Here is a 72,089-nt window from a genome sequence, read left to right on the forward strand (position 1 = left end):
ATCATTCCAGGGATCATTCTTGTGAACCTCCTCTGGACCCTTTCCAAGGCCAGCACATCCTTCCTTACATATGGGGCCCAAAACTGCTCACAATACTCCAAATGGGGTCTGACCAGAGCCTTATACAGCCTCAGAAGTACATCCCTGCTCTTGTATTCTCGCCCTCTCGACATGAATGACCTGGTAGGACACTGTTTAATTAACGTACTGTATGTTTAGTTTAAATCTGAAAATTGTATAATAAATTATATACTCTGTACAGCAAACATATACCACTGTTCTCCTGCCTTTGAGCAGTTGAAATTTGGATGAAATTGAACTTGTGCAATCCAATATATTTGGGATGGTCCATTATTTATTGAGACATCATCAATTCAAGCAGGACACACCTCGGTGATCAGTTTCATGCTGTTGCTATTGGAACGCATGCCAGTAAAACCTCATGGCAAATGCAGAACAAATTCCTTATTCACGGGTGTACATGACAGTATTCCCCTGGGCTGCTGAAATATATATGTGCTAACATGGAGCTGCTTTGTGAAGAATCAGCAGTAGAAGCTGGGCAATTTCACCCCTCCACACATGCAAAGAATTGGTATTATGCACAAGATCTTCATGTAGCCACCACAATAGATTGCAATGACTTCAATGAATAACAAAGATGTCAACGGGGCGGCACGGTGGCACAGTGCTACTGCACCGCTTCACAGCACCAGGGACCGGGTTCGATTCCTGGCTTGGGTCACTGTCTGTGTGGAGTCTGCACGTTCTCCCCGTGTCTGCGTGGGTTTCTTTCAGATGCTCCGGTTTCTTCCCTCAGTCTGAAAGACGTGCTGGTTAGGCGCATTGACCCGAACAGGGGCCAGAATGTGGCGACTGGGGGAATTTCACAGTAACTTAATTGCAGTGTTAATGTAAGCCTTACTTGTGACTAATAAATAAACTTTAACTTTAAAAAGAAGTAGTTGCACTTCACACTTTCCTACTGAAACAATCTATTTTCTTTTTGACTCATTCCATTCGTATCTGTTCTAATCTCCCTCCTAGTGTACTGACTGATCACGAAAAACTGCAGCACTTTAGTTGTGAAGTTGTGCAGTTTTCCCGAATACTTTTCATCTGATTTTATATTGCACCACGGCTTAGAATAAAGAAAGAGAATTACAGCACAGGAACAGGCCCTTCGGCCCTCCAAGCCTGCACCAACCATGCTGCCTGACTGAACTAAGACCACCTACCCTCCTGGGGACCATATCCCAATTCCCATCCTATTCATGTATTTGTCCAGACACCCCTTAAAAGTCACTATCGTATCTGCTTCCACCACCTCCCCCGGCAGCGAGTTCCAGGCACCCACCGCCCTCTGCGTAAAAAAACCTACCTTTAAACTTTGCCCCTCTGCACCTTAAACCTGTGCCCCCTAGTAGTTGACTCTTCCACCCTGGGAAAAAGCTTCCCACTATCCACTCTGTCCATGCCTCTCATAATCTTGTAGACTCCTATCAGGTCGCCCTCAACCTCCGTTGCTCCAATAGAACAAACCAAGTTTTGCCAACCTCTCCTCATAGCTAATGCCCTCCTTACCAGGCAACATCCTGGTAAATCTTTTCTGTACCTTCTTGTTAGGGAGACTCAGTTTCCCAGATGTTCCATTTTGGGTGAAGTTTGCTTTTGGTTTCTGCCCCCCCCCCCCGTTCAAGACCGGTGTGGCAAACTATTTCACACACATGGGTTGCAAGTATGCTGGAGTATTTTTTTAATGTAATGATAAATGACTCAATCTCCTATTCACTCTCCATTTTGACAAGTTCTTGGACAAACTCATTAAGCTTATTCCTCCTGTAGGCCACAGCTGTCATCAAACTTTATCCATGTAACTTATTTAACATTTTTTTGTTTCTCTGTCCAGAATGGGGTCCTTGCTCAGATCACCGATTGTAATAGGCTTACTAGTCTTTAGTTTCAAAAGCTTTTACCTTTTCTCTCTTCTCCCCACCTGCCCACCCTCCCTACTCCTCTGGTGCCTTCCCCTTCGAGCATCTCACCGTGACATTGTGATGACATAAAAAGTGCAATGTAACTGCAAGTATATTTCCTGTTCATAGTCACAGATCCCCTTGATCTTAAAGTTTATTTATTTATTAGTCAAAGTAGGCTTACATTAACACTGCAATGAAGTTATTGTGAAATTCCCCAAGTCGCCACACTATGGCACCTGTTCGGGTCAGTGCACCTAACCAGCACGTCTTTCAGACTGTGGGAGGAAAGCAGAGCCCCCGGAGGAAACCCACGCAGACACGGGGAGAACCTGCAAACTCCACACAGACAGTGACCCAAGCTGGGAATTGAACCCATGTCCCTGGCGCTGTGCGGCAGCAGTGCTAACCACTGTGCTACTGTGCCACCCCATTGTGTCCAATGGTCTTGATCACAGACAGAAAAAACTCATCACTTCCTTCCACATCCACTCCTGGAAAACTCATTTACAACTGCACTTTCAAGCTCCCACTATTTATCCATTACTATCTCCTTTTTCCCTTTTTTTTTGCCCAAGATGGCGTCGGAGTGAGGTGACTTCTTGCAAGCTGTGCCCAACATACCTTCTAATTCTATCTTTTACTCTCGTTCTACGCTTCTAAAGCTATATTCTAACTCTTTTAAGCTCTCAAACAATGCCTTAATTCAATCATTAAGTTGATCTTTCTCTACACCCTAGCTATGACTGTAACACTACATTCTGCACCCTCTCCTTTCCTTCTTTATGAACGGTATGCTTTGGCTGTATAGTGCGCAAGAAACAATACTTTTCACTGTATCCCAGTAGATGTGACAATAATAAATCAAATCTCCTCTTCTCCACCCCCATCGCCACCAGCCCCCCCCCCCACCCCTCCCCACCCCCCCACCCACCCACCCCCCCTCCCCCCCCCGACCTCCCCATCCATGACATCCCACATCTGTTGCTGCCAATCTGTTCATCTACTTTGCCCCAGTAAAATTCTTACTCTGTCCTACCCTGGCTTTACCCCTTGGTGCAATCCTTTCCTTTCCTCCCTCAAGTCCAAGGGCACAAATTTCTCTGAACCTGGTGCGTAACTGGTTTTGCTCATTCATCTCCAATCTTGCTGGATTCATCAGGCTTTACCAGACCTCACTCTGCCGGAATTATTCATTTAATCGAGCATCACCCTCGAGAGCTTATGTAATCCCAGTTGCTTTTCCTCCACTACCAACTACCTCATGAAACTCTATCTCTTGTCTCCTCTACTCTCATTTCCAACAACTGAAAGGAGCACGTGGATATTCTTGGCTTTTTTTTAGTTCCCTTCCACTGACTGCACTGGGCCCCTTTATGCCCCTATGCCAAGCTCTGGCACTTCCATGCCCATTGACCTGCTGTACACTTTCTAGAACTAGTGAACACCACAGTGTAAAGTCGGATGTGCCGAAACAGCTTTGAAAAAATGTAACCCATTGGAAAATTTCTCATCTAAAAACCAGTCTGGACAAGCTAATAAAAGTGCCAATCGTCCAAGCCCTTTGAAGTTTCAAAAACCACAAACACTTGAAATGACTTGACTTATGTCAACAAATAATGTGACAATGATCACAAAGATCAGAGAGCCTAAGCTGTTTATTAAGCAATGTTTCCTCTGGATAATGTGTGCTCTGTTATTCTGCTAGCTATCTGGGCTCATAGCCCAGACTTGCTCCCCGGAGGAAAAATTGTTTGATTGACAGCTCAAGCTTCCCGATCTCTGTGGCCATTTTCACAATGTTTTTTTTATTGATTTTAATACGCGTTTAGTGCACATTCTGCTGTTAAGTAATATTCTTTTCTGTGTTGAGTGAAAACAATCAATGGTATAAATTTGCATACATGGTTTTATTTCTGATAAATGAGTGTAAATAAATTAATGCCCGTCTCCATGGAAGTTATCATTTACTTATAAATGGATATTCTATAACAAAATACTTTTTTGCTCCTTTTGCGCTACTTTTGGGGGGAGCAGACTCTGACCTTGCTACTCTGTGGCAGCGAGATGGCGGATTTCAAGCCCTCAAAACATTTACTCATGTAAATATCGACCACTTCCCTTCTGGCTCAGAATTAGTCTCATAATGGAGGAACCAAGAATCATTCAGGGATAGAAGAGGGTAATAGCACTAGGGTTGTTCAGCTGGAGGGAGAGAGAGAGAGAGAGAGAGAGGAACAAATAGGTAAGAGAGGAGGCATACAAGATCACCAAATATCGGATAAAGGGAATTTAATGATTAAATGAGGCAGGAAGGGATTGTGGGTCTGCCAGAGAGGAAAAATAGAAAGGGTAAAGCATTGAGGGGTGTCAGGAAAATGAAAAACACATATGGGTTTAGTGCCATGATGGCCAGGGGGTGACAGAGGTGGAGAGCAGAACATGATAATGGGCTGCTGCAGAAGAAATGTCATCTGATCGATCCTGCGCTGAAAACGGCGGTGGCAGTTGTAGGAAAGATAACAGCAGTGATGCATTAGCAGAGGAGCAGAAGGAGAGCGGAGGACAAGCAGAGAGAGATATACCATGAAGTAATGTTTGATTGTTTTTTTTGATTTGACTTGATTTATTATTGTCACATATAGTAGTATACAGTGAAAAGTATTGTTTCTTGCACACTACACAGACAAGGCATACCGTACATAGGAAAGGAGAGACTGCAAAATGTAGTGTTACAGTCATAGCTAAGGTGTAGAGAAAGATCAACTTAATACGAGGTGGGTCCATTCAAAAGTCTGACGGCAGCAGGGAAGAAGCTGTTCTTGAATCGGTGGGTACGTGACCTCAGACTTTTGTATCTTTTTCCCGACGGAAGAAGGTGGAAGAGAGAATGTCCAGGGTGCGTGGGGGTCCTTGATTATGCTGGCTGCTTTTCCGAAGCAGCGGGAAATGTAGACAGTGTCATGGGTGGGAAGCTGGTTTGCGTGATGGACTGGGCTTTGTTCATGACCCTTTGTAGTTTCTGGCGGTCTTGGGCAGAGCAGGAGCCATACCAAGCTGTGATACAACCAGAAAAAATACTTTCTATGGTGCATCTGTAAAAGTTGGTGAGAGTCGTAGTGGGCATGCCAAATTTCCTTAGTCTTCTGAGAAAGTAGAGGCATTGGTGGGCTTTCTTAACTATAGCATTGATGTTGAGGGACCAGGATAGGTTGTTGATGATCTGGACACCAAGAACATATTTTAATCAGATAAGCATTTGGATTCATGCACCTTACTACATCCTTACCCCCATGACTTGGGACCTCACTCAAGCTGCAATCAGATCCTGCTTCAGCCCACCACACTTCTGCAGCCTTGCCTGCAGGTACCACATGCACCACAAAGTTAAGATTTCCAATTTTTTTTTGCTAAGACTCATTCTCAAGTTTCTGCTTCTTTTTAAGCTTAGCTTCTGGTTTTTATTCTACCTTTTTTTTCATTCATTTATGGGACATGGGCATCGCTGACTGGCCAACATTTATTGCCCATCCCTAGATGCCCACAAGAAACAGGTGGTGAGCTGCAGTTAGCAATTGACACAACAGAGCGGCTTGCTATCCTTGCATGGTATCAGGGTAGATTCTTAATTCCAGATACTATTTATTGAATTCAAATTCCACCATCTAGCCGTGGCGGGATTTGAACCCGGGTCCCCAGAACATTAGCTGAGTTTCTGGATTAATGGTCGAACGATAATACCACTAGGCCATCGCCTGGTAGTTTAGTATGGCTCGCACTTATTTTTATTTTAAATGTATTTCTGTTTCCTTTTAACTTCTATTTCAAACATGTTCTTAAGAACTACAGTTCTGCTCTATATTTTATTTTTCAGTTATTCCCTGAGTTTTTTTTATAGAGTTGCCCCAAAATATTTAAAGTTAATTTATTAGTGCCACAAGTAAGGTTTACATTAACACTGCAATGAAGTTACTGTGAAATTCCCCTAGTCGCCACAGTCTGGCACCTGTTCGGGTCAATGCACCAAACCAGCACGTCTTTCAGAATGTGGGAGGAAACCAGAGCACCCAGAGGAAACCCACGCAGATACGGGGAGAACGTGCAAACTCCACACAGACAGTGACCCAAGCCGGGAATCGAACCCAGGTCCCTGGCGCTGTGAGGCAGCAGTGCTAACCACTGTGCCAGCGTGTTTTAAAGTACAACGCTTCTATTTGTGTTTAAATCCCGCTTTCAGTGTTTCTCTTTCTTTTAGTTTCACTGGCATTGTGGTTTCTTTTGATTCTCACTCCCAGTGTTTGTATTGCAAAGTACCACTGCTGGTGGATACCATTTACAAAGGGTTTTGCGACAAAAATAGTTACTATAAGCACTAGCTGAAATACAGATCGTTCTGAACTCCAAAGCTTCTCAAGTTATTCTGAAGTTTAAAAGTATCTTAGTACAAAGTCTGGGAAATTCAAGTTTCTCTGAAGCTGGCTTTGAATTTGCCTTTTGATGGTCGGTTAACATAGTTTTCTTTGGCACATGAGCAAGAAGCTACCACATTTTGATAACGGGTCTGTGCAGAATTAGTTCATCTCAGTTAGGCCACGTATATGCATTATTTTTAGCCTCGTTGTCCCTGGTCTAGGGAGAGAAAAGCAAAACCATTTTTGATCATTTTTCCATTGGGAAGCTGTGTGGGAGTTTGTGTGAGAACAGGGTCAGGCTGGGTTGTAATGTTCCCCATACTGAAATAACCTGACCACTCACTGACTTGAAGCATTGTTCGTTCCTCGACCTATGCTCCAGCGAATCTCAGACTTGAGATAGAGAGAGAGAGTGGCAGAGGCAGACAAGAACTTTGCAAGCAAATAAAAAATGCCTTCACTATTCTTGCACGTTCAATTTTATTGTTTTATGAATTGTACTTTGCAGAATGGGGTACAGGCTGCCCTCCTGTGATGAATCTGCAGCATCTCAGAACACAGCGTGACAAACACTGAAAGACTGGGTGGCGTGCAGTTTACAATATGGAGACAAAGCTGAACTGCAGTGCTCTGTGCAGCTCTGCAGACTGTACCATCGACCCAGCCATGAACACAGAAGCTGGACAGCGACTTCTACAGCAGCTATGTAATATCCAAGTGGTAAGTAAAATATAGATAAGAGCAATGCAAATATTCTGATGACATCATTTCACAAACCATTTGGTGTTTCATATGATCCCGGGAGTGCAGAAAGAGGCCATTCAGCCCATCTAGCCTGCTCCAACAACAATCCCACCCAGGTCCTATCTCTGTAACCCCACACATTTATCCTGCTAATCTCCCTGACACTAAGGGGCAATTTAGCATGGCCAATCCATTTAACTCACACATCTTTGGACTGTGGGAGGAAACCGGAGCACTTGGAGGAAACCCGCGCAGATACGGGGAGAACATGCAAACTCCACACGGACAGTCATCCGAGCCGGAATTGAACCCGCGTCCCTGGCGCTATGAGGCAGCAGTTCGCCACTGTGCTGCCCTTATGTCTTTGCCCTCGATTCTCTCCCTTTCAGTTCCTGAAGGTCCTGACTGGTGCTGGGATATAATATGACTGGGATCAAATTCCATCGATACTGACCACCTTCTGATACTTAAATAGATAAATAGATATCTCCACTTGTAAATCTTGATCAGAGTATCTACTGGCACCAAGGTGTCAGCCAATGAGTTGTAAACTGGGCAGGACTTGCATCAGAACTACAACAGTTTACGTCACAAACCAAATCTATTCAAGCAGCAGAGTGTATTTAAGCAGTGCACTACAGCAAACAGTCTACAGAGTCTATTTTTTAAAATTTCCATGGATTACAATAAGTAGAGCTCATAAACTAAAAAACAGCATCCCTCAATACAAGCAGGATGATTTCTCGAGTAAAATTAAGTGAGCGAAGGATAGTTATATACAAAGGATATGCATAAAACCAAGCTCAGCTATTAACTGATCCTGAATTTCCACTGATGTCACAGATATACTTTCCAGTTTAAAAACCAGGAGTAGAAACAGTGGCAATTTGTGTCTTTTTGCCTCATCACTAATCTAGGTGCACTGAGTCCATTTCTACCCTCTTTACTACCCTAGCTAATGCCTCCTGGCACTGCCCCTTGGCACAGGTTGACACTGTCAGGTGGGCACCATCTTCATGCCAATCTGGCAATGCCAGCCCAGGCATTGTCAACTTGTGCCAAGGTTTTTTCTTTTTTAAATTCATTCGAGGGACATGGGCGTCGCTGGCTGGCCAGCATTTATTGCCCATCCCTAGTTGCCCTTGAGAAGGTGGTGGTGAGCTGCCTTCTTGAATCGTTGCAGTCCATGTTCTGTGGGTTGACCCACAATGTTGTTAGGGAGGGAATTCCAGGATTTTGACCCAGCGACTGCGAAGGAACAGCGATATATTTCCAAGTCAGGATGGTGTGTGGCTTGGAGGGGAACTTGCAGGTGGTGGTGTTCCCATGTGTCTGCTGCCCTTGTCCTTCGAGATGGAAGCGGTCATGGGTTTGGAAGGTGCCGTCTAAGGATCTTTGGTCATTTGCTGCAGTGCATCTTGTAGATAGGACACATTGCTGCTACTGAGCATCAGTGGTGGAGGGAGTGGATGTTTGTAGATGTGGTGTCAATCAAGAGGGCTGCTTTGCCCTGGATGGTATCAAGCTTCTTGAGTGTTGTTGGAGCTGCACCCATCCAGGCAAGTGGGGAGTATTCTATCACACTCCTGATTTGTGGATCCCAATGGGAGGCTCATGGGTAGAGAGGTGGGGTAATTTAGAATTGCTTATGGGCCAGGAGTGGACAAATCAGAGGAGCAGGGGATGCCAGTGATGGTTGTTTGGGGCAGGGGATGGGAATGGAGGGCAAGGGGAGATTGGTGCCGGCTCTGACTGTGCAGTGGAGGGGGGTGGGTGGAGGGAGGGAAGGGGGCAATGATCAGTGGGGGTGGGCAGAGGGAAGGAGCCAATGATTGATTGGGATGGGGAGGAGAGAAGTGCCAAATCCAATTGGGGTTGGGGATGAGAACCCTCGACACTCTATGGTGAGTTGGGGGGAGGTTTATTCATGTTCTGGTCAGGGAGCCCTTTAATCATATTGCCACAATCTCAGTGCAGTTAGGCTTTGCTAGCGAGTTGAGGCCCCGTCGCCTTGCATGACGGCGTGAAACATGCCCCTTGACCTTCTTGACAGCGTGTAGAATCTGAAGAGAAAACCGGCATGTTTTTCTGGAAACAACATTCTATCATTTTTTGGTAAGATTTCCTCTCAAGGCTTTTGGGGTAGCCTTTATCATGGATAAGCCTGAATGCGCTGAGGGTCCTCGCAGCTCTGTGTCACCTGAGTGACTCAGGATTAACAGCTATGCGAGCTCCCAGGGTACATTGCACAGACCGACCTGCATAATGTGCTTTAGGTAGTCACAGATCAGCTGCACATTGAGTGAGTGGAAGCCTTTTCTATTGATGACTCTCTGTGGCTGCTGCCAGAGAACTCTAAAGGCCACATGTGTTCAGTCGATGGCACCCAGTCCCTGTGGGAAGCTGGAGATCACTGCAAATCCCATTGCCTTGGCAGTCTGGCAGGCATCCTCCAGGGAGAACTGGGTGCAGTTTTGTCCCTAACTGAATAGGGCATCGGTGACGTATGCATTTATGAGCGGAAGGTTGTGAAATTCTGCAGTGGAATCCTGGAACATGCCACTTGCAAAAATGTTGAATGCGGCAGTCACATTTAGAGCCACTGGCAATGGGTGGCCTCCCAATCTGTGCAGTGTCAGATCTTCTTGAAGAATGTGGCAAATGTCAGCTGCCACATCCCTTGACAAGCAAAGGCATCTTCAGCACGGTCCCTCGCTCATCTGCAAGTATGAGAGGCATCTTTGATACACCCTGGATCACGCCACATGCATCCGTGGAATTGGCATTTTGTATATGCACTTTAGCCATGGCCCCTCTATAGCTGTATCCTTCAGACCTTTTCACATTCCTATGAAAGGGAAAAATGGTCAGTCATACCTATCCTATGTTTAGCCCCAAGTCCTAATGGATTCTTGCAACAATGCGCATCATGAGTTTAGGTCCCAAATCCTTCTCTTGGCATTTGAGTTGCATAGAAACATAGAAACATAGAAGATAGGAGCAGGAGGAGCCATTTGGCCCTTCGAGCCTGCTCCGCCAATCATTACGATCATGGCTGATCATCCAACTCAATAGCCTAATCCTGCTTTTTCCCCATAACCTTTGATCCCATGCTCCCCAAGTGCTATATCCAGCCGCCTCTTGAATACATTCAATGTTTTGGCATCAACTACTTCCTGTGGTAATGAATTCCACAGGCTCACCACTCTTTGGGTGAAGAAATGTCTCCTCACCTCCGTCCTAAGTGGTCTACCCTGAATCCTCAGACTGTGACCGCTGGTTCTGGACTCCCCCACCATCGGGAATATCCTCCCTGCATCTACCCTGTCCAGTCCTGTTAGAATTTTATAAGTCTCTATGAGATCTCCTCCTCATTCGTCTGAACTCCAGCGAAAACAGTGAGTTACCCTAACATGTTTCGGCTGAGCCTTGCTCCTCATATCCGGAAGCGGAAATTTTTTGGGCATCCCTTCAATTGGCCCAAAGTGCAGTAGTCTATGTCTCCCACGAGTCCTCACACCCTTATCCTAGGAATTTTTCTTTTCCCCCAAGGTTATTTTCCAACTGTGTCATTCCATCAGCTTTTAAAATTGTGCTGCAGAATTTCTACTATGAAACCAGCATCCAACTCTTCAAGACCCTCCTATTGTCCTGGAAGAGCATCATGTACACGGTTCTCTCCCTCCAATCGCTTTCCTGCCTCTCCCTTTAACCCTGGAGCCCATTGTTATTCCAATCGATTCCCTGACTTCCCCACTGAGCCGTTTCCAATGGATGCCCCAATGCCCCATGTCAACCTCACCCCTTTCCATCTGGAAACCCAATGTGCATTGACCTAATAAAACCCCCCATGTGACCATCAAGTGCCCCCCTCTTACTCATCAGTTCCCCATTTACAGGCTACAAATGCCTCCCCTGACTGTGACTGTGCCATCTGCCACCCAGTACCAAGCCACCAATTCCCAGGACCTAAGTGTGCGAGGGACTGACCACACCCTGCAGACCATCCTTTGCATGACCGACACAGCACAGACAGGCCTTCCTCCTCCCTGGACTGGGACTAAGACAAGCATGCCAGGCATAGCCATAGAATAGAATCATAGAATCCTACAGTGCAGAAGGAGACCATTCGGCCCATCAAGTCTGCACCGATCACAATCCCACCCGGGCCCTATCTCCAATACCCTATGAATTTACTCTAGCTAGTCCCCCTGACACTAAGGGGCAATTTAGCATGGCCAATCCATCTAACCTGCAAATCTTTGGACTGTGGGAGGAAACCGGAGCACCCGGAGGAAACCCACACAGACACGGGGAGAACGTGCAAACTCCACAAAGACAGTGACCCAAGCTGGGAATTGAACCCAGGGCCCCTGGTGCTGTGAGGCAGCAGTGCTAATTTGTCAGCCTTGCAGCATGGTACATAGTGCCCCAGGTATGCTTCAGATATTGCCTCCCTTTTCCTTTCACCCCTATTACATGTCTCTCTCCACACTTTCCCTTGCCTCTGTTCAGTTGTCACAGCCACAAGGTGCCTTCAACTGCCCCCCCCCCCCCCCCCCGATTCCCCCTGCCCCCCCCATCCCTCCTTGCAACATTGTTCTGTCAGTTAATTGCTCTTTGAATGTTGGCAGGATCGTAACACAAGTGACTATTTTGTGCTGGAGTATTGGTCCAAAAAATTATTTCCTCACCACTTGAGGTTAAACTGACTGGCCTGTAGTTGCTGTGTTTATCATTGTAACCATTTTGAACCAGGGTGTAATATTTGCAATTCTCCAGTCTCCTGGAAACACCGCTGTATCCAAGGAGGATTGAGAGATTTTGGCCAGTTCCTGCCTTCCCTCAGCATGCTTGCTGACATCCCATCCAGCTCTGGTGGCTGATCCCATTTGACCTGCTGTTTCCAACTTCCAGTTCAGCCCATCACAAAGACTGCATTTATTTCTGTTACATTGCTTGGCCTGCTTTCACCTATCTTCCGCTGAAACCCTCCCATGTGTATTTGTCACCTTCAGGCCCTAGCACTCAAATGTTCTCCAGGATGATCTTCCAATTTTTCATATTCTTCGGGTCACCAAGACCCCTGCCAGCTCAAACACAGTTCCACATGTCCAACACTCCAAATCTACAACCCACCAATTCTACAAAAACCCTGTTCAACTATTAATTCCTCTCACGTTGACCTCACACACCTCAACATCTACCCATCGTTTTTCCCACAATTGGTGATCATGCTCTCAGATGTTACATTCCATCTCAGAATTTCCTTCCCAATACTCTTCTGTCTCTGAGCATCCACGTCCTCCTTTAACGCTCAAATTCTTCGAACAAACTTGGCCACCTAACCTCCTGTTTGCCATGGTGTCCATTTGCTTCATCTGCGTCTCACAGGAGTATCTTGGGATGGATTTCAATACCAAAAACATTATATAAATGTGAGTAATTGTTCATGGTGCACCATTAGTCATGTATAAAAACTTGTCATTTGTATCATGGTTGGATCGGTACATCTTGTGCACTATATTGGGGTGGCACGGCGGTACAGTGGTTAGCACTGCTGCTTCACAGCGCCAGGGACCTAGGTTCAATTCCCAGCTTGGGTCACTGTCTGTGTGGAGTCTGCGCATTCTCCTCAGGTCTGCGTGGGTTTCCGCCGGGTGCTCCAGTTTCCTCCCACCGTCCAAAAGATGTGCTGGTCAGGTGCGTTGGCCATGCTAAATTCGGCCCCGAAGAGGCGTCAGAGTGTGGCGACTAAGGATTTTCACAGTAACTTCATTGCCATGGTGTTAATGTAAGCCTACTTCTAACTAATAAATAAACTTCAAAAAAAAACTTTATAAGGTAATGGAGTGATTTAACCCAGTAATCTATCTGAAATAAAGATGAAATGTGGCCAAGATACTGAAAACAAGTTATAAAATTCCTGGATAGCACAGGTTAAGTTGTATTTCCCAAATAGACTTGAGGGACTATACCCTAGACCTGATCTGAAATGCTTGATGTTGAAGTTCAGTACAGGTAATAGGTTTAGTCTCCATTACTGACAGCATTCCATTTGGCAATGTCAAAAAAATTGCCTCAGATCCATAAACCTTTTTGATAAAAATTTTTGATGTTGTTTCTTTTCTCAAGATAATTTTATTATGTGAGTACTTGTCAAATAGAATTGAGATCATTGATCTTTAAATCAATAATGAGTAAGTAATGAGTAAGTACTTTTTGTATTCACAAAGTTTGTATTTAATAACATTTATGATTTTCTTGACAGAATGTAATGTCCGAAGTCAAACATATCTCCCCTGTATTATTTGGAATCATGTGCACCTTATTATCATGTGGGATTCTGCTAGCAGTTTTCTTTCTTATCTTCACCATCAAATTCAAAAATAACAGGTATTATTTGTAAAATAATATGTTTCTAACACCCGTTTTAATCTTATGAGATCTAATTCTTTCTCCCCCACCTTGCCAATGCATTGGGTAAGTGAGCTAATTGACAGTGAATCATTTTTTTAAAAAAAATTGTTCATGGGATGTGGGCATCACCGGCTGGACCGGCATTTATTGCCCATCCATGAGGGCATTTAAGTGTCAACCACATTGCTGTGGCTCTGAAATCACATGTAGGCCAAACCAGGTGAGGGTGGCAAGTTTCCTTCCCTAAAGGACATCAGTGAACCAGATGGGTTTTTACAACAATCGACAATGGTTTCATGGTCATCAGTAGATTCTTAATTCCAGATTTTTTTTTATTGAATTCAAATTTCACCGCCTGCCATGGTGGGATTCAAACCTGGGTCCCCAGAACATTACCCTGGGTTTCTGGATTACTAGTCCAATGACAATACTATTCATAGAAACCCTACAGTGCAGAAGGAGGCCATTCGGCCCATCGAGTCTGCACCGACCACAATCCCACCCAGGCCCTACCCCCACATATTTACCCGCTAATCCCTCTAACCTACACATCTCAGGGACAATTTTTAACCTGGCCAATCAACCTAACCCGCACATCTTTGGACTATTATGCCACTGCCTTCCCTAAATTATCAATTAGAAAGACTAAGGCTCAGTCGCTGGTTTGTGCTGACTTGAGCAACTAACCTTAGTGTTCTCGGCTTAGGGAGATCATCCAGTGTCTATCTTGGCTAAAGGGCAGGGTCAGACACCCAGATTTGAATGGTCAGCTACTTATACCGTCTGTCAGATGATCAATTGAGTAAACTGTCACCTTGAGAAGATAGTGGAAAGGAGGAGAAAAAGTCAGAGAGAAGTAAAGCAGCAAAGCAGATAGAATTTGTGATCAGGGCAAGAGGGATAGAAACAGAGGTAGGTTTGGATTTTTTCATTCAGTTTTATTACAGACATGTTAATACTGATATTAAAATCGCATGAACAAAAATCTAGACTAGAAGGAACAAACAAGAGATTTTATTTTATTTTTTTGGTCACTTTACCAGCTTATGCTTTACATGAGGGGCTAAGTATTATTCAACTGGACTTGACCTGAAAATGTCCCGGAACTATGCAATCGCATGATTTGTTCTCGATAATGTTGTCTACTGGATCATTGCGCCTATAGCTACAGCTACTGGCCGCCATGGACATTAGACTGATCAGGCAGACAACAAGGCAACATTGGAAATAAATTGAAATCACTTTCTAGGAGCCCTGAATAATGGCAGCGCATCATATTCCACTCGCAAATTCGCATCACGCATGTACAAAATGGGTGGCACAGTGGTTAGCGCTGCTGCCTCGCAGCGCCAGGGACCCGGGTTCGATTCGCGGCTTGGGTCACTGTCTGTGCGGAGTCTGCATATTCTCCCTGTGTCTGCGTGTGCTTCCTCCCACAGTCCGAAAGACATGCTGGTTTAGCCATGCTAAATTCTCCCTCAGTGTACCCGAACAGGCGCCAGTGTGTGATGACTCGGGGATTTTCACTGTAACTTCATTGCAGTGTTAATGTAAGCCTTCTTCTGCCATTAATAAAATAAACTTAATAAAATAAACATGTAGAAAAAACAGGGTCACACTGATTTCATGCCGGGCTCCTTCCCCAATACCAGGTCTAATATGGCTTCCCGAGATGGGCTATTTACATACTGTTTCAAGAAACCTTCCTGGACGCTCCTTCCAAATTCTGCCCCATCCAAGCCCCTAGCAGTAAGTGAGTCCCATCCAATATGGGGAAAGTTAAAATCACCCACCACAACAACCCTGTTGTTTTTGCATCTTTCCAAAATCTGTCTGCATAACTGCTTCTCTACCTCCCGCTGGCTGTTGGAAGGCCTGTAATAAACCCCCAGCATTGTGACTGCGCCCTTCCTGTTCCTGAGCTCTACCCATATTGCCACCCTCCGAGGTGTCCTCCCTCAGTACAGCTGTGATATTCTCCTTAACCAGTAATGCAACTCCACCACCCCTTTTACATCCCCCTCTATCCTGCCTGAAGCATCTAAATCCTGGAAGGTTTAGCTGCCAATCCTGTCCATCTTTCAGCCAAGTCTCTGTAATAGCAACAACATCATAGTTCCAAAGTGCTAATCCAAGCTCTAAATTCATCAGTTTTACCTGTTATGCTCCTCACATTGAAACAAATGCACTTCAGACCATCAGTCCCGCTGTGTTCAACAACTATTCCCTGCCTGCTCTTCCTCTTAATCTTACTGGCCTTAGTCTGTAGCTCTCCCTCAGTTATTTCTCCTGCTGACCTACTGCTCTGGTTCCCACCCCACTGACATACTAGTTTAAATCCTCCTGAGTGACTCTCGCAAATCTACCTCCGACTGAAGTTTCAGTAGGAGAGCATTTTGGGAACAGTGATCATAATTTCATAAGTTTTAAGATGCTTGTGGATAAGGACGAGTGGTCCTCAGGCAAAAGTGTTAAATTGGGGGAAGACTAACTACAACAAAATTAGGCAGGATCTGGAAAGTGTAGATTGTGAGAGGCTGTTTGAGGGTAAATCAACATCCGACATGTGGGAGTCTTTCAAATGTCAGTTGATTGGAATTCAGGACCGGCATGTACCTGTGAGGGTGAAGGATAAGTGTGGCAAGTCTCGGGAACCCTGGACAACGAGGGATATTATGAACTTTGTCAACCAGGAATAGGAAGCATTCGTAAGGACTAAAAGGCCTCGGACAGATGAAGCCCTTGGAGAATATAAAGAACATAGGAAGAAACTTAAGGAAGGAGTTAGGAGGGCTAAAAGGGTCAAGAAAAGTCCTTGGCAATCCTAAGGCATTTTATACGTATGTAAAGAGCAAAAGGGTAGCCAGGGAAAGGGTTGGTTCACTCAAGGATAGTGGAAGGAATCTATGCATGGAACCAGAGGAAATGAACGAGATACTTAATGAATACTTTGCCTCAGTATTCACCAAAGAGAGGGACTTGTTGGATGAGGAGCCTAGGGCAGGGTGTGTAGATATTCTGGGTCATGTCGATATCAAAAAGGAGGAGGTATTGGATGTCTTAAAAAGCATTAAAGTAGATAAGTCCACAGGATCTGATGGGATCTACCCTAGAATACTGAGGGAGGCAAGAGCAGACATTGCTGGGGCCTTGACAGAAATCTTTGCATCCTCATTGGTGACAGGTGAAGTTCCAGAGGACTGGAGGGTAGCCAATGTTGTTCCATTGTTTAAGAAGGGCAACAAGGGTAATCCAGGAAATTATAGGCCGGTGAGCCTTATGTCAGTGGCAGGGAAATTATTGGAAAAGATTCTTAGAGACAGGATTTACTCACATTTGGAAACAAATGGAATTATTAGACAGCGTGGTTTTGTGAAGGGGAGGTCGTGCCTCACTAACTTGATAAAGTTTTTCAAGGAAGTGACGAAGATGATAGATGAGGGAAAGGCAGTGGATGTTGTATACATGGATTTTAGTAAAGCCTTTGACAAGATACCTCATGGTAGACTGGTACGAAAGGTGAAGTCACATGGGATCAGAGGACAGCTGGCAAGATGGATACAGAACTAGCTTGGCCATAGAAGATAGAGGGTAGCAGTAGAGGGGCTTCTCTGAATGGAAGGCTGTGACTAGCAGTGTTCCACAGGGATCAGTTCTGGGACCTTTGTTGTTCATAGTATATATAAATGATTTGGAGGAAACTGTAGCTGGTCTGATTAGTAAGTTCGCAGATGACACAAAAATTGGTGGAGTTGCGGATAGTGAAGAGGATTGTAAGAGGATAAAGCAAGATATAGACCGGTTGGAGACTTGGGCGGAGAAATAGCAGATGGAGTTTAATCCAGACAAGTGAGAGATAATGCATTTTGGAAGGTCCAACGCATGTAGGAATTATACAGGAAATGGTAGAACCTTTAGGAGTATTGACAGATAGAGAGATCTGGGTGTACATAACCACTGATCACTGACAGTGGCCACGCAGGTGGATAAGGTAGTCAAGAAAGCATACGGCATGCTTGCCTTCATCGGTCGGGGCATTGAGTATAAAAATTGGCGGGTCATGCTGCAGCTGTACAGAACCTTAGTTAGGCCTCATTTAGAATATTGTGTGCAATTCTGGTCGCCACACTACCAGACGGATGTGGATGCTTTGGAGAGGGTGCAGAAGAGGTTTACCAGCACATTGCCGGGTCTGGAGGGTATTAGCTATGAAGAGAGGTTGGAGAAACTTGGTTTGTTCTCACTGGAACAACGGATGTTGAGGGGTGACCTGATAGATGTTTACAAGATTGAGTGGCATGAACAGAGTGGATAGTCTGACGCTCTTTCTTAGGGTAGAAAAGTCAAGTACCCGGGGACATAGGTTTAAGGTGCATGGGGAAAAGTTTAGAGGAGATGTGCGAGGCATGTTTTTTACACAGAGGGTGGTGAGTGTCTGGAACGCGCTGCCTGGGGAGGTGGTGGGAGCAGGTACGATGGCGGCATTTAAGGGGCAACTAGACAAATACATGAATAGGATGGGAATGGAAGGATACGGACTCCATAAGTGCATACGGTTTTAGTTTAGACAGGCATCATGATCGGTGCAGGCTTGGAGGGCCGAAGGGCCTGTTACTGTGATGTACTGTTCTTTGTTCTTTGTTAGCCTGATTCAATTTAGATCCAGAATTGCTGATCACTGATTTTGAGTTGGCTACTGGTTTGTACAGTGTTGTGCCTTAGGGATAAGCTAGCCCCAGTAAAGAAATTGTTCTTAAAGGAAAACTCTCACAGCGTTGATACTATCGGGTTAAATCATAGAATGGAATGTAATGAACAAAATTATATCAAAATTGTTTGATTTATTGTTTAGTAAGTGCTTTACAAAGGACAAAGAACAAAGAAAAGTACAGCACAGGTACAGGCCCTTCGGCCCTCCAAGCCTGTGCCGATCATGATGCCCTAACAAAAAGACTTACTCGGTCCATATCCCTCTATTTACTCTCTATTCAGGTATCCATCCAGATGCCTCTTAAATGTTGCTAATGTGCCTGCTTCCAACATCTCCTCTGGCAGCGTGTTCCAGGCACCCACCATTTTCTGCGTGAAAAACCTCCCCCGCACATCTCCCTTAAACTTTCCCCCTCTCACCTTGAACCTGAGCCCCTTTGTAATTGACACTTCCACCCTGGGAAAAAGCCTCTGACTATCCACCCTGTCTATGCCTCTCATAATTTTGTAGACCTCTATCAGGTCTCCCCTCAGCCTCCGTCTTTCCAGTGAAAACAATCCCAGTTTATTCAACCTCTCCTCATAGCCAACACCCTCGAGACCAGACAACATCCTGGTGAACCTTCTTTGCATTCTCTCCAAAGCTTCCCACATCCCTCTGATAATGTGGTGACCAGAATTGCACATGATACTCCAAATGCCGCCTAACCAAGGTTTTATATCGCTGCAACATGATTTCCCATCTCCTGTACTCAATGCCCCGGCTGATGAAGGCAAGCGTGCCAAATGCTTCCTTAATACTCTTGCATTGAAGCACAAACACTCCAGACCCAGAGTCCCACTGAGCCCTGCGGCTTCCCTCTGTCTGCTCTTACTCTGTGCTATGTTATCTCCGTATTTCCTCTCCTCATTTTTCCTATAAACTGAATTACTTTGTGCTTCCTTGCAATCAATTTCATCTAATGTTTGCCTTCACATTTCACCAGTCTATTTCCTCCTGCAGCCTTTTACTATTCGCATCACTGTTTGTGACATTTGAGTTTGTGTTATCGGCAGACTTTGAAGACGTGGGGTGAGATTTTACGGCCACGCTTGCCCCAAAAACCGGAAAATGCCATGGGATGGGAAAACTCCCCACATGCTACGTATACCCAAGTCCAGGTTATTAATATATATCAACAATAGCAATATCAACAACCAAGTCTCTTAAATTGTGATTCTGCCAACGGAATCATAAGTAAACAAAAATCTGCTTCTGTAATTTGGCCTTCAGATTAAGAAAACTAGATTTTCGTGGTGTGAATATTGAAAATGCAGTATATGTTCATAAACAATTTTGCGGTTCAGGAGCTTGTCATGATAATACTCACAATTCTGTTCTATTATATGAAGATTTCACCAAGGCTTTGTTCCTGCTAATTATTTCTACTAGGATTGTGAAAATGTCCAGTCCAAACCTCAACATTGTGACAATTATTGGAAGTGTTTTCACTTATGTCAGTGGATATATGTTCGGGATTGTGGAAGGAAAAACAGCGACACTGGAAATATCAATCGAGCTGATATTTCAGGTGAGGAAACAGGAGGAGTTGTGTAGTGATGTGTGTGTGATTACGCCGAGTCCTAGGGTTTTAATCAGTGCACAATATGAAGGTACAGACAATGTGAGTGGAGAGAGCGTTAAGCACAGGTTAAAGAGATGTGTATTGTCTCCAGCCAGGACAGTTAGTGAGATTTTGCAAGTCCAGGCAAGCTGTGGGGGTTACAGATAGTGTGACATGAACCCAAGATCCTGGTTGAGGCCGTCCTCATGTGTGCAGAACTTGGCTATCAGTCTCTGCTCAGCGACTCTGCGCTGTCGTGTGTCGTGAAGGCCGCCTTGGAGAACGCTTACCTGAAGATCAGAGGCCGAATGCCCGTGACCGCTGAAGTGTTCCCCAACAAGAAGAGAGTCTTGCCTGGTGATTGTCAAGCGGTGTCTTTCCTGTCTGGAAACAATACACATCTCTTTAACCTGTGCTTAATGCTCTCTCCACTCACATTGTCTGTACCTTTAAGATTTGATTAGCTGTAAAGACTCACATTCCAATAATTATTCATGTAAATTGAGTTTGTGTCTTTGTATGCCCTGTTTGTGATCAGAACTCCCACCCACCTGACGAAGGAACAGCTAGTTCCGAAAGCTAGTGGCGCTTGTTACAAATAAACCTGTTGGACTTTAACCTGGTATTGTGAGACTTCTTACTGTGTTTATCCCAGTCCAACTCTGGCATCTCCACATCATGAAAAACTTCCCCCATACATCTCCTTTAAACTTTCCCCCTCTCACCTTGAACCTGTGCCCCCTTGTATTTGACATTTCCACCTTTGGAAAAAGCCTCGGACTATCCACCCTGTCTATGCCTCTCATCATTTTATAGACCTCTATCAAGTCTCCGTCTTTCCAGTGAAAACAATCCTAGTTTATTCAACCTCTCCTCATAGGCAACACCCTCGAGACCAGGCAACATCCTGGTGAACCTTCTTTGCATTCTCTCCAAAGCTTTCCACATCCTTCTGATAATGTGGTAACCAGGACTGCATGCGATACTCCAAATGCAGCCTCGCCAAGGTTTTATATAGCTGCAACATGATTTCCCAACTCCTGTACTCAATGCTCCGGCAAGAAAAACACTTGCCCTAATTTAACCTGACCTATCAGCCAGTCACAAAGCAAAGTTGTTACCTGCTGTGTCTGTCTTCACCATGAGTGCCAATGCTCTCAATTATTTTAGGAGCACGAGGCGAGTAATCTTATATCTGTAGGACATAAAATGGAAATAGAGAATAGGGAAACTTTAATATTTATGAGAAGATCTCACATGAGAGTTGAGGGATAAACTTTTTTATCCCAGATGTATGTGGAATCAAACCGCCCAATATTATAATGATTAAGTCAAATTGTTTTTATCAAGCAGTGTTGTGCGAGTGTTAATATTTTAAGGTTTGAATCCCATGCAGATAATTGTAATTATTTGAGCAGAAGATTACATGGTTTATTGTTGCTAAGTTTGCAGATGATACAAAGATATGTAGAGGGACTGGTACTAGTGAGGAAGCAGGGGGGGCTGCAAAAGGAGTTGGACAGGTTAGGAGAGTGGGCAAAGAAGTGGCAGATGCAATACAATGTGGAAAAGTGTGAGGTTATGCACTTTGGAAGGCGGAATGGAGGCATAGATTACTTTCTAAATGGGAAAATGCTTAGGAAATCCGAAACACAAAGGGACTTGGGAGTCCTTGTTCAAGATTCTCTTAAGGTTAACGTGCAGGTTCAGTCGGCAGTTAGGAAGGCAAATGCAATGTCAGCATTCATGTCGAGAGGGCTAGAATACAAGAGCAGGGATGTACTTCTGAGGCTGTATAAGGCTCTGGTCAGACCCCATTTGGAGTATTCTGAACAGTTTTGGGCCCCGTATCTAAGGAAAGACGTGCTGGCCTTGGAAAGGGTCCAGAGGAGATTCACAAGAGTGATCCCTGGAATGAAGAGCTTGTCGTATGAGGAACGGTTGAGGACTCTGGATCTGTACTCATTGGAGTTTAGAAGGATGAGGGGGCATCTTATTGAAACTTACAGGATACGGCGAGGCCTGGATAGAGTGGATGTGGAGAGGATGTTTCCACTAGTAGGAAAAACTAGAACCAGAGGGCACAACCTCAGGCTAAAGGGACGATCCTTTAAAACAGAGATGAGGAGCAATTTCTTTAACCAGAGAGTGGTGGAATCTGCGGAACTCTTTGCCGCAGAAGGCTGTGGAGGCCAGGTCATTGAGTGTCTTTAAGACAAAGATAGATAGGTTCTTGATTAATAAGGGGATCAGGGGTTATGGGGAAAAGGCAGGAGAATGGGGGATGAGAAAAATATCAGCCATGATTGAATGGCGGAGCAGACTCGATGGGCTGAGTGGCCTAATTCTGCTCCTATGTCTTATGGTGTTATGTCGATGTAGTATATTTTAGGTGTTGGAAATAAAAGGATAGCTTTTTGAAAATAGGAAAAATATAAAATTGAGGTCCCACCAGTGAGGCCATCAGGTCTGGCCCCCGTTGGTTTATTTTAACGGCAGAGTCACTGTCCCGGTACAATCATGAAGGGGAGAAGGAGAAGAAATACATGTTACCACCTGACAACCTGAAGCTGAAGGATGTGGAAAGATTTCATGTCCACCAAACATGTCTTTGCCATCTTTAATACAGAGCACAGGAATGCTTATAAGGACTATCGGCAAATCGAGTTGGTTTGTGCAGCTGTGATCCTTACTGGTGAGGACCTCCACCCGTCGAAGCCATTAAGGCAAGTGAACCCGGACAATTGCGTCCCGGACTCACTAATAACATTTAAATTCAAATGTAAATATGCACGATGCCGGTCGTCGTGCGAGGGGCAAGAAGCCTGTTTTTCGCCTCTCTCGTGATCTTACCAGTTTGCCATGCCAGTCAACTGGTGGGATGAGCCGTAAGATCGTCCCTTTATCAATTTGTCCTGCCATCTTCAAAGATTTGTGTATGTGAGCTCTGAGGTTTCTCTATTCCTGTGACCTTTTTAAGATTGTAGTGTTTCGTTTCTGTTGCTTCTCCTCATTCTCTCAACTTGGATCAAACGTCGCTCTATATTAAATTTCATCAACCATTTCAACGCACGTCTGATCAATCGTTCATACAATGAAACATTACTGATAAATGCTTCAGGACAACTTACCCACAGAACATGAGACCAACAATCAGTCCCAGCAATGGAACCGGACAGTGGGCACAAACAAATGCATGGATTAGAAATTAGCAGTGAATTGAATACAGCACAAGTCACCGGTAATGGAGCAGTGGACATATCAGCAGCTTAAAAATTCCTAATGCAGAAGGCACCAAATAGTACAGCAGGAGCCAAGTCAAATGATAGGGTTACACATTTCAATAATACTTCTTTTTTATTCATTCGTGGGCTGGACCAGCATTTATTGCCCATCCCTAGTTGCCCTTGGAGGGCAGTTGAGAGTCAACCACATTGCTGTGGCTCTGGAGTCACGTGTAGGCCAGACCGGGTAAGGACGGCAGATTTCCTTCCCTTAAGGACATCAGTGAACCAGATGGGTTTTTCCAACAATCGACAATGGTTTCATGGCCATCAGTAGATTCTTAATTCCAGATATTTTTTATTGAATTCAAATTGCACCAACTGCCGTGGTGGGATTCGAACCCAGGTCCCCAGAACATTAACTGAGTCTCTGGATTAATAGTCTAGCGGTAATACCACTAGGCCGTTGCCTCTCCGTAATATTAAATATTATTTTTGAAAGGGACTGGGTAGAGTTTGGCAGCAATCAGATCTTGAGGTCTCGACTGACATGAAGAGTGAGCTGTTGATTTGTTTTTGTGACTGAGGCGCGACATTGCAGTGAAGTGTACACAGGCAGGCATTTTGGCCAAAGTAATGCATAAATAAATGGAGGAGGAGAGTACTGGATCTCGTGAGCAGTTAATCCAGTGTCTGAACGTGGAGTATTTTTTACTGGCTTGAGTTGGAGCCAGCCAGTCAAGGACAGGGAAAGCCGGGCATATTTAGCTGGAATCAGTAGGTAGGGTTCATTGCTGAAGAAAGAGACATGCTGTCAAACTTTTTTTTGTCTTGCGCTCAGCAGGACAGACACAAGAATGCCAAATTTCAAAGGGAGCAACAATTAATACTGCACGTGAAATGGTTGGTAAGTTGGCGAGACATTGCCATGGAGAAGGTACCAGAGAGCTATTGTTCCCCATGACTTTGTTTAATTCAGCGAAGGCACAATGCCTGGACATGTTCCTTTGCCTGCAGAGGAACGATCCCTGTGTACGAATGTAAGCAGCTTCTAGCAAGGAGCTAGATTGCAAGCCCGGCTGACAATCCGAATGTGGCTGTTAGTGTAATTCTTCACACCCTCACGATCTGACCCCAAGTGCTGCCTGGTCGCAGAATCGAATCTAACATTCTGAGTTTTGCAAGCACGGACGGTGGGTGACTACAGTCAGTACTCTTATCGATTTCGAGCAGCTAAAAGGTTGTGCTGTTTGATGGGATTCACCAGTCATTGGGTTGTATGGGCCACATACCTGGCGTTGTACTGGCACCCAAATCCAAATGCAACACTACTTGTTTGTGTGGTAGGCTTAACGGTAGCATTCTGTTAGTGGAAAATACCAGAAGCATAGTACAGCGTGAAATGGCTACCTTGACCTGTTGCTCAAACCTTTGTGAGATAGACTGGACCCTTTTCAGGTCTGAAAGAGGTGGCCTCAGGTGAATTCATGATTATGTATTATTATGTCTGAGCAATGACCTCATCGAGTTACTTATTATCCAACAGGATAGCTTTGTTGCATCCCTATTTGGATATCAAGCTTGGACAGTGAGCAAAAGGCTCAGTCCCTATTTATGAGATTGCCAATAAAGCCAATCTTAAAGTTGCAGCTGTAGGAATCCCAGTGGATTAACTAGTAGAAAGTAGGTTTGTGGTAGAAAGTAGTAGGGAACCCATTTGTGTTTTTATTTCAGTTAACACATCAAAGAGAGGTAGCATGTTAGACTGCTCCATTTGAAAAGTGAATTTGAGCATGGGATGGAGCGCAGTAAGCAGTGTAAGGACATTCTTACACATACAGCTCCAGATTCAAATATAGCAAACTTATCATCCACGTATCAGAAATGTGCTAAGGTCAGGAGGTTTGGGGTCAGGGGGTTTGGGGTCATAAGAACATAAGAACATAAGAAATAGGAGCAGGAGTAGGCCATCTGGCCCTTCGAGCCTGCCCCGCCATTCAACAAGATCATGGCTGATCTGAAGCGAATCAGTTCCACTTACCCGCCTGCTCCCCATATCCCCTAATTCCCTTATCGATCAGAAAACTATCTACCCGTGATTTAAACATATTCAATGAGGAAGCCTCCACCACTTCAATGGGTAGAGAATTCCAGATATTCACTACCCTCTGAGAGAAGAAGTTCCCCCTCAACTCTGTTCTGAACCGGCCCCCCCTTATTTTGAGGCTGTGCCCTCTAGTTCTGGTTTCCCTTCTAAGTGGAAAGAATCTCTCCACCTCTACCCTATCCAGCCCCTTCATTATCTTATATGTCTCTATAAGATCACCCCTCATCCTTCTAAACTCCAACGAGTACAGACCCAATCTGTTTAATCTCTCCTCATAAGCCACACCCCTCATCTCCGGTATCAACCTGGTGAACCTTCTCTGCACTCCCTCCAAGGCCAATATATCCTTTCGCAAATAAGGGGACCAAAACTGCACACAGTACTCCAGTTGCGGCCTCACCAGTGCCTTGTACAGTTGCAGCAAGACCTCCCTGCTTTTATATTCTATCCCCCTCGCGATAAAGGCCAACATTCCATTCGCCTTCTTGATCACCTGCTGCACCTGCAGACTGAGTTTTTGCGATTCGTGCACAAGGACCCCCAGGTCCCTCTGCACAGTCGCACGATGTAATTTTTCTCCATTTAAATAATATTCCAATTTACTATTATTTCTTCCAAAGTGGATAACCTCACATTTGCTAACGTTATATTCCATCTGCCAGATCCTTGCCCACTCGCTCAGCCTATCCAAATCTCTCTGCAGACTTTCCGCGTCCTCCACGCAATTCGCTTTCCCACTCACCTTCGTGTCATCAGCAAACTTGAATACCCTACATTCAGTCCCCTCCTCCAGATCATCTATGTAAATGGTAAACAATTGAGGCCCCAGCACCGATCCCTGCGGCACGCCACTGGTCACCAACTGCCAACCAGAAAAGCACCCATTTATCCCAACTCTCTGTTTCCTGTTAGATAGCCAATCCCCAATCCACGCCAACACTTTACCCCTAACTCCGTGTACCCCAATCTTCTGCAGCAACCTTTTGTGAGGCACCTTATCGAACGCCTTCTGGAAATCTAAAAACACCACATCCACCGGTTCCCCTCTGTCAACCACACTAGTGACATCTTCATAAAAGTCCAGTAGATTCGTCAAACACGACTTTCCCTTCATGAATCCATGCTGCGTCTGCTTGATCGAACCATTCTTATTCAGGTGCTCTGTTATTTCCTCTTTAATAATGGACTCTAGCATCTTCCCAACTACGGACGTTAAGCTAACCGGCCTGTAGTTACCCGCCTTTTGTCTACTTCCTTTTTTAAACAGCGGCGTAACAGTAGCTGTTTTCCAGTCAGCCGGCACTACCCCAGAGTCCAGCGAATTTTGATAAATTACTACTAATGCATCTGCTATTACCTCAGCCATTTCTTTCAGGTTTGGGGTCAGGAGGTTTGGGGTCAGGGAGTTTGGGGTCAGGGGGTTTGGGGTCAGGAGGCTTGGGGTCAGGGGGTTTGGGGTCAGGGGGTTTGGGGTCAGGAGGTTTGGGGTCAGGGGGTTTGGGGTCAGGGGGTTTGGGGTCAGGAGGTTTGGGGTCAGGGGGTTTGGGGTCAGGGGGTTTGGGGTCAGGGGGTTTGGGGTCAGGAGGTTTGGGGTCAGGGGGTTTGGGGTCAGGGGGTTTCGGGTCAGGAGGTTTGGGGTCAGGGGGTTAGGAGTCAGGAGGTTTGTGGTCAGGAGGTTTGAGGTCAGGGGGTTTTGGGTCAGGGGGTTTGAGGATAGGTTTGGGGTCAGGGGGTTTGGGGTCAGGGGGTTTGGGGTCAGGAGGTTTGGGGTCAGGGGGTTTGGGGTCAGGGGGTTTGGGGTCAGGAGGTTTGGGGTCAGGGGGTTTTGGGTCGGGGGTTTGAGGATAGGTTTGGGGTCAGGGGGTATGGGGTCAGGAGGTTTGGGGTCAGGGGGTTTGAGGTCAGGAGGTTTGGGGTCAGGGGGTTTGGGGTCAGGGGGTTTTGGGTCAGGGGGTTTGAGGATAGGTTTGGGGTCAGGGGGTTTGGGCTCAGGGGGTTTGGGGTCAGGGGGTTTGGGGTCGGGAGGTTTGGGGTCAGGTGGTTTGGGTTCAGGGGGTTTGGGGTCAGGGGGTTTGGGGTCAGGGGGTTTGGGGTCAGGAGGTTTGGGGTCAGGGGATTTGGGGTCAGGGGGTTTGGGGTTAGGGGGTTTGAGGATAGGTTTGGGGTCAGGAGGTTTGAGATCGGGGGTTTTGGGGTCAGGAGGTTTGAGGTCAGGGGGTTTGGGGTCAGGGGGTTTGAGGATAGGTTTGGGGTCAAGAGGTTTGGGGTCAAGGGGTTTGGGGTCAGGAGATTTGGGGTCAGGGGGTTTGGGGTCAGGGGGTTTGAGGATAGGTTTGGGGTCGAGGGTTTGGGGTCAGGGGGTTTGGGGTCAGGGGGTTTGAGGATAGGTTTGGGGTCAGGAGGTTTGGGGTCGGGGGTTTGGGGTCAGGGGGTTTCAGGATAGGTTTGGGGTCAGGATGTTTGGGGTCAGGGGGTTTGGGGTCGGGGGTTTGGGGTCAGGAGGTTTGGGGTCAGGGGGTTTGGGGTCAGGGGGTTTGAGGTCAGGAGGTTTGGGGTCAGGGGGTTTGGGGTCAGGGGGTTTGGGGTCAGGAGGTTTGGGGTCAGGGGGTTTGGGGTCAGGGGGTTTGGGGTCAGGGGGTTTGGGGTCAGGAGGTTTGGGGTCAGGGGGTTTGGGGTCAGGGGGTTTGGGGTCAGGGGATTTGGGGTTAGGAGGTTTGGGGTCAGGGGGTTTGGGGTCAGGGGGTTTGGGGTCAGGGGGTTTGGGGTCAGGAGGTTTAGGGTCAGGGGGTTTGGGGTCAGGAAGTTTGGGGTCAGGGGGTTTGGGGTCAGGGGGTTTGAGGTCAGGAAGTTGGGGGTCAGGAAGTTTGGCGTCAGGGAGTTTGGGGTCAGGGGGTTTAGGGCCAGGGGGTTTGGGGTCAGGGGTTTGGGGTCAGGAAGTTTGGGGTCAGGGGGTTTGGGGTCAGGGGGTTTGGGGTCAGGGGCTTTGGGGTAAGCCCTTCAAAAATGCAATTCTTGGTGAAACTGATGAAAATGTTAGCAAGAGCTGGGCTTACTAAGGATCCAATGGCAACGCCATCTACTTGGACACACACGGCATCATTAAAGCTGAATTCAGCTGCGTGAGTTGCTAAGTTCATAAGTTCATAAAATGGCAGCGCATCTCAATTGCCATGGTATAGTGACATGGCGCAAATGTCTATAGCTTCCTTGAGTGGTACATTAGCAAATGGGCTCACAATGTTAAACGTACACATAGGATAGCATTGCTATTGGCATGCAGGCCTGATAAAGTCTTTTCAAAGATGAAGAAATCCTTCACCATGTATATGGAATACTCACTCAGAACTGGTTGTTGCTGCCCAATTCATGTTGTGTAGAACCAGTCGTAGATAAGACGGGGCAAAATGAAACATCACTTTTGTAAGTCTTGGGAGGCCGTAGTGAACCACAAGTATGAATCCTATCATATACATTACAAGGCAGCTCACTACTCTTATACAAGTCTAACAAAACATTTTTGTAACTTGAACAGGGCTGTGCTTGGCAACATATCCAATAGACATGAACTTGTGTCTGGTCATTAAGAATGGCGTGCGTTTTGTCAATATAGTCACGCTTGTTAATGATGACTATTCCAGCTCATTTGTCAGGCTCACAAATATGTATGTCTGTGTTGGCCACGAGGCCTCAGAATGCCATCAGACACTCACACTGCGTGTGAAAATCAGACACTGGCTATTTCGTATGTGTGAGATCAGCTGGATTCACTCTCAAGGACTCAGCGTTTCCATTGGACACTTTGGGTGGAATAGCTAAGAATAGAGGAGTGCAAGCTCTACAAATAGATAGTGTTCAGAGCAGGAGGGGACCAGGCCCAATCTAAAATGGTAGTTTCTAAATTGATTTGATTTATTATTATCACATGTATTAGTATACAGTGAAAAGTATTGTTTCTTGCGTGCTATACAGACAAAGCATACCGTTCATAGAGAAGGAAAGGAGAGAGTGCAGAATGTAGTGTTACAGTCATAGCTAGGGTGTAGAGAAAGATCAACTTAATGCAAGGTAGGTCCATTCAAAAGTCTGACAGCAGCAGGGAAGAAGCTGTTCTTGAGTCGGTTGGTACGTGACCTCAGACTTTTGCATCTTTTTCTCGACGGAAGAAGGTGGAAGAGAGAATGCCCGGGGTGTGTGGCGTCCTTAATTATGCTGGCTGCTTTTCCGAGGCAGCGGGAAGTGTATACAGAATCAATGGATGGGAGGCTGGTTTGCGTGATGGATTGGGCTTCATTCACGACCTTTTGTAGTTTCTTGCGGTCTTGGGCAGAGCAGGAGCCATACCAAGCTGTGATACAACCAGAAAGAATGCTTTCTATGGCGCATCTGTAAAGGTTGGTGAGAGTCGTAGTTGATATACCAAAACTGGCACCTGTAATGGGAACAGAGGATGGGGCATGCAGGAACCGATCAAGCTGGCATTTTCAGGATTGGAAGCAGGGCACGTTTGGTGGGAAGAAGAGGATGGGCAGAGTGGCAACCTCCTCGGTGTGATCAGATGTTTTGAAATTTTGAGGCTATAAGCTCAGCATTTTAAAATCGTTGGGCATTGATTTGAAAATGGTTATGAAATAGTTTATAGATTGTTAGTTGTTGCTGTGAAGTGGTTTGGAGAGCTCGGAGCTCTTTCCAGTAGAACACGGTCTCAGATTGGTCATTGATTAGTGCAATATCACCACCTAGTGAGCAGAGTGCTGTAATTACAACATGATCACATTGACTTTCTATTAGAAAACGTAGGCCTGTTGTAAAGGACTCTTCAGTGACATGTATTTGGGTAAAAAGTGATAAATTTGTAATAATGCTAACTAAGATTTGTGGCCAGAAAGTACATACCATCTATCAAATCTTTTAATATACACATTGAACTGATATGAATAAGGGAATAGGAGTGTCAAAATATTAAAATGGGATGGCACGGTGGTTAGCACTGCTGCCTCACAGCGCCAGGGATCCGGGTTCAATTCCGGCCTTGGGTCACTGTCTGTGTGGAGTTTGCACATTCTCCCCGTGTCTGCATGGGTTTCCTCCGGGTGCTCCGGTTTCCTCTCACAGTCCAAAGATGTGCAGGTTAGGTGGATTGATCAATGACCTTTCCTACACTGTCCTCTGGGGGTCTGGATGTCCGTGGGATTGGGGGGGGGTGGAATGTGGGGGTTCCCAATGTCTGGTTGAGGGTGGGGGGGAGATCTCCCAGTACTAGGAGATTGGGGCACCTGTGCAATGGCGCCCTTAGAGTTTAGCAGCCAGCTTCCCGGCAAGCTGAACCTGAACCCCACGTGTGGACGAGAGCTGCATCCTAGCACTTTTTCTTACACTAGGTGCCATAAGATTGCATTTCCGAACTCGCCCACAAATCGAGTCTGAAACTCTCCCGTTTCCTCACTCATTCAGCACTTAGAAGATTTTTCGTAAAATTCCACTTTCTGTTTCAATTTGATCGCCTCTCATTCTTCCAAACTCCCATCAATCCTCCCTTAACCAACCACCTGCCACACTCTGATCATCATTTCCATTATTCCTGCTTTGCTCTTTTGCCTTGTTTTCTTCTTTTAAATTGTCACACCTTCCCAAATTTGATCCCTCGCCCCCCCCTCCCCCCTTTAAGTTAAAGTCCTCTCTGCTACCCTTGCTTTACAACTCACCAGATCACCGGTGTCAGTACGATTCAGGTGAAGACCACCCCGACGGTACAGCTTTCACTTTCCCCAGTGTTGATGCCGATGCTCATGAAGCGAAACCCAACTCTCCCAGACCAATCTGTGAGTCATACACTTAATTCTCTAAGCTTATTAGTCTCCGCCAATTTGTTCCTCTAATACATCCCACTAACCAAAATTGATCTATTTGAAGGCAGCTGCATTTTTTACATGTGCAGTTGTCTTTCTGAACCACGGATATACAAACTACAACCTGCCCCAATTTCTAACCTCTTGGTGAAAATGCTGGGTGCAAATTTGGGATCTCCAGGATCGGGCTTCCACTGTCATTTTGGCTGTGCTGGAAATCCTGTCTGCATTTACGAAATTTCGTGCCCAAAGCATTTATTTCAGATCCTTCTGGTCATGGAGTCAAGTGGTTTTAGCATTGTTAGCATTAGCCCCAGTATATTTTGTTTAATCACCGACCTTTAATTCTGAATTACAGATTCGCATATGGATGCTGTGCATAGGAACCTCGTTGATATTTGGCCCCATATTGGGAAAGACATGGCGACTGTACAAAGTCTTTGTTCAGCGCGTCCCAGAGAAGAGAGTGGTAAGCCAATAAGTGAACCTTGGTGACCTTTGCCCCACCCGACCCCTCTACTTTCCTGAAATTTTTCAAACTTAATTGGGACTTGCTTGCCAAAATGACCACAATGCGATATATTCTTGTTTCTGATACAGCATAAATGTAACGCCACCAATATTGTCTAAAATATTGTTAGATAAAAGTGATTTGCTCATTACTAATGGGAAAGATGACGAACTTGATTATTACATAAGCACCAGTTATGTTTGATATTTACACATTATGGTCTGCGTCACTTATTGATCCTTCAAGGACTGAGGATATTTGGACCTTTCTTGAAAATCTAGTCATGACCCCTTTGAGAGTTAACTGTGCACATAAAAAAACAAGAATTTTATAGGTAAGATGCTCTACTGAGGCAAAAGGTTTAGGCAGTGAATAACATCATGCTCTTACCTGGCTTTGCAATCTTTGTGAAGCTATTTCTCTCTCCCCGCTTGGGTTACTTTCCACTTGAATTGCAGACTCGATAGGCCGAATGGCGTGCCTCTACACTGTACGATTTCTGTATGGTTTCTATGAATTTTCATCTGCTTTCCTTCCTTCCTTTCAGATGTGGGGGGGGGGGACCTCCAACAGCTGAAGGTTTCACTTGCTGGCTGGAGATTTCCACTTAGTAAGGAAGTTAAAACTAGAGGACACAGCCTCAAAATAAAGGGGGGTCGGTTTAAGACAGAGTTGAGGAGGAACTTCTTCTCCCAGAGGGTGGTGAATCTCTGAAATTCTCTGCCCACTGAGGTGGTGGAGGCTACCTCGCTGAATATGTTTAAAGCGCGGATGGATGGATTCCTGATCGGTAAGGGAATTAAGGGTTATGGGAATCAGGCGGGTAAGTGGTACTGATCCACGTCAGATCAGCCATGATCTTATTGAATGGCGGGGCAGGCTCGAGGGGCTAGATGGCCTACTCCTGCTCCTATTTCTTATGTTCTTATGTTCTTATATGGGTACAATGTGGCCCTCAGTGAGTTCCTTCCCATTTTCTCCACCAGTCGCTCATCCTTCTCCTCACTTGTTAACACTGTCCCTTCCCCGTTTGAACTCTCTACACAATGCTTATATCCTGCCCTCCTCCCCAAGGGCAGGTAGCCAGACGTCCCATTATAAACTGAAACCTCTCCAGTCCTGAAGTCTGAACTTTAGAAACACTAGTTGCCCAGACATGTTTTGAGCAGACCTGGAATCACTTCAGTACAGTACATTTGGAAATGGGAACATTTCAGATGCAGCATTTTTAGATAAGTAAAACAATTTTTATTACTGCTTTATAGGGGTGAATTTTCCCATCCCCCCTGCCACAGGAATCGGAGCAGGCGAGGGGTGGAGCATGGAATGTTCCGTTGACCTCGGGCGGAATTTTACAGTTTTGGGCTGTAAAATCCTGCCCATTATGTTTATCACTGTTTTATATGTATTTTTAAATATTTGTTCATGGGGTATGGGCGTTGCTGGCTAAGCCAGCATTTATTGCCTGTCCCTAATAGCCCTTGAGAAGGTAGTGGTGAACTGCTGAAGTCTCTACGGCACAGGTACATCCACTGTGCTGTTAGGAAGGGAGTTCCAGGATTTTCACCCAGTAATTGTAAAGGAACAGTGGTGATATATCTCCAAATGAGCATGGTGTATGGCTTGGAGGGGAACCGCCAGGTGATGATGTTCCCATTTTTTTTATTCATTCGTGGGACATGGGCATCGCTGGCTGGTCAGCATTTATTGCCCATCCCTAGTTGCCCAAGGGCATTTGAGAATCAACCACATTGCTGTGGCTCTGCAGTCACATGTAGGCCAGACCGGGTAAGGCCGGCAGATTTCCTTCTCTAAAGGACATTAGTGAACCAGGTGGGTTTTCCAACAATCGACAATGGCTTCATGGTCATCAGTAGATTCTTAATTCCAGATTTTTTTTTCATTGAATTCAATTTGCACCATCTGCTGTGGCAGGTTTCGAACCCGGGTCCCCAGAACTTAACTGAGTTTCTGGATGAATATTCTAGCGATAATACTACTGGGCCATCGCCTCCCCAAAAACATGTCTGCTGCTCTTGAACCTTTGGATGATAATGGTTTGTGAGTTTGGAAGGTGCTGTCTGAGGAGGCTGTGGTAAACCACTGTTAAGCTTATTGCCTGTGTGTGTGTGTGAGTGTGAGACATGCCTGGACATGCCCCTGCCGGCCCTGCCTGAGACTCCTCCCTCCTGGTCCAGGTATAAAGGTGACTGCTCCCCACCCCCCTGCCTCAGTCTCTGGACCAGTTCATCGGCATGGGTGTGCTCCAAGTCTTTTGCGAATAAAAGCCTATTTGTTCTTGCATACAGACTAGTCTTTGCTTGATTGATAGTGCATCAGAGGCTTCGTGAGGTGTTGCAGTGCATCTTGTAGATGGTACGCACAGCTGCCACCGTGCATTAGCAGAGGAGGGAGTGAATGCTTGTGGATGGGGTGTCATTCAAGTGGGCTGCTTTGTCCTGGATGATGTTTAAATTCTTGAGTAATGTTGGAGCTGCACTCATCCAATCAAGTGGAAAATATTCCATTTGATTTGGGTCTCGTAGATGGTGGACAGACTTTTGGAGGTCAGAAGTTGAGTTACTCTCCACTGGATTCCTCACATCCACAGTATTTATATGGCGAGTCCAGTCCAGTTTCTGGTCAGTGGTAATCTCAAGGATGTAGATACTAGATAACATTCCTCAGATTCAGAATAATGTTGGTGATTGACAAAAACATCTGCACTTTCCACTGAAATATTAGAGTTTTAGCTTCTGCAGTGAGCCAAACTTTTTTACCACAAGAAGACTACCATGACTGAATGTTTGTACTTCCAGAAGTGTCTTCTAGTTAGTGATTCCAACTTTGTATGCATATCTATAGTATAGAACTGAAAATGTGTTCAGTATCACTCCAGTGCTCCTGTAAAGTTATCCTATCATTTGTAATTAAATTCAGTTTTGTAGTCATTAAATGTCTAATTTACGATGGAAATTACTTTTCAAATTGTTTCTCCAGCAGCTGCACTACCACTGGCACTCCAGTGATGGTGCTGTAAAACTGCTAAAAGTCACTGTCCGAATGTTACTTCCAGTAACATTCGCAATACTGGAACTAAAGTGAAGTTTTATTTATTAGTCACAAGTAAGGCTTATATTAACACTGCAGTGAAGTTACTGTGAAGTTCCCCGAGTCGCCACACTCTGGCGCCTGTTCGGGTCAATGCACCTAACCAGCACGTCTTTGGGACTGTGGGAGGAAACCGGAGCACCCAGAGGAAACCCACGCAGACACGGGGATTACATGCAGGCGCCGCATAGACAGTGACCCAAGCCGGGAATCGAACCCAGATCCCCTGGTGCTGTGAGGCTGCAGTGCTAACCACTGTGTCACTGTGCTTTGATTCGCTCATTGTGATTGTTTGCCTATAGCTGCCAACAACAATTTTAGCAAGGCAAAAAGAGTGAAGATTTAAAGGAGCTTTATAGTCCGCAGGCCTTTAATTTGCTAACTGTAACCACGATTTCAATATCAGCAGGGTTCTTTCTTCTGTAGCAATTAAAGAAGATAGTTCTCTGAATTTCATGTTAAGCGTAGTTGGTTTGGAACTATTTAAATGGAGAAGCACTGAAAAAAAAGCTCTAATTCGCACTATTCATGAATTAAACAATCTCATTATGATTTCATGTTGCTGTTTCATGTCTGGGCCAAGTAATTGGTGATTCATTGTTTCCATGATGCAACGATCCAAATGTGCTTTTCTTTTTCAGATTATCAAAGACATTCAGTTGCTGGGGCTGGTCGCTGGAGTGATTGGTTTGGATGTTCTGATCCTGGTGACGTGGGGTCTTGCTGACCCGTTTCAGTGTGTGCAATCCTTAAATGCAGGAATGAGGGTAAACACAAACTTTTCTTTTTTTGAAAAGTAAAGTTTATTTATTAGTGTCACAAGTTGTAAGGCTTACATTAACACCGCAATGAAGTTACTGTGAAATTCCCCGAGTCGCCTCACTCCGGCACCTGTTCGGGTCAATGCACCCTAACCGGCACGTCTTTCAGAATGTGGGAGGAAACCGGAGCACCCGGAGGAAACCCACGCAGACACGGGGAGAATGTGCAAATTCCACACAGACAGTGACCCAAGCTGGGGATCGAACCCGGGTCCCTGGCGCTGTGAGGCAGTAGTGCTAACCACTGTGCCACCGTGCCACCCCGATTCTAGAATGAAAGAAAATGAAAAGTTTTTAATGCTAATGCTAATTTTTCTTTTAGATTTTGTAATGTAGAACAGTTTATTTACTCTTCATCAACCTTCTAAACTATTGCACGGGAATTTTGATATTATCTCATTCTTCAGGCAGTTGGAAAAGATCTTTCCTACTCTATCACAATCGTGAAATGTTGTGTTTCTCGCTACACAGACATCTGGATCATTCTTATTTCACTCCTAAAGGTAAGATTACTTATTTCTTCTCTCTTACCATTTTATTGGCTTTTAAACCAATTTGGTATCACCTTTTTTTGTTCTTGCTGGGGAGGCGTGGGTATGATATCATGATAACTCTGACATGACTGCATTGGGCTACCTTCTTGGCATTAAGCTAAGTGGTTTCCTACGATATTGACAATCAACCATGTTGCTGACTAGTAGGGGGAGGCAGTGACGTAATGCTAATGTCACTGGACTAGCAATCCAGAGACCTAGGGTAATGGTCTCAGGCTGGGGTTTAAATCCCACCGCTACAGATGGTAGAATTTCACTTCAATAAACACCTGGAATTAAAAGTCTAATGACCGTGAATTGATTGTCGCAAACACCCACCTCATGTCCTTTAGGGAAAGAAATCTGCCGTCCTTACCTGATCTGGACTACGTGTAATTCCAGGCCCAAAGTAATGTAGTTGACTCTTAAATGCTCTCTCAAATGGCCTAGCAAGCCACTCAGTTGGGGTGGTAGTTTCTCTCCTTTGAAGGATATTAGTGAACAGGCCAAGTTTTGATCACAATTCGCAATGTTTAATTGTCAGTCATTTATTTTTCCGGTTCCAGCAATCTGGAATTCCTGCAATCTCTGATTTGTTCAATTTCACTCCATGTAGAGTCTGAACTTGTCAGCACTTGCTGCTAGTCTGGCTCTATAACTCATACATGACTTCCTCTTTTCAAACTTGATGGGCCTTGTAACCTTCTATCTTGACTGCTCAATATAAATTAGGATGGGCAATAAATATTGGTCTTGCCAGTAATACTCACATCATATGATTGCTATTTTAACCATTACCTGTTTTTTTTTAAAGTAAAACCTAAAATTGGTATTAAAGCAATTTGTACAATAGATCTAACAATCACAACTATATTTCTGCTCACTGGGGAAATTTCCCTTGCACTCTCACTCAGATCCTAGATAACTGGAGATGTTTTCTCTTGCCAAACAGGAACATTCTTGAGATTGAAGCTTATTTTCTTCATTACCAAATGTATCCTTAAACCATTCTTCCTTCCGCCTTTCTTCCAACAGTTCGAAGCAGCATATGGACTTTTGTCATTAAGATTGGGACTATACATTCAACTATTTTCCTTGTCCACCAAACCAAATGTCTCCCTAAGCTTCACCATCTTCCACCTGTCTAGCCCTGAACCTGCATCTTTCCCCTCTTGCTCTATTTCCTTCGTGTCCTCTGAGTATCTTGGACAAGAGACCAATGTCTTGCCTGCTTGACCACATCCTACTAAACAGCTGACCACGCAGTCAAAATCACAATTGACACTCACTCGACTGTGGTGCGCATTCCTTCCTCAAACTCTCTGAAGTCTTTGACATGACCAACAACACTATCTTCCTTTCCTCCATTTCTCTGCTCAGTGAAACAACCCTTGGCTGGTTCCTTTCATACCTACCTGATCATGGCCAACGCATCATCGCAATGGCTTCTCTTCCTGTGGCTGTTCCATTACTTCATGTTGCCCATGGATCCAGTCATGGCACTCGCATCTTCCGCATGCTTCACATTTTAAAATTTCCATGCGCTTGTTTAAATCCTTTCATGGACTCGCCCATTTCTAATTCAATAAACACCTCTAGCCCTATGCCTGCACCTTCTTCATCCCAACATTGACAGCTCTGCATTCTATTGTCTAGGCCGCACCTCTGCTCTACTCCACTATGTGCTTGTTGGCCTTGTCTGACATCCACCCATGATGAACCACAATTTCCTCAACATCAACACTGGTACGATTAAGGCTACCTCCAGCCACAATCATAAAGTACATACACTACCACAGATTCCAACACCGTCACTGGCTGCTGTTTCATGTTTAGTAATCTGTTTGCAACTTTGGCATTATATTTAGCCTGAGCTAAACTTCTGATCCTTATAAAGTGAGAAAGCCCATTTACTGTTGGAACTCTCATCCATGCCTTGTGCACCTCCAGACTGACATTACTTCCTCGTCTAACACCCTCAATCTTCTTGTTTAATTCCCTTTGCAGCCTCTCCCCTCCTGTTCTCTGTACCTCCTTCATTCTCTGAATGCTTAGCTACTCCGATTCTGGCTTTAGTGGGTCTTTTCCCTTCCTTTGCCTCATGATTGATGACTGGGCCTTCAGCACTGGAAGCCTCTGGCATGCCACTCAATCTATCCTTCCGACATTAATGTTACCTTCTTTAATTCTGCACGCATTTATTTCTGATTATGACTCTGAAGCAACTTGGCAAATTGTTTTACATTAATGATAACTATACAAATGCACAATGTTGTATTAAGCAAAATCAGCATTTAATTTCTCATTCCAGCTCACTTGTTAGTTGATTGCTCTGTCTTCCGCTGTCATCTCACGCTGCTTTGTGCTTCACTTCATCTTTTCTCATACCAGCATCTCTTCTCCCTGGACTCCAATCAACATTTCTCCTACTCTTCTCGGTCTCTCTGCTTTGTTGCTCAGCTGCCTGCTGTCTCCTTTCTTTTCTTATTCATTCATGGGACATGTCCGGCCAGCATTTATTGCCCATTCCTAGTTGCCCTTGAGCTGAGTGGCTTGCTAAGTCATTTCAGAGGGCAGTTGAGTTGAGAGTCAACCACATTGCTGTGAGTCTGGAGTCACATGTCGACCAGACCAGGTAAGGGCGGCAGATTTCCTTCCCTAAAGTGAACTAGATGGGTTTTTCCGACAATCGACAATGGTTTCATGCTCATCAATAGATTCTTAATTCCAGATATTTTTATTGAATTCAAATTCCACCATCGACCATGGCAGGATTCAAACCCGGGTCCCCAGAACATTAGCTGAGTTTCTGGATTAATAGTCTAGCGATATTAATACCATTAGGCCATCACCTCCTCTAGTTACTTGTTTTTGACAATATGGGAAAGCCACCACCTTTCCATGTGGATGATTTCTTAATTGCCTCACTCAGGTGTAAATTTCATTACCACACTCATTTGAATCTAGTTTTAACAAATTTTGGCTTTTTAAAAGTTTCTACTGATTGGGACTGAGGTGTTCAGTTACTTGATATTGACAGCTTGATTTTATTTCTAAACTCAGGGAAGCCTTCTACTCTATGGGACATATCTCGCTGGTTTAACCAGCAATGTCAGCTCTCCTCCTGTAAACCAGACCGTCACCATCATGGTGGGAGTTTATTTGAACATGTTCACTGCAGGAATAATCATTCCCATTACCAAGTTCTTGAGTTCCTGGCCCAACCTTTCCTACGGTGTCACCTCTGGAGGAATCTTTGTATGTACCTCAACTATCAATTGTCTCATCTTCCTCCCACAGGTAAGAGAAAACGGAACAATTCCAACATATTGAGAATTATGTAATTGATTGACTTGTAGATGAGCAGGAAATCTTGCATTATCACCTCCGTAACCTCTATGTTACATTTGATATCATTAGAATCATAGAATAGAATCATAGAATCTCTACAGTGCAGAGGGAAGCCATTCGGCCCATCAAGTCTGCACTGACCACAATCCCACCCAGGCCCTATCCCCGTAACCCCACATATTTACCCTGCAAATCTCCCTGACACTAAGGGGCAATTTTAGCATGGCCAATCCACCTAACTCGCACATCTTTGGACTGTGGGAGGAAACCGGAGCACTCGGAGGAAACCCACACAGATACAGGGAGAACGTGCAAACTCCACACAGGCAGTGATCCAAGCCTGGAATCAAACCCAGATCCCTGGTGCTGTGAGACAGCAGTGCTAACCACTGTGCCACCGTGCCACCCTAAATAGCCCTAAGGATAGCTATGCTATCCTCTTTCATTGCTTCTCCTCCATTGTCCAGATGATGGAACTGAATTTGATTAGTTCTACTCGACCCAACAAGACTTGGAATAAAGGCAAAATATCACCAACAATATCTCTTCCAATTCCAGCAAATGTTCCTTCCAAAATCTCTCTCAACCTTCCCTCTCTTCCTCAACTACAAGCTACTTGTTGAGAACGTCATCGAAGCAATGGGCTTTCCATTTAGATTTATGCTGATGCATTCAGTTTTCACCACATCCTTCAACTCCATGATACTTCAGTGCTCTGACATGATGTGATAGACAATTTCTTCCAACTGAATATCAAAATAAATATATTATTTTCTTTCCCCCCCATAACTAACTACACCCTCTTTCGCAAAGACTGAAGCAGCTAGTGCAATTCTTAACATACTGTTTGATCCGGAGCAGAGGTTCAAAGCATACAATCTGTCGTTAGCACTGCTGTCTCACAGTGCCAGGGACCTGAGTTCGATTCCCGGCTTGGATCACTGTCTGTGTGGAGTTTGCACATTCTCCCTGTGTCTACGTGGGTTTCCTCCGGGTGCTCCGGTTTCCTCCCACAGTCTGAAAGACGTGCCGGTTCGGTGCATTGGCCATGCTAAATTCTCCCTCAGTATACCCGAACAGGCACCGGAGTGTGGCGACTAGGGGATTTTCACAGTAACTTCATTGCAGTGTTAATGTAAGCCTTACTTGTGACTAATAAATAAATAAACTTTACTTTATCTGTCAAAGGAGGCTTAAAAGGATATTCCATCCCTACCCTTCATAAATAAGTCTCTCATTCCCACCCTCTCCTCCCAGACTCTATAGTAATAGAGTAGAATGCATGGATGCCGTACACTTTTTCCAGTTGTACTGCACCTCGGCTCATGTTGTACACAAATGCTGCAGTCCCGTGACCCCCTCCTGCCAACACTCACCTCTGCCCTGGGATCCAGTGATGATCCTAGGCCATGCCTGGGTGTGGTTGGTAGCAGCGTCAGCAGCCACTAGGGTCTTTAATGTTAATCTGAGTCTGGGACCAGAATTATACCGGCACGCCCCCCCCCGATTCCGGGGGCAGGCGAGGCTCGGAGGACGGCATTCTCTGGTGGGATCGTACGAACCTCGGGCGGACGTACCAGTAAAATTCCACCCTGGCTGTCAAAACACGCCCGCCCCGCTTTAAAATGACCAAGTGTCGTAAGATCCGGAGAGAAGCCCTGCCCTGTTTCTCTGTTTTTCAGTCAGAACCTGACACTTTGCAATTTTTTGGGAAAACTCTGCCCGGTGAATTTGATGGTTTTTAAAATGTTTGGACTGTGGTTGAAAATATCCTTGCAGAATTAATACTCCCAATAAAATATGGCAGGTTGATTTAACTTGAATTACTGGCTTTTGTTTTCATATTTTAAAAATGGCAATTGCCTACAGCAGCACTGCCAGTGTATAAGTCAACCCCTGTTTTTGGAAAGATTTTTTGGAGGCTTCGCATGGCGACTTGTATGCGACGATCTACAGTATTTGATTGTGTGCATTTGAAACGCAGTATGTGCGCATTCATGAGGTCAGCAGGGCAGTTTTACTGCATAAAGAGGATTTTAATTTTGACGAAGTTGCTATTGTCTGCAACTGATGCTCAGTGCCCTGGCGGGTTTTGCTGTCTGTGCTTACACAGGCTTATTAGCATTCAGCTGCTAGTAGCTGCAGTATGGCTCATGGCTGATTTCCAGCATGCACACAAGGTATGTCTTATCACTGACCAGCTGAGTGCACACAACCCTCCGAAAGAACACAATGGGCCCCATATTAATTCTTTTCACACCATCTTAAGAACATCAATTTCCTTCATCTGTTTCATATGTAATTGGTCAACTGTGGTTTTGAAAGTTTGTAAACCTGTGAGAAACTGAACATTCTATTCTCTTCTTGCCAGTGTGATAATTCGGGCAATATGTTGGTTATAAACATAGTAAAAGAGTTCTCGCTGAAGGTGAAGCCAGAGAACCGTATTGTGTTCTGGGATGTAATAAAAATATGGAACATCCACCGAAGGTTTACACTGCTATTATAATCTTTGAGAAGCTGGAAGGTTTATGGCCCTATGTGTTTCATCAGAGGTAACTCCTCAAAATGCAGACAATAAAAATAGAACAAAACTTACTCCAATTTATAAATCAAAGAAAGGATTTAATAAAGTAACATCATTACTCCAAACTTGGGGCCTCACCCTGGGCCAACCCAAGCCTCCTGCAATTCTACACAGGTTCTTATTTATAGTGAGTCAGCTGGTCAGCTGACTATTACATCATTCTGTAATTGGTTCCATGGCTTACTGGGTCAGCTGATCCTTACATCTTGTTACCATTGGTCACATTACATCCAATACAAAGTCATCACCGGTTACATTCTAACACTACGGTGGGATGAAACGGGCAATTATATCATCACATTTATTTTCGGGTCTCGAGGGCTGTTCTTTGAGGCGTAAGAACTTCATTCCTTGACGCTGAGCAAATGGAGGAAGAAGCAGGAGGCCTGCAGGACCACATTTTTAAAATTTCCCCCTGACCCTTCACCATTTTTGTCAGGTGGGAAATGTGGCTTGGTCTCTACTCAACGCTCACTTAAAAGTAACATCTGGGTTCACTATTTAAATAGCTGCACCAGAATGAAGTTTCCCAGTCATTGGTATTTTCGTACAGGTGGGTGGGTTCCTAAAGGCTGTGGGAACCATGCAAGGTAAGTCAGCTTGTGAACTTGGGGGAAGCCTACTATGGAGTCAGGAAACTTTGGGCAGGTAAGTTTTAAAGCTTTTGCCGACTTCAATTGCCATAATGTAATGGTCTATGATTATTTAATTATGTTTTCATTGCAGCAGTTTGATTTTTGCATTGATTAATGTCTTGAGATCTGCCGTTCCTTTGAAATATTCTTTCAGGGTCCACGAGGGACAGAACCAATGAGTCATGAGAACTGTGAGTTTGTGAGCGTTTCAGTGAGGAATTCAACAGTCTCTTTGAAGCAAATTTCCCCTTTTTGCCTTCTCAAACTATCAAAAACAGCCAATAAAATCCCCCTTGAAGAAACCTTCAATTTTGTTCAAGTAAATAAGAAGACATTGAAAAATCACTTCAAAGAAATACCACGTTATTACAAGATAATGAAGCTGTCAGTAAAGCAAAGTTAGCAGCCCCCTTTGTAGCTGTGTAAACAAACCACGGCCGGGCTGTTTTCATTGGTCAGTCTTTGTGATCAGCCAGGCATTCACAATGAGGCCATCTGGTAACTGTATCAACAGAAGCAGGCTAAACAGAGTGTCTGGATTTTGTGGTACCAATGCCAGAGAAACTGTCAATATTCACTACTATTTCTCCATCCATACATAATTAAACACTGGACATACAACAGTTTTGCTTCATACATAATTTTAAATAAATTATAGAAAATCCAAGTTAATTCTTCTGAGTTCTGTTTACAGGTCAGACAGTGGAAGCAATTTGAGGAAGAATTAAGCCATACTCCAAATCAGATGGCCAAATATTTCACCAGCCCAAGCAAGAGCTTTTGTTCCATGTACAGTGATGACCAGATCTATTACCTTCTTGGAGAAAATAACTCCATGAAGCGACTCCTTACTGAGGTAATGTATTAGTGCACGATGCAAACATTTCCACTTGTAAATATATTAAAAAGTTGCTAGGGATTGGTAAAACATGGGTCTGTAAGAAGCGTCCTCATAGAGTGGGGCTAATAATGCAATCAGATGCCCCCAAGTAGCAACACTTTGCTGTGCCATTCAACAACGAAACTTAACCTGCTTGATGTACATTGTACAAAGCAGTGTAATTTGGGGATGATTGAAACCTGTGCACAAACTGTGTGAAAGGCATTTTCAGGATTCAGTTTGATCCCATGGTCTGAGCAGTCCTAGGTAGGCTGCACACCCTAGTGAAGCAGTGGCGCAGAATGGACAGGGAATAGTGGATGGTACAGGACGCCCGAACAAAAAATAAATTTGGAATTGAGAACATTGAGAATGAAATGTACTTCTCAACATGCATCCTACCATAGGCTTTACATTGCATCAGCTTCAAGATATCTGTCACAACTGCCAACCACAGATTCTTTTTACGAGACTGCACTGGTTAAAATCAGTTATTCTCCGAAACGTGAAGGGAAAATCTGTTGTTGCCGTCTTTCACTGTTTCCTGCTTTAGCTGTTGTAAGATATGGATAATCTCACAGAATCACAGAATCCTTACAGTGCAGGAGGAGGCCATTCAGCCCATCGAGCCTGCACCGACCACAATCCCACCCAGGCCCTATCTGAATAACCCCATGCATTTACCCTAGCTAGTCCCCATGATGCTAAGGGGCAGTCTAGCATGGCTAATCCACCTAACCTGCATATCTTTAGACTGTGGGAGGAAACCGGAGCGCCTGGAGGAAACCCACAGAAATACGGGGGAGAACATGCAAACTCCTCACAGACAGTGACTCAAGCCGGGAATCGAACCCGGTTCCCTGGCACTGTGAGGCATGTTCTTCAGCATACTTCAACAATTAAAGTGATGCAATCTGTCAGATTGATGATCAGATATCTTAATGCTGATGCAATGTAAAGCCCATGGTAGGATGCATGTTGAGAAGTATATTTCAATCTGTTAGATTGCATCACTTTAATTGTTGAAGCATGCTGATGAACAGCCCCTATGGAAAGAAAAAGTGAAATCAATTATTAAAAAATAAAATAAAGTATGTCTCAAACTATAATGTGGATTGATTTTTTTCCCCTCCTACAGAAAAATGCAGTAATTGAAAGTCTGCAGGAACAGGTTAATAATGTGAAGGATAAGTTGATGCATTTAATGGTACCAGAATGCCCTGAAGAGCCTGTGGGTCACATTTCGACATCAGGGTCCAGGACAGCACACCACTCTTTGATTCATTCTGAGGTCAAATGTCACCACAGAACAACAGAAGATCCAGCAAGTGAGAAGCCTTTGTCAGATGTGCAGAAGAATCTAGATCAGACCCTTGCTTCACAGCAAGAACCTAACCTTCTGTCAAAGCAGAGTAATTTGCAACAAGTCACAGGGGATGTTAAGAATACCCCAGACACAGCTTTGCATTCTGGGAAGGAGCCAGAATACATCATCGATTATCGAAGTTCCAGCAGAGGCACACAAAACCACCTAGAACAGTCAGAACATTCTGAGAACGGGACAGATTTTATTCCAAAGTCATGTGATGCATTGGAAATAGCCTCAGAGATTCATATCAACGCAGATGATTGTGTGAAAATGACCCAGAAGCCCACAGGTGAAATCCTGGACTCTTCTGCCATCCACCCACCAATTAGATCCAGATCAGTTGATTGTCCTTCTGTCAAAGATCCAACAAAGGTGATCAAGAACAATTATGTGAGCAGTGAGAAACTGCAGGAGATTCTACAGGAGCTAACTGTTAACGCTGTCGGCACAATCAGCTCCCCAGACAGACCAAGGCGAACCGTCCAGAATTTTCCGCTCGAACAGTGTACGCAGACAGCAGAGCAATTAAAACATTACTATCATAGTATTTCTCCATATATGAGGCGAAGGAGGCCACCTTTTTATTCAAAAAGGGGTACACCTCCTCCCTATTATTTTCTACACTCAACAGCTCAACATATCAAGTGTATGGTTAATGAAGACTTAAACAGGGATACAATAATGACTGACACTAGTCAGCTGCGCAGCATTCACCACCAAAGATTAACTGGTGAGAATGGGTCCATCGGCCTCTCCGCAAGCTCAGTGAAGAAAATGAATGTACTGTCTGACAGCCATCAAGCATCCGGCAAAACAGACCAAAGAAATGGCTATGTCTACTGTCCCGCTTCAGAAGGAAAATACATCACGAAGCCCTATTCGGGCCTGTACTTTAAAAAAGCACACTTATCCTCCCAAGAAATTGAAGTAGGTGATAAAGAGGGACGTTTTCAAACATACCAGTACGATTATTCAGACTCTGAATCAAGCAGCTCAGATGAAACTTTCTGCTGTTACCACAGGTCGTGCTGTGAAGCATGCTGTCGAGCTTCATACAATTCCAGTACTTCAGAAACTTCAGACAGTGAGCAATATAATCCATCGTTCAATTGGTCACACAAACATTTTCGGAGGCACCCAATTGTTAATTTTAAAGAGGACTTAAAGCCCACGTTTGTCTGAATGATCAATTCAAAGAACTTGGAACGTTTTCAAATGCACTGCATAAATTCTCCTTTGTCAACTGTCTTTTAGTAAGACGATCTTTATGTAGAAAGTGGCATACTCTTGTTTCTATGTAATGAGGGAAAGTGAATAACTATTACTAGAATGTCCTTTTCTATTTGCCTGCTTGCTGTTTTGGTAATATCCCTCAAAAATAATACTTGAATGTAAACTTAAACCGTAGGATCTCTCGATGTGGCAAAGTATGAATTTATCCCACAGCTCAAAGGCACTTGCCACCTGCAACTCTATATCCAAGGACCTGGAATGCAATTGTTTTACATTTGAAAAGGAAAGCGCATTTAACTTGGTCGAAGAACCAGCATCTGTCGTCAGGTTTCAGACCTCTGACTGTGAACCTTTGCCAGCATGAGTACAGTTATTGACAAAGCAAAAAGGACTGGAACATAGATACAGTACTAAATTATAGGAAACTCAGAAGTTTTAAGATGGGTAATCACAGTGAGCCTTCTCTGCACATGCAGATACAAATGATTTCTCTCTGAAGTCTGTTGAATTTAGGGAAACTGGAACATGTCTCCTGTTTATAGCTATACATAGTTAAAAACTTGCACTAAAGCCATAATGTACTTAAAACACAATATCGTGGTACTTTATCTGTGCGTTAAGTTTTTGAATAAAATTATTTTGTTTGAAGTATACAATTCAGATCTAATGTAAGATAATATAACATTTGTACAAGACTAAAACATTTTCCATTATAATATATTAGTGTAATCTGTTTTCTAAAAAGGTAGAGCTTGGCAGGATCTGCCTACGTATGACGAGCCATATTCTTAGCCTTTGCTTGTGACCAACAGGAACCGAGAAGGATTTGAACCTCTGTGAATTGCTCTATAGACCTTTAGATAGGGTGGCATGGTGGCACAGTGGTCGGCGACTGCTGCCTCACAGCGCCAGGGACCCAGGTTCGATTCCTGGCTTGGTCACTGTCTGTGTGGAGTTTGCACGTTCTCCCCGTGTCTGTGTGGGTTTCCTCCGGGTGCCCTGGTTTCCTCCCGGAGTCCTGCAAGTTAGTTGGCCATGCTAAATTCTCCCTCAGTGTACCCGAACAGGCGCCAGAGTGTGGCGACTAGGGGATTTTCACAGTAACTTCGTTGCAGTGTTAAGCCTACTTGCGACTAATAAATAAACTTTACTTTTATAAAGAAAAATGGGACTGGATTTTCCAGCTGTTCACCAGTGAGATTCTGTGGTCCTGTTATAGTGAACCTGAGATTTGGCTGAGTGCCAAATTCTCGATCCTCACTTCCAGTGGCAGTGAGTGGGGTGTGAATGGCTGGAGAATTCCGGCCTGATTGAGTTAACAATACAAACATAAGAAATAGGAGTGGCAGTAGGCCATTCAGCCCCTCAAGCCTCCTCCGCCATTGAATACTCATGGCTGACCTGATTGTAGCTTCAACTCCATTTTCTGCCTGCCCTGGACTACCTTGTCAATCAAAAATAAACTCAGTCTCAAATGCATTTAATAACGCAGTCACCAATGCACATTATGAAAGAGAACACCAACGCTAATGACCCTCTGAGAGAAGAAATTCCTCCTCATCTCCATCTTAAATGGGAGACCCTCTAGTTCTAGATTTCTCACATGAGAGGAAATATCACCTCAACAGCCCCCCCTGTCAAGCCTCCTCAGAATTTTATATTTCAATAAGATCACTTCTCATTCTTCTAAATTCTCATTGGTATTATAATATTCCTGGTCTCGTTGTGCCAGTCAAGACTATTTACAGAATCTGCCGAGGTAAAGAAAACATTGTCATTAAGAATCCACTTATTGTGGCTTCCTTGCCATAAAGTCTACAAGACAGAGCAAGATCATGAGACATTGCATCACTCCCTGCCGTGACGTATGCTGTACCTTATTAGCATATCAGACTTAGAATTAACCCCTTATACTGCTAAACATTCCCTCATAAGACAATCACTTCATCCCACAAATTGACTTGCTGAACTTCCTCCGAACTGCTTCCAATGTCAGCGTGGCTCTCCTGAAGCAAGGTAACCAAAAGTTTTATACTCTATCTCCTTTGCAATAAGGGCCATTCTGTTTACCTTCCTAATTATTTTACCTAGAACAAAGAACAAAGAAAATTACAGCACAGGAACAGGCCCTTCGGCCCTCCAAGCCTGCACCAACCATGCTGCCCGACTTAACTAAAACCCGCTACCCTTCCAGGGACCATATCTCTCTGTTCCCATCCTTTTCATGTATTTGTCAAGACGCCCCTTAAAAGTCACTACTGTATCCGCTTCCACTACCTCCCCCGGCAACGAGTTCCAGGCACCCACCACCCTCTATGTAAAAAACAGCCTCGTACATCTACTTTAAACCTTGCCCCTCACACCTTAAACCTGTGCCCCCTAGTAATTGACTCTTCCACCCTGGGAAAAAGCTTCTGACTATCCACTCTGTCCATACCTCTCATAATCTACATACTGAATTTTAATGATTCATGTACAAGAACACCCAGATCAGTCTGTACTGTAGTATTCTGTAGTTCTCTTGCTATTTAAATAGTATCCTGCATTTCTATTCTTCCTGCCAATGTGAACAACCACTCACTTTCCCCCATCTGCTAATTTTCTCCCCACTCATTTAACCTATTTATATCCCACTGCAAGCTTTTTCTATCCTCCTCAGAACTTGCTTTCCAACCTATTTTCTTATCATTATTTAAATTAATTCATGGGATACGGGTGGATCTACACCACATGGACTGTAGCAGTTCAAAAAGGCAGCTCACACCATCTTCTCAAGAACAAATAGGAATAAGCAATAAATGTTGGCCTGGCTAGAGATACATCTCGTGAAAGAATAGATTTAAAAGAAACACACATTTCTCACTTTCAAACTGAACATGAAATTGTATAATAGAAATCAGAGAATCCCTACAGTGCACAGAGACCATTCGGCCCATCAACTCTCCAAAAGAGCACCCTACCTAGGCCCAATCCCCTGTCCTATCCCCGTAACTGCCCGCATTGATCATGGCCAATCCACCTAACCTCCTGCACATAGAACATAGAACATAGAAAGCCACAGCACAAACAGGCCCTTCGGCCCACAAGTTGCGCCGATCACATCCCCACCTCTAGGCCTATCTATAGCCCTCAATCCCATTAAATCCCATGTACTCATCCAGAAGTCTCTTAAAAGACCCCAACGAGTTTGCCTCCACCACCACCGACGTCAGCCGATTCCACTCACCCACCACCCTCTGAGTGAAAAACTTACCCCTGACATCCCCCCTGTACCTACCCCCCAGCACCTTAAACCTGTGTCCTCTCGTAGCAACCATTTCAGCCCTTGGAAATAGCCTCTGAGAGTCCACCCTATCCAGACCCCTCAACATCTTGTAAACCTCTATCAGGTCACCTCTCATCCTTCGTCTCTCCAGGGAGAAGAGACCAAGCTCCCTCAACCTATCCTCATAAGGCATGCCCCCCAATCCAGGCAACATCCTTGTAAATCTCCTCTGCACCCTTTCAATGGCTTCAACATCTTTCCTGTAATGAGGTGACCAGAACTGCGCGCAGTACTCCAAGTGGGGTCTAACCAGGGTCCTATAAAGCTGCAGCATTATCTCCCGACTCCTAAACTCAATCCCTCGATTAATGAAGGCTAGTACGCCATACGCCTTCTTGACCGCATCCTCCACCTGCGAGGCCGATTTAAGAGTCCTATGGACCCGGACCCCAAGGTCCTTCTGATCCTCTACACTGCTAAGAATGGTACCCTTCATTTTATACTGCTGCTCCATCCCATTGGATCTGCCAAAATGGATCACTACACACTTATCCAGGTTGAAGTCCATCTGCCACTTCTCCGCCCAGTCTTGCATTCTATCTATGTCTCGCTGCAACTTCTGACATCCCTCCAAACTATCCACAACACCACCTACCTTGGTGTCGTCAGCAAACTTACCAACCCATCCCTCCACTTCCTCATCCAGGTCATTTATGAAAATCTTGGACATTAAGGGCAATTTAGCATAGCCAATCCACCTAACCCAGCACATCTTTGGACCGTGGGAGGAAACTGAAGCGCCCAAAGGAAAACCATGTAGACATGGGGAGAACATGCAAACTCTACACAGACAATCACCCAAGGCTGGAATTGAATCTAGATCCCTGGCACTGTGAGGCTGCAGTGCTAACCGCTGTGCCACTGTACGTTATGATCACTCTTGCCTAGAGGCTCCTTTACTGGAGGTCTTTAATTAATCTTGTCTCATTGCACAATATGAGGTCCATATTCTCTCAATCTAAAATTGTATTCTGCAGGTTTCATACAGATAAGCGTTGTTCTTGAGTTACTGATCATAAATTTAGAAATTCTATTGTGAGGATTCAATGTTCTATATGTACGAGGCGCTTACCTGGAATTATCTGTTCTAATCCCATTTCTTTGTCATTTCCCCATGTCCTCATAGAGTCGTAGAGGTTTACAGCATGGAAACAGGCCCTTTGGCCAACTTGTCCATGCCGCCCAGTTTTTACTATTAAGTTAGTCCCAATTGTCTGCATTTGGCCCATATCCCTCTATACCCATCTTACCCATGTAACTGTCTTTTTTTTTGAAAGACAAAATTGTACCCGCCTCTGCTACTACCTCTGGCAGCTTGTTCCAGATACTCACCACCCTCTGAGTGAAAAAATTGCCCCTCTGGACCCTTTTGTATCTCTCCCCTCTCACCTTAAACCTATGCCCTCTAGTTTTAGATTCCCCTACCTTTGGGAAAAGATGTTGACTATCTACCTTATCTCTGCCCTTCATTATTTTATAGATCTCTATAAGATCACCCCTAAGCCTCCTACGCTCCAGAGAAAAAAGTCTCAGTCTTTCCAGCCTCTCCTTGTAACTCAAACCATCGATTTTTATAGTATTCCATTCCAAACGCTTAAGTAATTTGTTATTAGATGTGACAAAGTAAAATAGCTCTTCCAACTTTTTCCTTTGTTCTTCAAGTGATAAAACTAAATCTCAGCTCCGTGTTGCTGATTTATAAATTAACATAAACAAGTTTTCACTGTTTATCTGTTTTAAAAACAAACTTGAATGGACCTCCCTTCATTCCACATAACCCTTGCATTCCAATTACAACAGCCGCAACTATTCAGAGCTTTCTACTGAACCACTATTACTCATTCCAGGTATATTTCCAGTGAAACTTTACTGAACTCACTCCTTTTTATATCGTGATGCCAGTTTGCTTAGCTCAGTTGGTTAGAGTGTGTGCTTAATAACACCAATAGATTTTGGGGGCTGTCTTTTCTCCTTACCCCATTGTGATAACATGGTATCATGGGGGATCCATGATTAGTAACCCTCAGACAATGAGCACACTTCATGGATAGAGAGAGATGTCTACCACTGCACCACTCGCCACACTGTGTAGTCTAAACAATAACGTACAAATTCAACATTGTTTTCTTGCTTTTACATTGGATGGAGGTGAAAAGGTAGAAAGAGATTCATGTAATGGAAAGGCAAATTGGGTCTAATCCACTGCCCTCCATTTTACAATCTGCCACAATTGAATTTCACTTCCAATTTCTCATCTTATAAAACCCATCATTATATTTGCCTTTTTATTTCATTTTCTAACTTATTTCTCATCTTTAAAGATATATCATTCCCAGATATCTCTTTCCCCATTCTGTTTTTGAACCGATTTTCACTATTTCTTCTCCCCTAAGGGCTGTTCCATGTTTCCTGCCTTGTATTTCATCGTATTTCTTTATCTGTCCACTTTGCTAAACTCACTATGAATTTCTTCCTCATAGCTCACCTTGTCCCTCATTTGGTATCATCAGAAAATCTTGATGCAATTTTTCTTGCATCCATGTACAAATCTTTTAAGTATATGGGAAACAAAAGTCCCAGCACTGATCAAAGGGGTACACTAATACAAACAGCCCACCCTATTGAAAAATTGGCATCTGCTTTGTTCTGTCAGCAAAGTAAAAATACGAACGTACAGTAAAAGATTAACGAGTGTTTTGGGGTTTTTTTTTAGCAGTTTTCCTGTTCTTGTACCGCAGCATCAGTCAGGAAACCAGTGTGTTGCCTTGTCATAATAAGTGTGATCAAAGATAAAATGAAGTGTCTTCTAACAGTCAGATCATAGTTTGTGAAATCGTGATTATATTTTGTGCATTGTACGGTCTTACTCTATTAAAAAGCTGAATGCTGAAAAACAAACGTATGAAAAAATAAAATGTGTGACATTTGCGAATGCAAAAGCAAAGGTTTCAAGTTTGGCAGGGGGTGAAGAAGTGGAGAAATTCTGCTGGTTGAGATCAGGATAGGATATGTTAAGTAATTAACCCATCGTAATTAACCAGTGATCTCACTAGGAACATGAAAAAGGTGTCAGATAGTAGTTTTGTCAATGCATGAGTTACTAGTTCAGATTTAAGGACAATATTGTTAAATCAGTGCCTTGGAGTAAATCTTTTGGCTTAAGAAATAATTTTAAAAATTAAATTTTAACAGTGAGCTGGAAGGACACTTCCTGTTTCGGGCCCAGTTAACACTTCACTCACCCAATTACAGGACACTGTGGCCTGAAATTTTACCAGCTCTTTGGGAACTGGCAGGAAGGCTGCCAAAGTGGTGCAGTAAGGCATCAGATGGCATGCCTGATACCTTGCCCCCCCCCATCATGCCACTCTGCCAGTATCAGAAAAGCTGGCAGAAAGCACCCACCCACTGTCTAACTGAGCCGTTTAAGATGCCAATTGAGGGCTGCCTCCCACCTTCTCTGGTGTTTCTCCCACATCAACAGAACAGGGAGGTTTGGGGGTGGGGGAGAAATCTGTTGTCATATGGGGAGACTGTCCAATGATATCTAGCAGCCTCCTAAAATGCTCCAGTGAGGGAGGACTTCCTTATTGGGCCATCCTTGGTCTTGATGCTGCCTGTCTGCCAAGACCCCCGCTCCTCCCCCACTCCCCCACCTCTCCTCTCCCATCCAACCGCGAAGGCCTGCCCGCCAACCCCACTTACCCCTCTTTGAGGGTACTGGTCATTGATCGCCCTCATCCTCAGCAGCAGCTTTAGCACCGGCCATTGCTGGCAATGTTGCTCCTGAGACTGCTGCACTGCCGGCCCTCTCAGCCAAGCTACAGCTCTTGGGGCTGGGCTGCTGAAGCAGGGTGTCCTCCTGCTTTCAGCCTCAGCGCTGAGACTCCTGTCACATCAGAAACATTGCAACACCTTCCAATGCTATTTACTTGCTCACTATACTTAACAATAAATTTATTGTCACAATTAATGTGTAGAATAACCTTTAAAAAGCAATTACTGGTCTCTGAACAATGTGATAACTGGTTAAGTCAAATGGTGGAATTTAACCACAACTTCAGCATTCCTCATATTTAACAAGGACCCCACGCACCCTGGACATACTCTCTTCCACTTCCGTCAGGAAAAAGATACAAACCGACTCAAGAACAGCTTCTTCCCTGTTGCTGTCAGACTTTTGAATGGACCTACTTCATATTAAGTTGACCTTTCTCTACATCCTAGCTATGACTGTAACACTACATTCTGCACTCTCTCGTTTCCTTCTCTATGTACAATATGTTTTGTCTGTGTAGCACGCAAGAAACAATACTTTTCACTGTATGTTAATACATGTGACAATAACAAATCAAATCAAATCAATGTAAAAGAAACATGTAAACCAAAAATGGGCTCCTTGATTTAATGATTAAACATTTATTAACACATTCTGTTAATGGCAAAGAATTGGTTTCACATTTTTTTACTTTATTTTTATACCAAATGTAAATTAAGAATGGCAGATAAACAGATGATTTATCAGTAAGCCTTATATATAGAAGCTCTGAGGTGGCACGATGGCACAGTGGTTAGCACTGCTGCCTCATAGTGCCAGGGACCCGGGTTCGATTCCCGTCTTGGCTCACTGTCTGTGTGGAGTCTGCACGTTCTCCCCGTGTCTGCGTGGGTTTCCTCCGGGTGCTCTGGTTTCCTTCTACAGCCTGAAAGACGTGCTGGTTAGGTGCATTGGCCATGCTAAATTCTCCCTCAGAGTACCCGAACAGGTGCCGGAGTGTAGGGGATTTTCACAGTAAATGCAAATCTACTTGTGACCGATAAATAAACTTCAACTTTTACTTTTTGGCTGAGGCCATGGTTTATCGAAAAGCAGACGCTGGAATCTGAATTGTAAAACAGAAAATGCTGGAAATACTTAGAAGCTTAAGGCAGCATCTGTGAAGAGAAACTGTGTTACCCTTTCAGCCAACGACCTTTCTTCAGAGCTGGGAAAAGTTCAAAATGTAATCGGTTTTGAACCAGGGCTGGGTGGCACAAGGACAAAAGGAAGGTCTACAGAAGAATTAGTCTTCCAGGCCCAAAGAAAATGGCAAGAAAAGGAACAAAGAGACAAAAGAGGTGTCTGGAGCAAGTTTGCTGCTGACTGCAAGCAGAAAATGAGAGAAAAATTGAAACTTGCAAAGAAAAGGAAATGAAATGGGCATCAGATCGTGGTCTGAAATTGTTGAACTCAAATGTTGAGTTCAAAAGGTTGTAAAGTGCCTAAGTGAAGGATGAGGTGCTGTTGCTCAATTTAGCTGAGCTTCACTGGAATAGTACAGCAGGCCGAGGACAAAGATGTCAGAGAGCAAGGTGAAGAATTAAACCACCAGAAGCTCGGAGTCATACTCGCAGACTGGATGGAGGTGTCCTGCAAAGTGGTTACCCAAGCTGGGTTTGGTCTTCCCATGGAGAGGTGACCACATTATGAGCAGTGAATGAAGTAGATGAGATTAAAAGGAGTACATATAGATTGCTGCGTCACCAGGAAGGATTGAGTCTTTGGACGGTGAGGAGTCAGGAGGTCAAAGGGTAGGTGTTATATGGAAAGGTGCCATGGGTAGCGCCTGGGTGTTGAGGGTGACTGAGAAGTGGACCAGGGTATTACAGCTGTGTTTGTCAGTGGCTTCACATTAGAGGTGGCAGAAAATGATCCGTTGAATCGAACGGCTGGTGGAATGGGAGGTGAAGACAAGGGGAATACGCTCATGCTTCTCAGAGGAAGGGGATGGGGTAAGAACAGAAGTGCAGACAACATGGAGGACAGGGTCAAGGGCCCTGTCAACCATGGTGAAGGGAGGCGGAATCCTCAGTTGAGGAATCGCAGAAGCACCATTGTGAAGGGTTGTATCATCAGAACAGATACAATGGAGGAGCTGATAAATGGAATGGAATCTTTACATGGGTGGCATGGTGGCACAGTGGTTAGCACTGCTTCCTCACAGCACCAGGGAGCTGGGTTTGATTCCTGGCTTCAGCCACTGTCTCTGTGGTGTTTGCACATTCTCCCATGTCTGCGTGGGTTTCTTCCGGGTGCTCCAGTTTTCTCCCTCAGTCCAAAGATGTACAGGTAAGTTTATTGCCATGCTAAATTGCCCCTTAGTGTCAAGGGGACTAGCTGGGGTAAATGCATGAGGTTATGGGGATAGGGCCTGGGTGGGACTGTGGTCGGTGCAGACTCGATGGGCCGAATGGCCTCCTTCTACACTGTAGGAGATTCTATGTTTCTAGGTTGTAGTGTGTGAGGAAATGTGTTCAAGGTAGCTGTGGGAGTCAGTGGGCCTATAACACATATTAGTCAATATCACCAGAATTGGAGACAGAGAAGTCAAGGAAGGGAAAAGTCGGGAGATGAAAACTGTATCTAATGAAAATAATGAATATAGTGAATGAATCTATCATTGAACCCATTTGATCAGAAGCTGATGGTAATGCAACTTATGTATATTGAATCATATAGTACTTACTTTGCACCTGTGCCATGTATGGGAAAATGATATCTGTGCTCATGAGAAGTTTTATTCTGACAGCCTGTGGAGTGAGTAGGGTCCATGGTCCTTTTGGAATCCACAGCAATGATTTCCAAGGTTTTTGGGAGCGTACTTTGAAAAGCTATTTTGTCATTTTTTAGAAAATTGTACACAGGAGACACAGGTCTCCTTCCCAAATTTTGGATGTTATTTATCCATACCTAGTAAAATATTATTGTTTCTTTAATAAGAATACAGATATTGTGAAACACAGCTCATTGTTCCCTGAAGTGGCTGATGTCTGCTTAGGTCAAGTTCCACACTCTGTCAGACTTTTGAATGGACTTACCTTGCATTAAGTTGATCTTTCTCCACACCCTAGCTATGACTGTAACACTACCTTCTGCACCCTCTCCTTTCCTTCTCTATGAACGGTATGTTTTGTCTGTATAGCGCGCAAGAAACAATACTTTTCACTGTATGCTAATACATGTGACAATAATAAATCAAATCAAATCAAAAACCTTATTCCACTGAGCTCCGGATTGAAGAGACTAACTGATATGCAGCTTTTCTCTTACTGGTTCACTTATATTCCAGCTGTGGACCAAAAATAGCACTGGTCTTAGGAACTCCAGCTGTGCTCCCTCAGCCATAGGAGATATTCAATAAGGACTGAACGTCAAACGAAAACTATAAACACACCCACACAAACTAAAAGTCTATGTTCTCTAGGGATCAGTTGAATGCCTGTGTGTTTTGGTAGTAATGAAGTTTCAATGTTTGGCACCAGATGGCACAGGATGGATTAAAGAGAGGATAACAGAGGCCTGTTGATCATGCTTTAACGGTTGGAAGAATGGTCATAACTATATCAAATCATAGATTGGTTACAGCACAGAGGAGGCCATTTGGTCCATTGTGTCTGTACTGGCCTTCTGAAGGAGCAATTCACCGAGTTTCACTCCCCTGCCTTTTCCATGTAGTGCTGGAAAATTTTCCTTTTCAGAAAATGATCCAGTTCCCCTTTATCCTCAATGTGAAAGACGGGTCCTGGTCTCTACAAAGGACTCTGTCGTGGTCACTCCCACAACTCTGTCATGGCAGATGGGGGGTGAGGGGGTGGACGGCAGCAGGATGTTTCCTTCCCCATTTTTGATCTGATGCTATGTGACTTCAGGGGATCCAGAGTCAATGTTGAGCGCTCCCGGGGCATCTCCCTCCAGACTGTGTACTCTGCCTTCACCTTTGGTGGGTCTGTCCTATTAGTGTTTGGTGGGACAGGATGGGATGGTGCTGCCTGGGCCATTATCTTTCAGCTATGATTCAGTGAGGATGACTATGTCAGTTTGTCGCTTGGCTTGTCAATTTTGGCACAAGCCTCAAGATGTTAGTAAGGAGGAGGATTTGGCAGTATGGACAGAGCTGTGTTTACCGTTGTTTCCGTTGCCAAGGTCAATGCCAGGTGGTCTGTCGGTTTCATGCCTTTTAAACTTTGTCGCGTATTGGTGCAATGGAGTAGCTTGGCTGATTATTTCAGAGGATATTTAAGAGTCACATTGTTGTGAGTCTGGAGCCACATGTAGGCCAGAACAGGTAAAGAAGACAGATTTTCTTCCTTAAACGATATTATTGAACCAGATGGGTTTTATGGTCACCATTAGACTGGCTTTTTTTAAAACCCAGACTTATTAATTGAATTTAAATTCCATTAGCTGCAGTGGTGGGATTTGAACCCAAGTCCTCAAAGCCTTAGCTCTGGCCTCTAGATTGTGGGCTGCACCGTGGGCTGTACTGTGAGCAGCACGGTTGCACAATGGTTAGCACTGCTGCCTCACAGCGCTAGGGACCTAGGTTTGATTCCCGGCTTGGGTCACTATGTGGAGTTTGCACGTTCTCCCTGTGTCTGCATGGGTTTCCTCCGGGTGCTCCAGTTTCCTCCCACAGTATGAAAGACGTGCTGGTTAGGTGCATTGGCCATGCTAAACTCTCCCTCAGTGTACCCGAACAGGTGCCAGAAAGTGGCGACTAGGGGATTTTCACAGCAACTTCATTGCAGTGTTAATGTAAGCCTATTTGTGACTAATAAATAAACGTAACAATTAAGCAAGTTGTTCAAAGGATAGACACAGAATATTTCATCATTGGACTGACCACTTCATAAAGGTCCATCACCTTGGTGAATTTTCATCTAAGTTATTGTTTCAGTTTTATCCAGAGTAAAGACCAGGTAGATGAGCCGGGTGCCTTTGTTAATAGAATAGCTTCCACTCCCTCAACATCCAGATTGTGTGTGGCCACAAGGATGCGACACTGAAGATTTGTGCCAGGAAGCTGTCAAGATGCTTATATCTCCATCACTTCCAAGTGCCAAGGCGCTATATTGCACCAACATGCTTGGATGGCTGGCTCCTAAGGGTAAAGGCTATTGATTGAAAAGGTGGCTGATGACACCACTGAGATAGCTAAGCACTGCAGCTGAGAGTTACAACGACAGTTATGCCTCCACAAGGGCAGCAACTGAGAGGAACATTGGCCTTGTCAAGACAAAGGTTTTGTCCCGTCGGGATCACTTCAATATCCTTATGAGCGTGTTTCCCTTATTGTTATTGTCTGCTGTGCACTGCACAATCTTGCTCTCTCAAGGAGGGGCTGAGTGGAGGATGAAGCGAGTGCTCCTACTCCACAGGTTTCAGAGGAGGATTCAAGTGCTGAGTCTGAGAAGGAACTGGCAGAGCCCCAGGCTGTGGAGCAGGATCCCGACGTGAGGCTCCTTATGGGAGGCAGGGGGGCCTTGATTCAGAGGACTTACCCCTAAGGTTCCAAAACAAGGAGTCAAGATGATGGAAGGGGAAACACCACCTCATAGATGGTAGCTGAAGAGTCACTCTTGATACCTTCAAGTCATGTCCCACCCTCTGAAATAAACTTTGCAGCCCTTCATATGTGTCACACGTGATTCTCTGCCCTCTTCACTATCAATTCAATGAAGCACTCTAAGGCCACTAATGAATGCTGTCCCAATCGAAATAGATGGGAAAATATAAATACATAACTATGGCAACCAAGCTACTCTATAAAATTATCATTTTTATTTTTAACATTGGACAAGACTTTATTCGGACTAGCCATGACTCATACCAGGGGAATTTCTAAACTTCAGACAAACCAGCAGAGTCTTGTTGTCTTTAAAAAAGGTGCTAGTGCCCCTTCCTGGAACCGCACAAAGCTTCTTTGCATTTCTAAAGAATAATTCTGGCTGCTGTGTTTTCAAAGACAAAGGCAGCTGTTTGTGATTCCTAATATCCAACGTGGTGTTACCTGCTCCAAAACATAATGGATTTCAAAGGTGCTTCGTTAGACAATCCAAAATCACACTGTCACATGACTGAGATTTGAGCTATTGGATCTTATCTTCAGTCATGGCTCGCCCTCTGAAAGGAACAGGACTCCCGGCAGCAGCAGGTAGCCATTAACCAGGTAGCCACGGAAGGAGATCTATCCAGCTACAATTTCGTGGCCCTCACCCAGCTCTGACGAAGGGTCGTCCAGACTCGAAACGTTGGGCCCAATTTTACCACCCGTTTTCGGGCACAAAGAATTGGTAAAGTCGGGTGTGAGGTGAGTAGCGCGATCCGCGACCGCCTCCCTGTACCAAGGCCCGAAAATAGCCACAATCGGGACTGCGCCCAAAACATTGCGACAGCCATTTAAATGTATTTGCATGCATTTAAATTGGCTTAATGAGCTGCATGCCCACCCTTAGAGGCACTTCCCCCTTTATCACCACGTTTGCCCATCCGGAATCAGCGTGAAGCAGACGTGCTCCATATAAATCCTATTCAGGTGCTCCATCAGTGAGGGTTAGTGAGGAGGTAAGTGCGTAGTGTCCGACGGCTCTCTGCTGCTCACGGGGTCCTTTTGTTGTGGCCATTTTGTTTCTCGGGTCAGTGTGGGCTCTGCGAGTGTGTGGCAGGGTGGGGGGCTGTTGCTCAGCAGAGTGTCCGATGTCCGATTTGCAGCACGGACCTGGGTCTCAGCACTGTCCTCGGTGGCTGTCAAATTGACGGCCGCTCTGAACTTTTATGCGACTGGCTCCTTCCAGACCCCTCGCGGAGATGTCTGTGGCATCTCCCAGTCAGCTGTGTCAAGCAGGTCACAGAAGCACTGCATGCCCGGGCTGGGCAGTACATCAAATTTAACCTGGACCAGGCCTATCGGGAAGCCTGGGCTGCAATGTTCGTGGCCATTGCGGGGATGCCTAATGTACAGGGGGGGTCATCGACTGCACACACGTCACCCCCAAGGCCCCGCTGCAGAATCCACGAAGATTCATCAACAGAAAGGGGTTCCAATCCCTGAATGTCCAAGTGGTGTGTGACCACAATATGAACATTATGCACGTCTGCGTGAGACACCGAGGCAATGTGCACGGCAGCTTCATTCTCAGGAGCTCTAACATCCTGGAGGCATTTGAGGAGGAGCCCAGGCTACAGGGGTGGCTCGTGGGTGATATGGGTTACCCGCTTTGGACATGGCTGATGACGCCTATGCGGAGGCCTATGACTGAGGCGGAGACCGGCTATAATGAGGCTCATGTAGCCACCCATGCAATAGTGGAGAGGTGCATTGGGCTCCTCAAAATGCGATTCGGATGGCTGGACCACTCTGGCGGGGCTCTGCAATACAGCCCAGGGATCTCTTCCCGCATTGTGGTCATGTGTTGTGCCCTGCACAACCTAGCACAGCAGAGAGGTGACCTATTGGAGGAGGAGGAGGAGGATGTGGAGGCTGACCAGCCAGCCGTCGCTGGGGAGGAGGCCGCCCAGCAGGAGGAAGAACACACCAAGGAACACCAACCAGGCACTGGAGGGCTGGCAGCTTGAATGAGGCATGTGAGGACAGCTAGTGAGGCCCTGATCACCAGGTGGTTCAGTCGCTAGGGGCCTGTGTCTGTGGATTCCATTCCCCCCCACTCCGTCCCCAAAGTCCTTCCATCTCCTGCAACATTGTCACACCAGAGTGGTGGGCCTGGGTACTCTGTGTTAGCGAGTGTCTTTGGCAGGCAGGAGGGTGATGACAACTCACTAAGCACCATTATGATGATGCCCTGGTGCAAACCAGTCTGGCTTCTACCTGAGCTCCGCATGCACGCTGGCATCTGGGCCCACGTCTGTATAGTGGGGAAGGGATCTGAAACCCCCAAACAGGGCCCTGGGGCGGGTGGGGTGGGGGATGGGAGGGAATTGCTCGTGGGTTCTGGGGAACCAATGCCTTCCTTTTCTCAGTGACACAGCATTGAAGGGCCTCCCCAACTGACATCAACATGAAGCATCCCTCCGGCGATCATCAATGGAAGAGGATTCCTATTCAAGACAAATCTGAGACAAATTAGTCACAGATGGTGGTGAAAAAACATGAAATCATTGTAATAAAGGTGCTTAAATAATAAGTTCCAGCATAGAAACATGTGAACGTAAACCGTTAAGGTGCTTAAAGATCTATCTAACTAGTGCAGCCCTTCACCCATGCCATCTCAGTGCTACTACACCTTCCTAACCTTACGTGGCCTACCACAACGTCTCAGTGTCTCCCCAGAATGTACATCAGAGGTGGAGGGGGCCAGCTACCCACCTCGCTCCGTTGCCTGTGATACAGGTGGCGGGCGTCCTCAGGAGGCCCTGGACCTTGAGGGCCCTGGCTGGCTTCCAGGTGTCTGGGACGTTTCCATGACACCCTCTTCATCCCACTGCCCCTGAGATGCCTTGGTGTCAGGAAGGGGGGAGTCAGATGGTGTAGCCACAGCCACAGTCTCCTGCTGGAAGGCCCTGGCATGGGCTCGAGCTCTTTCTGGAGCTCACTGCAGAAGCACCGCCATCCCATGGAGTGACCCAGGGGCCCACAGGAACCCCAAGGGAGGAGAAGCTCCAGTGTCACCTGGCTCTGCCAGTCCTGGAGGACCACCTGCTTCCTACTCATGGTAGTCGAGCCCTCTGTGATGCCACCTGAGTTAGGGGCCACTTGTCAATGGCCGCAGCAAGTGCCCTCTGAGACTGGGCCATGCTCTGCAACCCCTCAGCCACGACCCTCTGTGAATGGACCACATTCTCAAGGCTGCTGCCGCTGTGTCTCAGCGCTGTCCCGCTGGGTCTCCTGCAAGCTCTTGAGCCTCCCAGCCAAGAACATCGAGAATCCAGTTCAGTCCCTCAGCTGTGGCCCGCTGTGAATCAGCCGTGGCCCTCTGGGACTCTGCTGAGGCCTACTGTGCATCGCTTGGAGGCTGCCACTCATGGTGAGGATCCCCTGCCCCAGGCTTTCCACTGCAGACGCCACCCTTGCAGTGTTGGCCTGGAAACCACACAAGACAGGAAATACCTGGTCCATCTGAAAGCTTTGGGACTCCTCCCAACAGCCTCTCAGACAATCCAGTGTGGCCATCGCATTCCCTGGATCTGTTGCTGCATCTCCAGCAGCTGAGGGAGAAGTGATCTCAGAGGCCCAGCATGTAGCCTGGGGCCAGCTGAGTCCTCGCCTCCGGCAGGCCCCCGCATGCCAGAGGCCTCGGACGTTCCCTCCTCCACCCGATATACATTATCAGATGTGTCGTGCTCACCAGAGAGTGACCCAGAAGCCTCACCACTAACTGGACCCACTGACGTGTCAGTATCTGGGATGATGAACTGCAAGTTGGAAGCTGACGCCAAAACTGTGCCACCCTCGGAAGTCCCTTCAACCATATCCTCCGAGGACTCGTCCGAGCTGTCTGGAGCAGGATGAGGGGGAGCTGCAGTGGGGGCCACGATACCAGATGGCCCCGGGGTGTCCGGATCTGTACCTGCAACACAGGACACAAGGTTAAGTGCAAGGGAGGGAGAGGAATCCGGGATGCCAAACACGTGATTCACATTTCACCATTGGACATAGAACAAAGCACCAAGAAGATTACATTACAGGAACAGGCCCTTCGGCCCTCCAAGCCTGCAGCGACCAGACTGCCCATCTGAATTGTAACCCCCTACACTTGCGGGCACCATATGGCTCTATTCCCATCCCATTCACGTAGCTGTAAAGATGCCCCTTGAAGGTCACTCTTGTATCTGCCTCCGTGACCTCTCCCGGCAGTGAGTTCCAGGCACCCACCACTCTCTCTGTGCAAATAAGCATACCTCATACAACTCCTTTAAACCTTGCTCCTCACACCCAAACCCATGCCCCCGAGAAGTTGCCTCAAATTGAGTGGAGGATTGACAGGTGCTCACATCTTAACTCCAGCCCAACCATGCTGTCGCTGACAGCTCGCATCTCCCCTTCCCTGGACAGCTCCAGCGCCTGCTCCTCAAAGGGGGTGAGGATCTGGAGGTTGGGCTCACCACCCCCTGTCTTCGCCCTCTCTCTGGTGTTATGGTCAGTCTTCTCCTGTGGGGACAGAAGGAGCATAAAAGAAATGACGGCATGACTCCTGCAGAGTATCAGGTGGTGGCCCTTAGAGGGCAAGCGCAGTGGGGCTCTTTGGGGGGGATAGGAGGAGATGCTTGGGGGTTAGGAGCTGGAAACATGCAGGGTGCTGGGGATGGGAGGATCTGGGAGAGATTTAGGGGAAGATGCTAGATGGGGTTAAGCACTTACCCTTGCTGCCCAGATAAGGTCATTGACCTCCATGCAGCACTGCTTCCCGGTTCTGGGGGCCAGTGCCATGGCACTAAACGAGGTGGGAATTGCCTCCCAGGTCACATTGCCATCAGCCCCCACCCCCCTGCCATGTCTGCATCCTCGTGGGGGTAAGAGGGTGTCTCGCCTCACCTCTGCCGCATCCCCAGGTCACCCTCAGTAAATCGGGGGGCTGGTCGTGCAGTCATTTTTTCCTGCATTGCCTGCCTACCTGCCCAGCCTTGGGGTTTTTATGGAGCTGCCCCTCGTTAGGGCAAATCAGCTGCAGGCAGTTTGGCAGAGCATTCCAGCAAGTTACAGGCAGTTTTCTCGTTAGCTGGGGGTTCACTCTGCCTGAGATAGGTGGAGGGGAAGGGGGGGCCAGTTGTCGGACTGGGTGGTGGGGGAGGTGGCGGCATAAGGGGGTCAGTAGTGTGCTGGCAGTGGGGCAATGTCTGTGGGGGGCAGGGGGAGGCATTATCCGGCCCGGAAGGGATGTGGCAGGGGAGCAGCATTCTATCATTTTTTTTCTGTGCATGTGCAGTTAGAACATAGAACATAGAACATAGAACATTACAGCGCAGAACAGGCCCTTCGGCCCACGATGTTGCACCGACCAGTTAAAAAAAAACTGTGACCCTCCAACCTAAACCAATTTCTTTTCGTCCATGAACCTATCTACGGATCTCTTAAACGCCCCCAAACTAGGCGCATTTACTACTGATGCTGGCAGGGCATTCCAATCCCTCACCACCCTCTGGGTAAAGAACCTACCCCTGACATCGGTTCTATAACTACCCCCCCTCAATTTAAAGCCATGCCCCCTCGTGCTGGATTTCTCCATCAGAGGAAAAAGGCTATCACTATCCACCCTATCTAAACCTCTAATCATCTTATATGTTTCAATAAGATCCCCTCTTAGCCGCCGCCTTTCCAGCGAAAACAATCCCAAATCCCTCAGCCTCTCCTCATAGGATCTCCCCTCCATACCAGGCAACATCCTGGTAAACCTCCTCTGCACCCTCTCCAAAGCCTCCACATCCTTCCTGTAATGTGGGGACCAGAACTGCACACAGTACTCCAAGTGCGGCCGCACCAGAGTTGTGTACAGTTGCAACATAACGCTACGACTCCTAAATTCAATCCCCCTACCAATAAACGCCAAGACACCATATGCCTTCTTAACAACCTTATCTACTTGATTCCCAACTTTCAGGGATCTATGCACACATACACCTAGATCCCTCTGCTCCTCCACACTATTCAAAGTCCTCCCGTTAGCCCTATACTCAACACATCTGTTATTCCTACCAAAGTGAATTACCTCACACTTCTCCGCATTAAACTCCATCCACCACCTCTCGGCCCAACTTTGCAACCTGTCTAAGTCTTCCTGCAAACTACGACACCCTTCCTCACTGTCTACCACACCACCGACTTTGGTGTCATCAGCAAATTTGCTAATCCACCCAACTATACCCTCATCCAGATCATTAATAAATATTACAAACAGCAGTGGCCCCAAAACAGATCCCTGAGGTACACCACTTGTAACCGCACTCCATGATGAATATTTACTATCAACCACCACCCTCTGTTTCCTATCCGCTAGCCAATTCCTGATCCAATTTCCTAGATCACCCCCAATCCCATACATCTGCATTTTCTGCAGAAGCCTACCATGGTGAACCTTATCAAACGCCTTACTAAAATCCATATATACCACGTCCACTGCCTTGCCCCCATCCACCTCCTTGGTCACTTTCTCAAAAAACTCAATAAGGTTAGTAAGGCACGACCTACCTGCCACAAAACCATGCTGACTATCACCTATCAATTCATTACTCTCCAAATAACTATAAATCCTATCCCTTATAATTTTTTCCAACATCTTGCCGACAACAGAAGTGAGACTCACCGGTCTATAATTCCCGGGGAAGTCTCTGTTCCCCTTCTTAAACAATGGGACAACATTCGCTAACCTCCAATCTTCTGGTACTATACCAGAGATGTGGAGATGCCGGCGTTGGACTGGGGTAAACACAGTAAGAAGTTTAACAACACCAGGTTAAAGTCCAACAGGTTTATTTGGTAGCAAAAGCCACACAAGCTTGTGTGGCTTTTGCTACCAAATAAACCTGTTGGACTTTAACCTGGTGTTGTTAAACTTCTTACTGACTATACCAGAGGCCAACGACGACCTGAAGATCAGAGCCAGAGGCTCTGCAATCACTTCTCTTGCCTCCCAGAGAATCCTTGGATAAATCCCATCCGGACCAGGGGATTTATCTATTTTCAGACCCTCCAGAATATCCTGCACATCCTCCTTATCAACTGTAATACTGTCTATTCTACTCCCTTGCAACCCAGTGTCCTCCTCAGTTGGAGGCGCCGATCGGAGCTGCAGATTTTCGGGCGCGTTAAGCTCCGCCCACAGGCTTATGCAGTGCGATTCGGACTCACCGATATTTTTTCAGGCAGAGTGAGTATGGGGGCACCTCAGAACGGGTCTAAACGTCGGATCTGAAACACGCAGTTTCAAGTCCGCCCAGCACTTAGAATCAAAATGGTAAAATAGGGTCCGTTGGCTCCATTCTCTCTCCACAGATGCTGTCAGACCTGCTAAGTTCCTCTGGCATTTTCTGTTTCTCTGTGGCCCTCATCTACATTGGAACTGGTACCTTCAGGATTACTTCAACTCTACATGCCTTCTCCCCACGTCACTGTCCTCACCTCTGGAAGGACAGATCACCCTGTGACAATCTATCCTCAGCAGATTAACTTTAATCAACAGGATCTGGCTAAGTACAAGACTACTCTGGGTACAAGTGTTCACAGTAAGAAGTTTAACAACACCAGGTTAAAGTCCAACAGGTTTGTTTGGTAGCAAAAGCCACACAAGCTTTCGGAGCTCCAAGCCCCTTCTTCAGGTGAGTGGGAATTCTGTTCACAAACAGGGCATATAAAGACACAGACTCAATTTACATGAATAATGGTTGGAATGCGAATACTTACAGCTAATCAAGTCTTTAAGAAACAAAACAACGTGAGTGGAGAGAGCATCAAGACAGGCTAAAAAGATGTGTATTGTCTCCAGACAAGACAGCCAGTGAAACTCTGCAGGTCCAGGCAACTGTGGGGGTTACAGATAGTGTGACATGAACCCAATATCCCGGTTGAGGCCGTCCTCGTGTGTGCGGAACTTGGCTATCAGTTTCTGCTCAGCGGCTCTGCGCCGTCATGTGTCGCGAAGGCCACCTTGGAGAACGCTTACCCGAATATCAGAGGCCGAATGCCCGTGACCGCTGAAGTGCTCCCCAACAGGAAGAGAACAGTCTTGCCTGGTGATTGTCGAGCGGTGTTCATTCATCCGTTGTCGCAGCGTCTGCATAGTTTCCCCAATGTACCATGCCTCGGGCCATCCTTTCCTGCAGCGTATCAGGTAGACAACGTTGGCCGAGTTGCAAGAGTATGTACCGTGTACCTGGTGGATGGTGTTCTCACGTGAAATGATGGCATCTGTGTCAATGATCCGGCACGTCTTGCAGAGGTTGCTGTGGTGAGGTATGTTCCACTCACGTTGTTTTGTTTCTTAAAGACTTGATTAGCTGTAAGTATTCGCATTCCAACCATTATTCATGTAAATTGAGTCTGTGTCTTTATATGCTCTGTTTGTGAACAGAATTCCCACTCAGCTGAAGAAGGGGCTTGGAGCTCCGAAAGCTTGTGTGGCTTTTGCTACCAAATAAACCTGTTGGATTTTAACCTGGTGTTGTTAAACTTCTTACTGTGTTTACCCCAGTCCAACGCCAGCATCTCCACATCATGACTACAAGTGTTCAGACAGGATTCATCAACTTATTAAGTTATCAAAATTACAACAGAAGATTACACTTACTCAAATGGTAGATGCAGCCACAGTGCAATATTGACTCTCAATTGGCTCTCAATTGGCTGAGGCACTTTCTCTCTCTGAAATTATTCTTTCTTCTAACTTCTATCTTTTTTCTCGGCATGGTATCTCACTGAAAAGCCAGGCCTTATTAACCCTTTCTAAATCACAGCCACAGTCTGACCAGTGGCATCCCTGAATTATGATTGGTCCATATAGTACACGATTAGATCCTGGTTGCCTAGGTGAGGTATGTGCAGGGTATGGGGTCATCTCCTGATGTCCATTCTTCCAGGATAGGAAGCACGATTAGCTTATTGTCTCAGCCTTGTGAATTCCTAATTAAATTAGACACTCACAGTGTCTGTAAGTGTTGCTGATTAGACCCGTTTTTTAAATGTCTGTCTGCTTTTTGGAACAGTAAGAAGTCTCACAACACCAGGTTAAGAGACTTCTTACTGTGCCTTCCCCAGTCCAACGCCCCCATGTCCACATCATGCTTTTTGGAAGGTCTCCTGCTGGGTGATATATTTTGCTGTGGCTGTTGTGTTTAGAGTGGCTACTTTCCTTTTAAGACAGATTGCAAAGTTACTTATAATTTTAAACATATCAACCTAATACAGAAGAATACACAGTAGGTAATACATACTTGAATCACAGTCATCAGCACTTACAAGGTGGGCTAGGTAAAATACTCTTACATATTCAGTTATGGTTGGTATAGTCACAGAGATTAAAGACAAAAGGATTGTATGCTTCCAAAACTAATCATTTACTCACAGAAGTTAAAACTAATACAAAAAGAACATGTAGATCTTTTGGTTCTGTATTGTAACTAAGCCAAACTGATCTGGACTCATATAAACCATAACTTGTATTGTTATTGTGGTCTGGCCCTGTATTCCTTTCTTTCGTTTATTCCTCTTTTATTATACAAGTTCAAAAAAGGGGTGAACTTTGCAAAGCCCCTTTCTCATGTGTGTTATGTTTTTGGCCCTGGTACCTTTCAAGGTCAATCAGTACACAAGTAGACACAGGAGGTGACCAACATTGCAACTGTTCTTTAATGCTGTCTCAGTCAAACTAATGAGAAAACATGGATCCTGCACTTCCACAATGTACAGTACAGCAAGCCAAACTGAACACACATATTCCTCACCCTCTTATTGGAAATGTTGGTTTAATACAACATTTTCTGAATTAGGGAAAGAGGATAGACTGTCCCAAAAATACACTTGGCTTCATAATTCAAACGTTCGGGGGGTCTTCTCTGCCGATGTGGGCTATGTAAAACTTCTGGTGCATTTACAGAGTGATTTTCATTGGAGTTGTCAATTTAGGACCTGTAACCAAATTTGAATTTTTATCCAATGCCTGTGAAGGTGAGGTGACTTTAACTTCAGTCGAACTAGGCTGAAGAAATGAGACTGCAGATGGCCTTCCTTGATTTGGAGATGGCTCATTGGAAGTGGGAAAGTCAGGCTTTTCCTTAACATTAGTTGAACCTTGACTTGGCAACAATTGGTCAACATGTCCCTGCTAGGATAAGATCAGTCGCCATTTGAACTGTGTACGACACAAGTTCTGTCTGAGCAATCACAGCAGCAGGAAACCATTTAGCTCCAGTCGCATAATTACAAGCTCGAACCTCTTGTCCCAAACAGAGAATTCTTGGCCCTCTTCTCTCCACTTGTTCTGTTGCTCTTGCACAACTTGTCGTGTTTTTATTGGTTTCAGAAGATCAAAGAAAGTGCACTGTTACCATCTCATTAGCAGGAATGCTGGAAATTTTTAAACTTGAGGCGTGTTTCGGTATGTCAGCCGAAATGTGGCCAGACTCTTTTGAATAGAGGAATGTCCTTGTGGCGACCATAAAGTCTGTTTCATGGTTTGAAAAAATCTCCCTGCTAATCCATTGGTGGATGGGTGGTATGGCTCTGAGGTGATTTTGATGAATTCCATTACGTCTCAAAGAAATTCTCAAAATCCTGCGAGACAAATTGACGTCCATTGTCACAAATTGTTCTGGTAACCTTTAATGATTGAACGTTTCTCTTCACCTTTGAACTGTTCTCTCAGCAGTAATAGAGGACATCACTGAAACTTCTGGCCATTTGGAACGAGCATCCATAACCACCATGAACATCATTCCTTCAAATGGACCAGCAACATTGACGTGGACGCACTGCCAAAGGTTTGCCCGTCAAACCCATTGATGGAAGGATGCCAACTGAGGCAAATTCCTCACACTCTGAATCCAAGGCAGGACCTTGATCTTCATGTCAATGGTGACCTGGGCTGGGCCAAGACAAAGTAGCTCCTGGCAATCTCTTTCATGCAAACTATTCCAGTGTCCTGAATACAGCTGGTCCTCAATGTTGGTGGAATAATAACTTGCATGCCCCAAAGCAAACATCCTGAAGTGACTGATAACTCTATTCTCCTGGAAACATAAGAATGAAGGTCAGGTGAGACTTGGAAGTCCATAACAGGGTTGTCATGCATCACGAGGTCCATGACTTTGGACAATGTTGGGTCCACTTGTGTGGCCTGCTGGATTTGGACCAAAGGGATGGGTGTGTTCTCCACGTGAGCGAAGTAGACGATGTTTTTATGAGCAGTGTCCCTATGGCAGCTTCAAAAGACCATCCACATTGCCATTCAAGGTAGACCTTCGATATTTTATATCACGTGTGTGAATATCAATGCCCAACGCTGCATCCTGCTCGCTGCTAAAGAAGGGTATCTGCGTGTAGACCGAATAATAAAGCAAGTGGTCAATGGTCAGTCAGGAGCACCACTCTCCGCCCAAACAGGTGTGGTGAACCATAGTTGGTTACCACTATGGGTACTGAACCATAGATGGTCAGCACTATGGGTATTTGTAGATATGTTACTGTTGTCACTGTTGGGGTTGGGGTTGGGGTGTTCTACCTGTTGGTATTGTTCTGTGGTACACTCCAGTTGGCTCCGCCTACCTGTAGGAGTATAAAAGTCACTGCACTGCCGGGTGACCCTTTAGTCTGGTATTGTATTGTTATATAGTATGCTCCATTCTTGTTACTAATAAAAGCCTTTATTTCCTGGGTACGATCCAGCCTCCTGAGTGATTTAATCGTGCATCAACAGGTACGAGTGAAATCTCTGGGTGCTGAAAATGACCCCCCCCTCCCCCCCCTCCCATCCCCACCGTGCTTCACGTTCGATTTGAAAAGACTGACTTCTGCTTTATTTAAAGTCGATAAGCGGTGCTCTCCACACCAGAGGGCATTATGTGTGAGACAATGGCCCTAACCCCATAAGGCGATGGAGCACATCCAAGTTGTGGCAGGAAGGCGGGGTCAAAGTGTGTCAGTACCTTGAAATTGGTCAGTGCTGCTTTAGCCTTCTTGAGTGCAATGCCACAGGCTTCTGTTCGTTTCCAGACTTTTTTCTGACGCAGGGATTTCAACAGGGTTGCCAGCTGTGGAATGAATCTCCCTTAAGAACGAGTAAAGCTGACTGATATGGTGAGGAGCTGGAGCATCCACAATATCCTTGACCTTGGAGACTGCTTTGCGAAGGCCAGCAGCACCAATGACATGCCCCGAATACTCCACAGAGGGCTGAAATAACTTGCATTTGTCTTTGCAAACCTATAGGCCATAATCCTCTAGCCTTTGCAGGGTGGCATCCAAGTTCTATAGATGTTCCTCATCAGTCTTGCCCGTTACCAAGATGTCACCGAAATAGCACTGGATTCCAGGCAAGCCAGTCAGCATCTGGTCCACTAACCTGTGAAACAGGGCCAGAACTGACATTATTCCAAAAGACAAATGGCAATATCTGTACACTCTCTCATGTGTTGTGATGGTAAGATATTCCTGTGACTTCTCATCAACGTGTATTTGTACATAGTCCTGCCATTGGTTTATTTTGCTGAATTTTTATCCATCAGTCAGACCAGCCGAAAGGTCCTTAATCTGGGAAAGTGGAGATTGTTCAGCACACAGCAGTGTTAACAGTAACCTTGAAATCCCCACAGACGCACGTGGAGCCGTCTTTCTTGAGCACTGGAACTACAGGTGTTGCCCATTCACTATGGGGACAGGTACCAAGACTCCCAGCTTGACCAGGCACTCTGGCTCAGCTTCAGTCTTTGATTGCATGGCATAAGGCAGAGTTCTGGCCTTCAGAAATTGTGGTTGAGTCAGATTTGATGTTCAATTTTATGGTAATTCTCTTTACGCTTCCCTTTGAAGGCAACAGCATGTTTTTGTACAACAGTTGTCAGACCAGTTTTTTCTATCAAAATGCGATGTACTTCATCTCAGTTTAAATGGATCTTCTCCAGCCCTGACTGTCTGTCCATTTAGTTCCAAATTAACTTCTGTTCTATCAATTGTAGATACAGATTCATTTTCAGAGCGGGTTTTGTAGGTGTCACGGGTAGATGGCTAACCTCTTCCTTTAGTTAGCTCTCCAGAAGCAATGTTACCCAGTAGCCCTGTGAACGACTTGCCACTAACAAGATGTGGGGTTCTTCTGTGGACTCAGTATCACTCTGGTCCTTCTGTCACTGCTGTGTGATATGTAGATTCTTCTTATGCAGATGCCTTTTTCCCCGGCTTGCTTTTCGAAATTAGTACTTCTTTTCTGTTTT

General features: G+C 45.4%; 1 protein-coding gene across 1 annotated transcript; it reads left to right on the plus strand.

Moving 5' to 3' along the window:
* The first annotated feature begins 6,991 nt into the window (after positions 1-6,991).
* gpr156 (G protein-coupled receptor 156) lies at positions 6,992-46,545 on the plus strand. The gene is made up of 9 exons (XM_078231901.1): positions 6,992-7,105; positions 13,404-13,528; positions 19,695-19,833; positions 31,402-31,512; positions 35,307-35,432; positions 35,894-35,989; positions 39,083-39,319; positions 43,287-43,448; positions 44,611-46,545. Exons 1-9 carry the CDS (start codon positions 6,992-6,994, stop codon positions 46,021-46,023), a joined length of 2,523 nt encoding a protein of 840 aa, XP_078088027.1. The 3' UTR covers positions 46,024-46,545.
* The last annotated feature ends 25,544 nt before the right edge of the window (positions 46,546-72,089 follow it).

This window comes from Mustelus asterias, chromosome 17 (assembly GCF_964213995.1).
Source record: "Mustelus asterias chromosome 17, sMusAst1.hap1.1, whole genome shotgun sequence".
NCBI lineage: Eukaryota > Metazoa > Chordata > Chondrichthyes > Carcharhiniformes > Triakidae > Mustelus > Mustelus asterias.

Excerpts from the sequence above, each read along its gene's own strand:
- gpr156 (XM_078231901.1), top strand. The coding sequence starts at position 6,992 with ATGGAGACAAAGCTGAACTGCAGTGCTCTGTGCAGCTCTGCAGACTGT. Across the intron at positions 13,529-19,694 it reads ATCAAATTCAAAAATAACAG|GATTGTGAAAATGTCCAGTC; the intron begins GTATTATTTGTA and ends TATTTCTACTAG. Across the intron at positions 35,990-39,082 it reads TTCTTATTTCACTCCTAAAG|GGAAGCCTTCTACTCTATGG; the intron begins GTAAGATTACTT and ends TTCTAAACTCAG.